At 49.1% G+C, this 60,948-nt stretch overlaps 1 protein-coding gene across 1 annotated transcript; it reads right to left on the bottom strand.

Moving 5' to 3' along the window:
• Nucleotides 1-793: 793 nt before the first annotated feature.
• On the bottom strand, nucleotides 794-34,887 carry LOC120762473 (multiple epidermal growth factor-like domains protein 6). The gene is made up of 30 exons (XM_040084914.1): nucleotides 34,830-34,887; nucleotides 33,477-33,594; nucleotides 33,044-33,131; nucleotides 31,873-32,043; nucleotides 30,439-30,547; nucleotides 27,956-28,060; nucleotides 23,386-23,464; nucleotides 22,436-22,572; nucleotides 21,834-21,900; nucleotides 20,157-20,280; nucleotides 18,840-19,031; nucleotides 18,386-18,514; nucleotides 17,574-17,756; nucleotides 17,284-17,478; nucleotides 16,557-16,705; nucleotides 16,214-16,382; nucleotides 15,520-15,654; nucleotides 15,001-15,202; nucleotides 14,778-14,918; nucleotides 13,358-13,540; nucleotides 12,923-12,994; nucleotides 8,401-8,550; nucleotides 5,432-5,531; nucleotides 4,643-4,809; nucleotides 3,157-3,254; nucleotides 2,470-2,647; nucleotides 1,576-1,803; nucleotides 1,257-1,349; nucleotides 970-1,143; nucleotides 794-924 (listed from the first exon to the last, which is right to left on the bottom strand). Exons 1-30 carry the CDS (start codon nucleotides 34,885-34,887, stop codon nucleotides 794-796), a joined length of 4,125 nt encoding a protein of 1,374 aa, XP_039940848.1.
• Nucleotides 34,888-60,948: the final 26,061 nt, after the last annotated feature.

Genomic DNA, 60,948 nt, shown 5'->3' with positions numbered 1-60,948 from the left:
GCAGGAGGGCTCAGCAGGACCTTCCCTCCTGTCTTGGGTTGCAAGGGAACCTGTAACCAGCAGTTTGGATTCTGTTACCATCTGTGGAAACTGCTTGAGGAAGCGCTTGGATTTTTTTTTTTTTTTTTTTTTCCCTCTTCTCTGACCCATTCCTCATAACTCAGGGGTTTATCGTCTGTTAATGGAACAGCTCTTAAAACCATGCGGGACAGTGTTCTTCATCCCTTCCAGCACCCATCCTCCCTGCAGGGATCTCTGCTGTTCCTGGCCCATCCAGGCTCACTGCAGGGCCGAGACAATTCCATCCTCCCTCGGGAGATGCTGCAGCCAGGGGAGGAGCCCGGCATTCCCGGCTGGATCACACCTGGCCCTGGGAACAGCAGCACAGCCCGTGTGCACGGGATTGCCAGAGGAACCCCGGAGCCATCCCAGCACCACGGGAGCTGCAGAGGGAAACTGCACCCTGCTGCAGGATCCTGGATCACAGAACCACATCTGTCACTGCAGGAGGCTGGGCTGGGCTGGGACCAGCACCCTGAGCAGCAGGGGGTCAGGCTGTGTCAGGATTTTGGGGGTTTTTTGTACTAATACATTTTTATTTTTAATATCCCTCGTAAAGAGCTGTCATTCCTATCACTATACCTTTGCCTGAGAGCTCCTTAATTTCAAAATTACAATAACTTGGAGGGAGAGGATGTTACATATTCCATTCCAAGGGAGGCTCTGGCTTTCCTGGGCAGACACCTGTCTTCCTAAATCGAGACACCTCCCCACCAGCAGCTCCAGGGGCAGTTCAGCCGTTCCTGTCTGATTCAGGGTGACGTTCCCATGCAGCAGCACCGGATGAATGCCCGAATTTCCATGCTGAGAGCAGCTTTTCCTTGAGGAAAGCCTGGGAAGGGGCTGCAGAGCCTGAGCGGGGCTCTGGGAAGGGAAATGCCGGCAGGGACCAGCTGCCACCACACCTACCTGGGGGACACGGGGATGGGGAGTAACTCCCTGCAGGACAGAAGTGGCCTTGAGGACAGGTGTCTCCCGCTGCTCCATCCCTGGGGTTTGGGATTGTGGAGCCTCCCGTGCAGTAGAACCCGGCCTGGCAGGGCCCAGACGGAGCTGCCAGCTCTGGGCTGGCACAGAACCAACCTGGAGCAGAATGAGGAGCAGCTTTTGGAGACAGCAGGAGCAGCCCCAGCATGAGAAGGGGAAAAGGGACCAAAAATCTGACCCAAAAAATATGTGCTGGAATCAGCCCCTACCTGGAGGGCAGGGAAGAGGAAGGGATGACCCAGCAGGACAAAAGGTTCCTGCTTGGCACAACCCCACAGATCCTGGAGCTGGAGCTGCCTTTCCTGTGAATGGGAAAGACAGAGAGCAAGTTGAAACAATGAGAATTGCAAATAAACACTCCATTTTGTTGGAATAGCTCAGGAAAAGGAGAGGTAGAGCACTGAATTAAGGAAAGAAGAGGGAAAGCAAGCCATCCTGAACCTGGCTGGTGACCCTAATACCCTTTGGGTGACCCCAATATCCCCCTCAAGAGCCATCACCACCACCCTTTGCTGTTCCCTTCCCTACCAGAGAAATTTCCAGGAAACATTGGTTTGCTTGATGTGGATCCAGGTGGACAAAACCACCCAGGCGTGCAGAGTCCATCTGGCCTGGCCAGGCCTGGCCTGGAACAGACCCTTCCAGGAGGACACAGCTGACACCTGGAAGCATCCCAGAGATTCAGGGCTTCGCTGTAGGTTCCAGGGGGACAAGGATGCTGCGTGGCAAATTCTGTGCTCCTGGGGCAGTAGTGACCTGGAGAGAGAAGGTGTTTTCATAATGATAGGACAGGTGGGGAAAATCCTAGGAAGGATTCCCAGCCTGCACACGAGGTATTGCCTTCATCTCTTTGTGGGAAGTGATGCCTTTTTTGGGCTGCCTAAAAACAGAGGCCAGATAGAATTAAGAGATTAAAAAGCAGTTCTGTTTATTGAAGGACCTTCAGGGACATTTAGGGCAGACAAAGCCCCCCAGGGGCTGCACCCAAAATGGACAATGGTCACGGGTTTGCACACTTTGATCACTTTGGGCCATTTGCACTTTGGGGTTCATCTCCCAATTACAGCTGCAGCTAATGAAGTCATTGACCCCAAGTTTGCTGCCCCCAGCTCACTTTTGTTTCCATCTCTCAGGCCTGAGGCAGTGAGGTGTCCTTGATGGCCAGGCCTGGAGAGGAATTGCTGTGTGTGAGCAAAATGGGGGAGCAGCAGCTCCCACTGTGTGTGGAGTTTGGAGTGCTGCACTAAAGAACTGCAGGGTTACAAACAGATGGAAAACAGAAAAGCTGAAATCCTAAGGGATCAGGAGGACTGATCCCAAGCCAGGAGCGTGAGCCCATCCTGCAGCGTGCCCCTGCTCTGCCAGGTCCATCCCATCGGGTGTGCACAGGAGGTGTCCCTGGGTGGGCACAGCCAGACCCACCTTGAGGACAATCTGTGTAGTTGGTGGAGGCAGAGGTGCAGTAAAAGCCCTCTGGGCACTCCAGGCACTGTGTCCCGCTCCAGGACGGGCTGTAGGTCCCTGCAGGGCACGGCTGGGCTCTGCTGCTCCCCTCCTCACAGAAATGCCCAGGGGGGCAGGGACCTCCACTGGCGCTGGCCTTGGAAAAGGAAAACACCGCAGTTACAGCTTAAAAGCTCCTCGTGTGCAAAAAGATCTGAGTCAGATTCTAAAGGTGACATTCACCGTGAAATCCTGCTCTCACCCCTCGCTCCTGCGGGCTGCACAAAGCCAGGGCTGAGTCTTGTCATCATCTTTAAAAATTCCTGCTGAATTTTGCCTCAGAGGAGGGCTGGCAGATGCAGCGTTCTAATCAAACTCATGAACTATTAACCTCTGGAATTTTAATGTGATGTGGCATTCCACGCTGCTTTGCAGCATCGACGTGCAAAGACAGAGCTACTTTTGCTTAGATTTTAAATGCAAAGCTCAAGGAAAGCCAGATGTATTTTGTTATCTCTGGTCCCCTTTCGCTATCAATCAACCAGAAGGAGGCAACGTGGAAAGGGAGAGTTCAATCCAGGGCAGGAGAACTCAGGTGACCTCGTGGCCCTCAGTTCCAAGATATTTTGTGTATTTTTACACTATTTCCACCACACCTCAGCTTACCCTGGGAGGTCTGGGGGAAAGGCTTCCTCCGCTGCAGTAGAACCCAGCCTCACACAACCCAGTGGGAGACACAAGCCCAGTCCCGTTGCAGAAATAACCTGAAATAAAATTAAAGGAAAGGGAGAATCACGGTGAATGATGTTGGCAGCTCCAGGCAGACAACAGCGGATTTGGGATGGGGGAAATATTCCTCCTGTTTGATTCAGCTGCAGCTGCTCTCCTGGGAAGAGCTGCAGGGAGCAAACAGCACTTGTGTCACCTCTGGATGCGAGAACATCCAGAGAAAGGGTGGAAAATGAACCTCCCCATCCACTCCTCGTTGTGAGCATCCTCTGAAGTGGAAAAGGGCAGATTTAGCCTCCACCCTCTGCCCAACACCTCTGTTCAGGAAAGCTCTCCCTCACACCTCTCTCCAGCAAAGCAAGCTGCTGGGGATTCCCTGCTCCAGAACCACAGGAACCCTGGGAATGGTTTAAATCTCCTCCATCAGGACTTTGCAGCGCTTTACCTGCATCGCACAGGAGGCAGTCCTGGATGCCGGTGCTGCCAGCTGAGCTGCTGTAGTGGCCAGGAGGGCAGGGCAGCGGGGAGGCAGAGCCCAGAGGGCAGTAGGATCCCTGGGGACATGTGTTCCCCTCCAGAGCATCCCTGGGGTTAGGGCTGGCAGCTCCTCCAGTGCAGTAAAACCCGGCCAGGCAGGGTCCTGTCACCTGGGACTGCCCAGGGAGTGCACAGAAGTGCCCTGAGAGAGCAAATGCCATCAGCACAGGCAGAAAAAACGGGGCTGGGATGGGAAAAATGGAGTCGGAGTGGGGGGAAAATGGGGCTGGGATGGGGAAAAATGGGAGAGAAAGGGGATGGGAGGGGTGAAAACACCGGGGAAAGGGGGGAAACCAGGGCTGGAATGGAGGAAGTGGGATGAGATTGGAAAAATGGGAGAAAAAAGGGCTGGGATGAGGGAAAAAAAATGGGTCAGATTGGAGAAAATTTGAGAAAGTGGGGCTGGAATGGGGGAAAATGGGATGGGATTGGAAAAGATGGTCTACAAAGGGTCTAGGAGGGGTGAAAAACTGGGGAAAGGGGGGAAAACAGGGCTGGAATGGGGGAATATGGCACGGGATTTGGGAAAAGGGGAGCAAAAGTGGCTGGGAGGGAAAAAATGTGGGAAAAATGGTTCAGAATGGGGAAAAATTGGCAAAGTGGAGCTGGAATGGGGGGAGAAATGACATGGGATTGGGAGAAATGGGATAAAAACATTCTGGAAGGGGTGAAAAACTGGGAAAATTGAGCCTGGAACGGGGGGAAAAGGGGGCTGGGAAATCAGGGATACACAAACCTCTCCCTAAAAGCAGCTCCCCTCCCCTCAGCGTTTCCCCCCAACCTGCTTTGCACCAGAGGAGCCATTTCAGGGAGCAGAGCAGCCTCTGAAGGTGAAGGGCACTCAGCAGGGGCTGTCACCACGCCGGGAGCGGCTCCTGTGCCTCACCTGGCTCGCAGGGGCTGCAGTGGGAGCGCAGGCTGCTGCCGGGCTGGGGGTTGAAGGTCCCTTTAGGACACGGGAACTGAGCTGCAGAGGCAGTGCCTGCGGGGCAGAAGTGGCCGGGGGGACATTCCTGCTCCAAAATGGAAGAGGAATTCTTGGGGCAGAAGAACCTGGGCCAAAGAGAGGATAAAAACAAGACGAAGGGGTTTGGCTCCTGTGCTGGGTTGACCAGAAAAGGGACCTAATTGTGGATATCGCTGCAGTCTGAGTTGGTTCCTCAAACGCCAAATTGACGGCGTAATTGCAAAAGCCGCAGAGACGTAATTTTCTTAACCTGAATCACAACACATCCAAGCTGTGATTCATCAGCTCGTAAAAGTTAATCAAGTTCAAATCCAGGCAGTAATTGGAGACAAACCCCCCAAGGAAAAGCCAGGCTCAGCATCAGGTGATTTTCAAGATCCTCTTCCCCTTCAGCAGGCCGGTGGCAGCCCGTTGCCAAGGGAACCAGCTTTTACTCCAGACGTGGAATAAGTTGATGGTGGAAATGGTTTCTGTGCTCTGAACAGCCTAAATTCCCTTCCAGTGGGGCTGTGTGTGGGGTTGGGGCTTTTCCTGGTCCCATCAGCACCGTGTGGTGATGTGGAACAACTCATCAGCAGCACTGCTGCCTCACAGCCCTTCCCCAAGGGCTTTGCAGTCGTAAAATAACTCAATTTCCCCACACACACTGCTCCAGGATGCCTGGATAAACAATTACTTCCAGCAGACCCTAAGCTCCCCGTGTCTCACCCTTCAGGACAGGGCAGGCAGCTGGTTTGGCTCAGCGCAGGGTTGTAGGATCCTGCTGGACAAGCAATGGGAAGAGCTGTGCCCTGGGGACAGAAATACCCTGCAAAAGACAGAGCAGATCCCAATCAGCAGAGTTCGGAGGGTCTGAGGCAAGGCAGGAATTTCTGTGTGAGCTCAACTCACCCTGGGGACAGGGCTGTGGCTCCTCACCAGACACACAGTAGTGACCTTCTGGGCAAGGCTGGCACTGCTCTCCGTGGGAATGGGGCACGTGGGAGCCAGGGGGACACGGGACTGGGCTCCTGGAGCCCCGGGGACAGAAGTGACCCACTGGACACGGAGCTCCTGAGAGGCCATCGCCGGGTGTCGGGCTCTGGGCACCGCTGGCGCAGTAGAACCTGCAGCCGGGACACACCTCTGGATCTCAGACAGCTAAAAACCCCCCTGGAGAGCATCCCTGCCCACAGCAGGGTATAGGAACGGGGTCGTTGTGCTGCTCACCCAGGGCTGCACTGCCCCGAGGGTGCCCTCAGCCCGGAGCCGTTGCAGAAATGTCCCCCAGGACAGGGCTGGCATTCCTGCACCCTCCTCCCGCCCTCCCGGCCGGACCAGGTGCCAGGAGGGCACTGCAGGGGCACTGGGGCACCTGGTGGGATCACAGCAGGGTGAGGAAACTCCCAGGAATTCTAGGGATGAAGGGAAATTCTGCCCCAAAGCTGCCCTCACCTTCAGGACAGTAGTGCCCAGCAGGACAGGGCAGCCCTGACTCTCCATCCTGGGGGTCCCTCACTCGAGCGCCGCTTTTACACCAAAACCCCTCAGCACAGTCTCCTGGAAAAACAGAACAATGGGAAAATAAAAACCACATAAATACAGGCTTCAGATAAAGCCATTTGCCATCTAGGAACCCCCGAGAGGGGATTCCTGACAGGAGGGCAGGACTGGTGGCAGATGCCACGGTGACAGAGAAACTCTTCAATGCCTGGGCACTGCCACCACATTCCAATAAATATCCCACGTTCCAATAAATATCCCACATTCCCACAAATATTCCAGCACACATTTCCTTTCAGAATCACATTCAACACATCCTTAAGCGGAGAGTGAAATGTTAAGAATTTTATCAAAGCGCTTGGCTGAAACAGGGCGTTTCTGGATAAGGAACAATGAAAAATCATCAGATATTAAAATAAAATAACGAATATTAAAATAAAATTGAGAGATGCCATTGCTGGGTATTTTGTGCCCTGTTTCTCTGCTGAATCTAATCATGTGCACATCAATTACATGGAAGGATCAGTTCTTTGGGAAACAGGCTAAAAACCCAAAGTAATTCTAAATAAAATGCCAGACACTGAAGAACTTGACACTGGTTTTTTGTTTTTGTGCTTTTTTTGTTTTTTTTTTTAAAGAAGTATCACACACAGAATTCTGGTTTCTGTCTGCAGTCCTTCTCTCACTCCTTGCTTAGAAGAAAATGCGTGGTTTACTTGTTTAGAACTTCCTGAAGGAGTTCTAGACAAGTAAAATGGGACATTTTACCTCAGCTGAGGTGGGAAGCCAGGAGCCCATCTCCAAGCCCTGCACTAATTACCAGGCACTGATGATCTCAGCAGGGAGGAGGACGCTCAGAAGAGCAGCAGTGTACCTGTTGGGGCAGCCAGGCCAGGGAATTCGCAGTATTTTCCTGCTGGGCATCTCTGACATTCCTGCAGAGATTTCAGTTTCTGCCTGGCTCCAAAGGTCCCTGCAGGGCAGCTGTGCTGAGAGCTCCTGCTGGTCCCTGCTGGGCAGTAAAAGCCTCGTGGGCAGGGGTAGAGGGTGACATCGATGAGTGGCCCTTGCTGGCTGTCACAGTAAAACCCTGCAGGGACAGAGGGGAGAGCTGAACTCACAGAGTCACCAGGCTGGAAGAGACCTCCGAGATCATCGAGTCCAACCCAACCCTAACACCTCAACTAAACCCTGGCACCGAGTGCCACATCCAGCCTGTCCTTAAACACATCCAGGGATGGTGACTCCACCACCTCCAGTACTTTATCACCCTTTCTGTAAAAAAACTTTTTCCTAATATCCAACCTGTATTTGCCCTGGTGCAGTTCAAGGCTGTGTCCTCTCCTTCTGTCAGTGCTGCCTGGAGAGAGACCAACCCCAGCTGAGCACAACTTTACAAACACCTTTCAGGGGGTTGTAGAGGGTGATAATGTCACCCCTGAGTCTCCTTTTCTCCAGGCTGAACAATTAAACCCGGAGAAGCTGCTCATCAGGGAAGAAGAGCTTGTCCAGGCACACAAATATCTCACTGGCCACTCACAGAATGAAGCTGCTGCTGGCCTTAAATAACTCTTGATGTGACCCTCTGCTGCTGCACAAACACCCTGCACTTTCTCTTAACAGGAAATTTAGCACCCAGTGGTCCTCGAAAAACAGGACAAGATTTACACCTGACACTGTAAGGAAAGCACTTAATGACCCAACAGTGATCTCTCTGTTTCCCTTCAGTCTCTGAAACACTTCAAGTCAAGTTTTCCCTCGGAATATCAGAGATTTTCCCTGACAGTGTTCAAGTTGCTCAGAATACACAGATGTTGCTGCTTCTGCTGTCATATCTGAGCTGCTTTCACCTCTAATGGGTTTACAGGGAGAGACAGAAATCTCCTCCTCCAGTACAGAGAAGAAACCAGGTGGGCAGCAGATCTCTGACCATGGGAAAGCCCAAAAGACAGCAAGAAGGTGCCATCTCTTGTCTGAGGGAAGCACAGAACAACATTTGGGTCCTGTGAAACACATCCTGTTTTCTGGGTGTGCAGCACCTCCAGCTCCTGTCAGATCTCCCAGCAGGGAAATGGCTTTTCCACTCCAGACAGTGACTCACAGAAAGGCATTTATTTTGAATTTGTCACCCACAGTCCTTTGAGCACATCCCCAGGGACTGTGGCAGCCTGCAGGACATTTTATTTCCCACTCACCTTCCCAGCACTCGCCAGTGGGGGCACTGAGGCCAGGTTCCTCACAGTAGAAGCCAGAGGGGCAGGGCTGGCACTCAGAAAGTGCTCTCCTCCCTGGCAGGCTGGAGAAGGTGCCCGCTGGGCAGAGCTGGGGCGCTGCTGATGCTGCAGCTGCAAGAGGAGAAGCAAGAGAGAAATGAGAACGGAAAGAATGAGAGAGATGGCTCATGAAATGTTCATTTGGATGAACACAAAACAGCAGCAGGGAAGTCTTCTCCACTCATGGATCCAACAGTGCTGAGTGGGAGTGTGTCCTGGGTGGCAGTGCAAGATGTCACCAGCAGTTTGTGTTCTGTCACCAGCTGTTCATCCAGCTGTGTCACTGCTCTTTATCCCTTCCAGGACCCATCCTCCCTGCAGGGATCTCTGCTGTTCCTGGCCCATCCAGGCTCACTGCAGGGCTGAGACAATTCCATCCTCCATCGGGAGATGCTGCAGCCAGGGGAGGAGCCCGGCATTCCCGGCTGGATCACACCTGGCCCTGGGAACAGCAGCACAGCCCGTGTGCACGGGATTGCCAGAGGAACCCCGGAGCCATCCCAGCACCACGGGAGCTGCAGAGGGAAACTGCACCCTGCTGCAGGATCCTGGATCACAGAACCACATCTGTCACTGCAGGAGGCTGGGCTGGGCTGGGACCAGCACCCTGAGCAGCACCAACAGGGGGTCAGGCTGTGTTCTGACTGACACTATTTTCTTTTTGTTTGTTTGTTTGCTTTTTTGGTACTACTGTATTTTTATTTTTAACATTCCTAGTAAAGAGTTGCTATTGCTATTCCCATATCTTTGCCTGAGAGCCCCTTAATTTCAGAATTATAATAATTTGGAGGGAGGGGATCTATGTTCCCAGTTCCAAGGGAGGCTCTGGCTTCCCCTGGCAGACACCTGTCTTCCTAAACCAAGCCAGAACGGGACAGAAATTATTGAGTTCATTTCACCCACAGGTGAAGCCAAATAAAGTTCAGCTATTGGGACAAAAGGGTCACCTCCCAGTTTGAAAGGAAGGGGAAGAATTAGGAGAAGGATTTGGGGCTTTGGCACCATGGTCAGACCCCAGGCAGTTGGCTGCCACACCCTGTGGGGGTTTCAGGCGTTCTGTGCCATGAACTCTTCAGTGCTGGATACCCACTGCAGTAAGAGCCCACGGGGCAGATGTTCCCAGTGACACCATCCGTGGGCTTGGGGCCAGCAGCTCCCTCTGCACAGTAAAAGCCAGCAGCACATTCCCCACTGGGGACAGACAGCCCTGCAAGACAGAGGGGATGGGGGCACTCAGAGCACCGAGACAAAGGGGGAAAAGCAGGGAAAACAACTGCTCACAGCCTCCCCGTGGGAGACCCCGCGGGCATCCGGCAAGCACTGCTACATCCCCGTGGGAATAGCAGGAATATCCTCTCCAAACTGCCCTCTCCCCACAGACACCGACCTGAGGCATTGCAGAAGAGCCCTGGGGGACAAGGAAGTGGCTCTGGGCTTCCCTGGGGACAGTAAAAGCCAGCTGTGCACTTGCCCCCGGTGGCAGTGGCTGGGCACAGGCAGTTGGCACTGGTGTAGTTGTCCAGGTCAAACGGCTGCGAGGTCCAGGCTGCTGAGACGCAAAACCAGCCTGGGAACAGCAAACGGCACTGAGGAGCTCTGGCAGTGACAGAGCCCCAAAAAACACCACAAATAAACCAGCTGGGATGGCTTTGGGCATGTTGCAGATATTATAAAAGAAAGGCCTTATTTTATAAGGCTTAGGTCCTGCTACTCTAGCTGAGCTAGGCGTGGCTTGTAAGTTCCCATAAAGAAAAATTATAAGAATGAACACAACAATCTGTTATTAGAGAGAAAAATAAGTTTGCACCTGCATAAACAATGAATCTGTCCCATGAGTGAAAAAAAAAAAAAAAGACAACATATCTAGACAGAGAAAATTTGATAGACATATACAATAGACCTTACCAACCAATGAACTGAGTTTCACTGTATTGCTGCCCAATTAGGTTTAATGCAGTGCCTTCTGATATTCCCTGTAACTGTGAGCTTTGGGAATAAAGAATTGGCTTTTCTGTGTGAGAAAACTGAGTCTTGTCTGTATTTATTACAACATGGGCCCAGCACAGGGTGAGGGATGGGTTCATCCCACCAAAGTTTAACGCTGCCAGGCTGTAATTTCCCATGCAACAGTATATTCAATTTAATAACATCCCATCCAATTTAATACTCTAAATGCCATGTTAACAAAGAGATCTTGCAGTATTTAACTTCAGCACTTCTGCTCTACGGTCACAGGGCTCGGCTCAGCTGCCTGAGCAGGCTCAGAGGGCAGAGCCTGCCCCACAGCCTGGGGCCCCCCTGACCAGCAGAGGTGTGTTCAATCCTGCTGGGTGCCTAGAGAGAGCCCAGCAAGCTGACTGCAAGGGCTGTGGTGAAGGCCCCAGGGTGAAGGCACCACCCTGTCCCCGATGCCACCCCCAGCAGCCCCACACTCACCTGGGTCACACCTGCCTGAGGCAGCTGTCAGCCCCTCCTGCCCGCAGTAGTGCCCAGGTGGGCAGGGCAGGCAGCTGTCCAAGCTCTGGCTCAGAGGGTCAGGGTTGTAGTAGCCCCTGGGACAGGGAAACTCGGTGGCAAACTTGGTGCCTGTGGGATAAGGAGAACAAGAATCTTCTGTGAAATGGAAGCACGATCCTGGCTCTGAATCCTGCTGCATCACTTCATGTCCTCTTTGCCAGTTCATCCCACAGCCCTTCATGGCAAAAATTGTGTTTGGGTGCTGTTTAATTTGTGAAGCTGTTAAACAACAGCCACAGCTACAGCTTAAAATATTGTTTTGTTTGTTTTTTTTTTTTTTTCTGTGAAGAACCAGGCTGGCACTTTTGCTCACAAAGATAATTTCTTGTCCTTAAGGAGGATGTTTCAGCCTGGCCAGAGGATTGCTGTGCTCCCTGGGCCCATCTCACCTTTGGGGCAGTAAAACCCAGCTGGGCAGGGGTTTGTGCTGTAGCTGGTGGTGTTTTCTGGGCAGAAGTAGCCTGCAGCACAGGGGAAGCAGGCAGCTTGTCTGGAGAGGTTGTTGTAAGTCCCTGCACGGCAGGGCCAGGGAGAGCTGGTCCCTTCCGGGCAGAAGTGGCTCACAGGACAAGGGCCTCCATTCTCCCACACACCTGGGACAGACAGGAGAAGCAGGGGGTTGGGAATTTCCCCTGGAAATGATTATTTCTGAGACAATCAAATGACAGTGGCTGTGCCCATTGCAGGCAGACATCCGTGACTGCCCCAGTGCTCAGTGCAGGCATTTCCTTTGGTGGTGCTGGACGGACACAAAAAGAACGACACTCACGCAGTCAAGGTGTCAGAGAAGAAAAGCAAAAAGAAGGAAGAAGTTTATTTCTCAACCTCGATTTATATAGATTCTGGACAATGACCAGGGATTGGAGAATGAGGTTGCCACCTCTCTAACCCCACTGGTCAAATTAAAGTCCATCAATTTTCCCTCCTCCAAGGAAGAATGTGAAAAAAATCACTTTGTTTATGTTACAACCCGTGAGAAAACTCCACTACAGAAATGCAAAACATCAGAAGACTGAAAGAATAGGACAAAACTTCGGTAACACTGATTTTGTATGGCACAAACCCCTCGAAGAAAACCCACACAGGGATCTGCATGACTGAAAGGAGGCAGGACAAGGAATACTGGGAGAAAAGGTGGCATTTTTAAAGCTGCCTGTTGCCAAACCCCCGGATCACCCAGTGCCGCTCACCGGGCGGTGTCGGCGAGGAGGCGCCAGGCTGGCAGAAGTACCCAGGTGAGCAGGGTCCTGAGGGGGCTGTGAGGCCAGGGGAGCCACAGAAGTGGCCAGGTGGGCACTCTGTGCAGCTGGACTCCTGCCCGTTGTGCAGCCTGAGAGGGACAGAAGCAAGGTTTCAGCCTGGCGAGTGCGAAAACTCAGCACGGGGGTCACTGAGGCTTCAGCCCCGGCGAAGTGGAAGCAACCACAAAACTTTTCTGATCGAGGCAAGGATGTGTCCAATCAGCCTCACTGAGCTGTGCTTCACTGCTCAGAGGACTGAGGGATAAACAAAAATGGAAGGAAAATAAAAATTAGCGTCAGCAGATCCACAGAGCTTCACCTGTCCGAGTAAGTGCCCACAGGGCATCGCTGTGGGATGCTGGTGCCAGCTGGGCAGAAGTGTCCAGGCGGGCAGGGGCCACCACTGCTGGTGTTTGTGGCTCCAGTGGGGTTTGGGACACTTGCTCCTGCACGAGGAAGATAAAGCAAAAGTATCCTGAATTACTTGGGTGGTTTCTCACAGGCAATTTTGCTCCCTGTGGCTAAAGAACCATTTCCATCAGTGAAAGAAGAGAGGAGCTGATTGTAGCTCGTGACAATAAAGCCAGAAATCCATGGTGGAACGGAATAAATAACAGCAAGAACCGTAAGGGCCACATCTCCCCACCTTCTCACTCTTTCTGCCCGCTGAATCCTAAATTCTGTACCTGCTGTGCAGAAGAATCCTGGCCAGCAGGGACCACTGGGAGAGGATAATCCCCATTCTCCACAGAACATTCCTGGAAGAGCACAGAGGGAAAAGAGCATCGGCACACTGGGAGGAAAAACCAGGAGAGCTGCTGTGCTGCACGCACGGGAAGGCAAAGGGGAGACTTGGAGAAATCAAACCCCTCAGCTTCAACACAACTGGGACAGATCCCCATCCTAATTCAGCTCATGCTCCGCTGGAAAACCCTGAGTGTGAACCAAACCCTCCTGCAGAGCCTCCAAAAACCTGTGGGGACACCCCTAGGATCCTCTTTTGACTGTGGACTTTTATGTTTGCATTACCTGGAGTCCAAAATGCATCAGAGGATCGGGAAGAGAGAGCTGCAGAGAGACCAGCACCCTCTTAGACAGGTCCCAGGAGAGCATTCCCTCACCTGCAGGGCACTGCTGGCACCCCTCAGCGTGGCTCAGGCCGTAGGAGGGGTTGTAAGTCCCAGGAGGACAAGGATAAAAACTGATCCCGGTTTTCTGAGGGCAGTAGAAGCCAGGAGGGCAGCGGCGCCGGAGCCCCTTTGAACAGTGAAACCCAGCAGGACAAGGGAGGCATTTGTCTTGACCTGAGAGGGAAAAATAGGGAGTAAAAGGAAACATGGAATGAAATGGTAAGAAAATACTTTGTGCACAACTTCCCTCTGCCTGGCTGTGCACTTCAAGAAGCAGAAATCGAAATAAAGCTATTTTTTTTAAGCTCTCCTGTAGTAACTGACCCCAAATACGGATTTCTCCTAGGAGCATTTGGTTCAGCAAGCTCCCCTCTACCAGCCCGAGTCACCTCCATCTGTCCCCATTAGGTGGCAGGCAGAACAGAGGCAAAGCTGGAAGCTGCTGCCAGCCCTCCCTGCGCCGAGTGTCACTGCCACAAACCTGAAAACACATGAGCTGGTGCAGGGGGAAATGCATTCCTCACGCGACACCACGGGGAAAAATAACAAAACATCCCTGCTCGACCCCTTTCTCTAACCCCACTCCACAAAATATTGAATATTCCCTGCGGCCAGCAGCTTTCAGGACCTTCTTGGATACAGACAAAAGCTACCGGCAGTGTTTCCATCCCCCCTGAGCCACACCAGAGCTGCAAAGCTGCAGCTCCTGACCTGTGGCATTGCTGCAGCTCCTGACCTGAGGCATTGCTGCAGCTCCTGACCTGTGGCATTGCTGCAGCTCCTGACCTCTCACATTGCTGCAGCTCCTGACCTGTGGCATTGCTGCAGCTCCTGACCTGTTGAATTGCTGCAGCTCCTGACCTCTCACATTTCTGCATCTCCTGACCTCTCACATTGCTGCAGCTCCTGACCTGTCACCTTTCTGCAGCTCCTGACCTGTGGCATTGTTGCATCTCCTGACCTCTCATATTTCTGCAGCTCCTGACCTGTCCCATTCCTGCAGCTCCTGACCTCTCACATTGCTGCAGCGCCTGACCTCTCACATTGTTGCATCTCCTGACCTCTCACATTGCTGCATCTCCTGACCTCTCACATTGCTGCATCTCCTGACCTCTCACATTGCTGCATCTCCTGACCTCTCACATTGCTGCAGCTCCTGACCTGTCCCATTCCTGCAGCTCCTGACCTCTCACATTGCTGCATCTCCTGACCTCTCACATTGCTGCAGCTCCTGACCTCTCACATTGCTGCAGCTCCTGACCTCTCACATTGCTGCAGCTCCTGACCTCTCACATTGCTGCAGCTCCTGACCTCTCACATTGCTGCAGCTCCTGACCTCTCACATTGCTGCAGCTCCTGACCTCTCACATTGCTGCAGCTCCTGACCTGTCCCATTCCTGCAGCTCCTGACCTGTGGCATTGCTGTATTCCCCACTGGGGCACGGGGAAGGTGCTGCTGAGCCTTCAGGGCAGAAATGTCCTCGAGGACAGAGATCTCCAGTGACTCCATCCTCTGGCTTCGCAGTCTTTGTCCTCCCCGTGCAGTAATAACCTTAAAACAGAAAATATCGGAATTCTTCCCCCGGGTCAAAGCCGATTTCGAAGAAGCCGCACAAGTTCTGCCTTTGTCTCACCTCGTGCACAAAGTCCCCCGGGAGCATCTTGGCCAGACACGTTGCAGAAAAAGCCAGGGGCACAGGGCAGGCACCAGGTGACATCCTGGGCTCCTCTCTGGCCATTCCAGGTGCCAGCAGGACACGGCATCTCCCTGGGGTGCCCGGTGCCAGCTGGGCAATAATGTCCTCGTGGGCAAAGATCTCCAAATGGAAGCCCCACCTGGAGGGCGTCGAAATTAAATTTATTACGGTTCATGAAAGCTCTGGAAGGCCCTGAGCGATGTAAAACGTTGGCCACTCACGGGTGAGGAGGTGCTGGAGCCTTGACGGCAGTAATACCCAGGCTGGCAGTGCCCCTCTGGCTCGGGCAGCCCAGCCCTGCTGCAGAACATCCCTGCAGGGCAGGGCTGGCAGGAACCTGCCCTCTCCACATCCGAGTAACTTCCCTGCACAGAGACACCCACTGCACGTCCCCGCCGAGGGACGGGAGACCTGAAAAATCGCTGCTTGGAAAACAAATCTGGATTCGACTCTTACCGCCGGACACGGGAGAGGCACGGAGCTGCCAGCCAGGCAGAAATGGCCTTTGGGACAATCCTGGGGGACAGGCAGGCCTGGCTCACTGCAGAAAGTCCCCTCAGGGCAGTCCCTGCAAACAGACTGAGCACGGCCCTGAAAGAGAACACACAGCCTGGCAGGGCTGGGGTATTGCTGCTTACCAGGAGAATAAATAAACTTTGTGCCTTCTACCAGCCCCCAGGGAGTCCCTGCTGCCAAATAAACACTGAAGGGAATGACCTTCAGGGTTTATTTGGCAGAATGCAGCCCGAAAGCGACAAATTTGGGGTACCTGCACCCCTAAAGCAGGGGCAGGCACAGCCCTGAACAAAGACAGGAGTTAGGAAAAACAGGAGTTAATTCACCCCTGCCAGGCCAAAGACTCAGCAGCCTTTCCAAATTGGTTCTGTGCAAGAAAACGTAACAAAAGCTGCCAAACGAGCTGTAGGCGATAGCCCTGCCCTCATGGGTCTGATGTCTTCACCCAAAGGGTTTTGGCTCCTCTTCTGTTGCAGGGTAAAAGCAAAGCAGGTGGTGATTACCCAAACTAGCAGAAATCCCCCTATTTTTTTCAAGCTGACCACTTCCAAACACCTCAGGAATTTCTACTCATGCCTTTTTACAGTTTCCAAGGGCTCTGCAGTGCCCCTAGGTTGGGACCTGAGGTACTCACAGGCTGGAAGGTGCCGAGGGGACACGGCTCTGGTTTGAAGGCTCCTGCTAAGGAATAATGTCCCTCCATCACCTCGTGCTGGAGAGCACTCTTAGCTCCTCCTGTGCAGAAGTAACCGGGTGCACAAGGTCCTGAGGGGGCTTGGTTGTTTGTCCCATCACAATACAAGCTAAGTTGGCAAATAAAGCCAAAAAACAACAACAAACACACAAAAAAAAACTTGGGTAGCAATAATGACTTTTTTTTTTTTTTTTTTTTTTTTTTTCCTATACCAAAAAAAACACAACTTCTGGACTTTTAGAGACCTGGCTCCTATTTGCTTCCAGACCTGGAGGACACTCACCCAGGTGGGCAATCCAAGCACTCCTGCAGGTTCCTCAGCCCACTGGTGTTGCTGAAAGTCCCTGGAGGGCAGGGCGTGGGGAAGGCAGAGCCTGGTGGGCAGTAGGACCCAGCAGGACACACAGCTCCTGTCACACCGTCCGTGGGCCACTGAAAATGGGGAAAGCATCATTAAAGAAAGGGAGAAAACGAGGTTAAAATATCGAAGGCATTAAACTGATGTAGACAATAAAGGAGAAAAAAAAAAAAAAAAAAAAATGGAGACATGCTCCTGTGCAGAGAACAGAAAACACTGACTTAAGGAAATTCAAAGAGAATAAAATAGGGGTGAAATATTGCACTGATTAACACCCACTGGACTTTTTACCTGGCAACATTTTAGTTAAGAGGGTGTCAGCGTTGAGAGGGGAAAGATATGACATGGCCACGCTCCCTTTGAGGGTCCTCATGCCATAAACTTGAGCGTGAGCGGCACAAAATTGCGACTGTCCAAATCACTGGGTTAAAAAAAGGCACCAGAGAGGGGAAAACAAAACAACACAGCAGAAAAGGAGGAATAAAACACAACACACCAGAAAAGGAGGAGTGAAACACAGCACAGATAGAAAAGGAGGAGCAAAACCACAACACAGCTAGAAAAAGAAGAGCAAAACACAGCACAGTTAGAAAAGGAGGAGCAAAACCACAACAGCAGAAAAGGAGGAGTAAAACTCATCAGTGGCACTTACTGGAGTCAGAGCCCTGCCCTGGCAGTAAAATCCAGCCTCACAGGGCCCACTTGGGCCAGTCTGTCCTGGGGCAGCGCAGAAGGAACCCCGAGCACAGGGGCTGCACCCCGAGGGTCCAGACAGCCCCTGCCTGTCACCAAATGTCCCCTCCGGGCAGGGCTCAGGCTTGGAGCTGCCTTCAGGACAGTAAAAACCCTACAAAAACAAGCCAGATGTGTGCATTTAAGGATTTTCTATTAAGTCAATCCCACGGAACAGCTTCTTCCATGAAAGCAAGGAAAAGCACTCACTGCTGGGCAGGGCTTGGGCTCTGTCAGGGCAGGGGAGTCACAGAAGTGCCCGGCTGGGCTTGGCTTGCAAATCCCTTCTCCCTCCGTGCTGGAGTTGTCCCAGAAGCTGCCTGGCATGCAGGGGAAGGAGAAGGGGAATCCAGTGCCTGGAGGGCAGAGGTAGCCAGCTGGGCAATCCCCTGTCTGGGAACAAAACACAGCTCAGGCTTGGCTGGTGGCTGTCCGGAGGAGAGGGATCTGTTCGGCTCCCCCTGCAATTTCAATGACCTGGTGTTTCTTCACTGCAAGTAAATGGGGTAGGAGAGAAGGGAAGAAAGGGAATTTACACCCTCATCATAAAATTCTGACCATGTGGGATAATTATGGTAGGCAAGATGGCCTTAGGGTAAAATCTTGGCACTGAGACAAACCCTGCGAGTTTTGCCTGTAGATTTTTGGGGAAGATTCTCTTCCATTCATGGAGAAAAGCTGTAGTTGGGATAGAGTTATCACCTCACTCTTCAATAAAAGCATGGATTCATCCATGTGGAAGAGAATCCATCATCCATCTGCATTTTTTTTTTTTTTAACAGCTATTAATATTTGACAAGTTCATTCTTCCCTGAGACAAAACAGCTGCAATGAAAAATCCCCAAACTCATTAGATGAGGAGCAGCAGCAATTCCTCACCTTTGAACTCTCTCAGTCTGCACTGACAGGCAGAAGGCAAAATAAAGACAGAAAAAGAGGCACAGAGCTGGCTCCATTAACAGATGCAGCCTGGGGTAAAGGATTTTGGGGTGAAAATCTGGGAGGAGCTGGGCTGTACTCACAGGGTGAGGGATTCCTGGAGGCTCTGTCCCATCGGTGTAGCAGAACTTCCCTGCAGGGCAGGGTGAGCATCCAGCAGCACTGCTCAGCCCCCTCTGCTCACCGTAGGTGCCATTGGGGCAAGGCTGAGCCTGGAAGTGAAATGGAAAAAGGGCTCTCTGACACCCTAAAGTGAATCCTGCAGCCCACAAGGCCAAGGCACAGCAGTTAAAGCTGTGAAAACGACTCAGAGTGATGGTGTACAGCTTCTCAGGAGGTGTTACCCTGATGTTATTATCATATTATTATATATTATTATATTATTAAGAGTTTTATATGGGAAAAATAGCGCTAAGGTCTGTGAACACACAAAAAGTGTGGAAATCAGTGACAAAATATTATTAGGAATGGGTTTTTTCTCCATAGCAATGACCCCAGACAGAGGGAATGGTGAGACCCCAGGGCAAAGTCACTCACGGCATCGCCCTGGGGACAGAAGTGTCCCTGTGGGCAGGCGTTGGCAGCGGCATCTGGGACACCCGCCTGTCCCGCCGGGCACAGCAGCCCTGCCGGGCACACCATGGCACGCAGCATCACCTCCAGGCTGGTGTTCTCACTGGCACAGAAGTGCCCGACTCTGCAGGGCCAGCAGGAGGCTGAGCCCGGCTCCTGGAACGGGAAAGGATCCTGTGTCACTGCTGGGCAATCCCCTGCAGCCGTGGGGAGCCCCAGACCAAGGCTGTGGGTGCAGCCACTCGTGCAAAACATTCCCTGCTGGGCTCAGCAATGCCACGGGCAACAAAACCCCTCCCACTTCCAACCTGCCCCCAAACTCTGACAGCAGCCCAGAGCCTCCAAAAAGGAAACCTGTGCTCCACAGATCAGCCCTGTCACACCTGTGGATTATCCACACAAGCTCACGACAGGGAATCCAACAACCTCTGCCAGCAGCAGCAGGGGAAATGCAGAAATAAGAAAAATTCCCTCATCTTTCCTTGTTACACCCAACCCCAAGTGCAAATGAGGAATAATCTGGGTCTATTTGCCATGTTTAAAGCTCCACTTGTGATTTATCTCCTCTCCAGTCTCGGTGGAGAGTTCCAGTGGTAGCTCCCAAATTTCTGCAGGGATGAAAACTGGTCAGGACAGAGGTGCCATGGTCCTTCAACAGGAGTTTGTCACCAAGAGTGGCAATTATCAGTCCAACAACTAATTAGGGGTTTGGGGCAGATAAATACAAATCAAACCTCAGCGCCTGTTTGGAATAGTTGTGCCATCCCGTCCCCTTTTGTGACTCCACCCTTCTGCTTTCCCTCCCCGAGGGAATTTAACTCCATCTGAGAGTTTAATCCCAGTGCCACCCAACACCTCCTTGTGAGCAGGGAGCAAACAGAGCTCTCTGCTCCCTGCCGGGGCCAAATGTGCCACGAAACCCTGAGCTTTCCACGCAGCAGGCACGGGAGGGTGAGCTGGGCTGGCCTCTGGGGTGGGAACAGCAGCAGGAGCAGGATTGCACCCCTGGGAGATGCCTTTTGTGTCTGGAGCAGCCCCAGTCCTGCTGTAGGAACGTTCCCCATCTCTGGAACAGCAGTTTAACCCTTGTACAGCCAGCACGGGTGGCCGGTGGTGTTTAAAGCCCTGCACAAGCCACCCCAAATTCCCATGGGAGGTGCTGGGCTCATCCCCGTGCCCCCCTCGGGGCACTCACAGCCTCAGCCTCCCCTGGGAGCTCCCCTTGTGCCAAAATCCAGGCTTGTGCTGGAGGGAAGACGGGATGGAAGGATTGCTACGTACCGAGAATTTGCCAGCCCCACAGGCTCGAGGGGTGACCGTGCCCAGCTCGGGGCAGTGATGTCCCCCAGGACAGGGGGTGCAGTCTGCAGCCACCTCCGCTCCAGGGGCCGAGCGGAAGGATCCTCTGAGGAGAAAACACAGCACAGAGAGACTCCCAGGCAGCAGCCAGGAAAAAAAGGGAAATACAGTGATGCCTTTTTGGGCTGCCTAAAAAGCAGAGGCCAGACAAAATCAAGAGAATAAAAAATCAGTTCTGTTTATGGAAGTGCCCTCAGGTACATTTAGGGCAGACAAAGCTCCCCAGGGGCTGCACCCAAAATGGACAATGGTCACGGGTTTGCACACTTTGATCCCTTTGGGCCATTTGCACATTGGGGTTCATCTCCCAATTACAGCTGCAGCTAATGAAGTCATTGACCCCAAGTTTGCTGCCCCCAGCTCACTTTTGTTTCCATCTCTCAGGCCTGAGGCAGTGAGGTGTCCTTGATGGCCAGGCCTGGAGAGAAATTGTTGTGTGTGAGCAAAATGGGGGAGCAGCAGCTCCCACTGTGTGGGGGGTTTGGAGTTCTGCACTAAAGAACTGCAGGGTTACAAACAGATGGAAAATAGAAAAGCTAAAATCCAAAGGCATCAACAGTGCACCTCTCTCCTGAATTCCTGGTGTTTTGATTAGAGGAAATGTGCTCTTTCTACAGCCAAACCCACAGCAATCTGACAAAACTTGCCTGGACCCAGTAACACGCGAGGTGAAAGGCACCTCCGACACTCCAAGAGCAGCAAAACAATAATTCAAACCCAGAAGAGCCACGAAATGCCCCGAACAGACGCTTCCCCTTGTACCTGCGCGTCCCCACAGCGAGGTGCTGCACTTACAGCGGGCACAGCTCTGGTTTGGAGGTGCCAGGGGGGCAGAAGGCTCCGGCAGGGCAGGCAGAGCAATCCTCCACCCCGGCCCTGCCCAGCCTGGTGCTGTAGGTTCCTGCCGGGCAGGGGAACTGCGTGCTCCTCCAGCTGCCTTCCCAAGAGAAACAGAGCAGAGAGCCACCCCAAATCTTAGTGCAGCTTCAAACACAAAAAGCAGGGATGTTCTTTTGTTGTTGTTGTTGGTTGTTAATTGTTTACAAGGTTTACTCTTAAATTCATGTTAAAAAAAATATAAATAAATCACTGCTCAGAGCTCTGCTAACAGTCAAAAATCAGCCTTTAGCAACAACAGCAGAATCTTTGCAGGAAGATTCAAATTTAGAACGGCCGCTTGCACCAGGTGCTCGATTGGGCGTTTTAATTCTTTGCAGATTAGCTGGGGGGCGGGGGGAGGAAAAAAAATAACGGGACAAACATGCTCTGCTCAAAGAATATAAAATAGTGACTACACAGAAGGGGCAGCCTGCTCTCCATGGTGCAAAAAATACACCGATAAATCCAGAATATGGCTTTATCAGAGTTCACAGAACCAAAAACTAATTAAAACTCCCGAAAAATAGTTAAATCTCCTCGATTCCCTTGGGGAGCTGCCTACCTTGAGGGCAGTAGTGCCCTGAGCTGCATCTCCCGGTGGGGCCACGGGCTCCTGCCACGCAGAACCAGCCCGCAGGGCACGGAGCACACTCCTGTGCCGAGGCCAGGCTGCTCCTGTTGCTCCAGGTGCCCGGGGCACACCTGAGCTGGGCCGGGTACCTGGTGCCAGGCGGGCAGTAGTGACCAACTGGGCATGGGCTGGGAGGCTTCTGCTGCCCACCAGTTCCTGTGGAAACACCGAGGGAAATTTAGGAACGCCCAATTCCCGGAGTTTTCAGCTCCTTGTGAGCAGCCCTGAGTTAAATCCCCCCCACTCCCTCCTTTTGTGCCTTTTCTCTGTTTTGAATGGGATGGCAATAATTAATGCCCCCGCTCTACCCCAGAGCTGGTTACTCATTATTATTAGCAATTATTAGCAATTATATATGTAATTTAACAATATATAACAATTATTCACCAACTCCAGTGTTCTACATGTCCCAAAGCTGGCGTGGAGATGAAGGTGAGGAGGCCACAAATAAGCTAAAAAGCTTGGAAAGCTGTAAAGACTGCCCGCCTCGAGGTCAGGAAGTTAAAACAGCAGCCAGGGCTGGCACAAAGAGAGAATTCAGAGCAAAAATTACCTCTCCCAGCAGGCACAGAGGGTACTAAAGGGAACCTCTTTTCCCATTTCCCATCGCCGTGATGCCTCAGTGATCCGGAGCGCTCTCTGACAGCGGTGACCAAAGAACCCCGCTCATTTCTGCGCTAAAGCCACCTACCTGTGGCACAGGCGAATCCTGCAGGGCAGGGCTCGCACTGGGACTTGTCAAAGAGGTCCAAGCGGTTGCCGGCGGTTCCTGGAGGACAGGCGTTGCCGGGGGCACGGGGGCTGGCCGAGCCCGCGGGGCACACGTACCTGAGGAGACAGCACAGCGCCTGGGACACGGCCGTGGGGGCCAGGGGGAGGAAAACTCCGTGCCCCACAGAAATATCGGGGTGAGGCAGTGTCCTAGGGTAACTTTATGGTGCTTGTATCCCTAATTATCTGTTCTGTTTGTGCTGTATATTGAGTCCTGTGCCTTTAAGACTGGTTCTAAGAGCAAGGAGAAGCGCGGAGTTTGTTTTGAGAAAACTGCCTGACTCCTCCACATTCTTCTGCTCTGGACAGTGTGTTCAGCAGAAGCTTAGAGAGACTGCAGGACAGAGATCTTCTTTTGCTTTTAGTTAGTTTCAGCTACCTAGGGCAGAGAAATTCCCTGGACTGTTTTTTTTTCCTTTTTCTTGGAACTGTTTAAACCTGCTCTGGACTGAAAACCCAGGGGATCACCGGGGGCTGCACCTGCGGCCCACCAGGGCCTGGACCTCGGCATTTTCCAGCAGCGCCGGAGGGACTGGGACTGAGGAGAGACTGAGAGAGAGCCGAGCTCCACCCACGGCAAGAACTTTCTCAATTTGCCATCTCACTTCAGAAAGAGAAGTTTTATTGTTTCATATTATTCATTCTTTATACTTGTACGCACTTCATTTGTTTAGTAAAATAGTTTTTTCCACTTTTCTCTGAAGAGGTTTTTTTACCAGACCGGTTAAAGAGAAGGGCCACTTGAGTTTGCTTCATTAGAGGGATCCTATACAGAAGTTTTCCCCCAAATTTGTCCCAGACCAGGACATACTTCTAACTGGTGCCCAACGTGGGGCTCGAACTTACAACCATCAAAAAAATGTGGCTGACGTGGCTCCCACCAGGGAGAAGCTGGCGCGGCTGACAGCAATGCGGCTGGGCGCCAGCAACGCGCAATTAAAGCGCAGCTCTGCGGGTGGAGAGCTTGTGCGAGGCGTTGCGGAGCAAAAGCGGGTTGTGCAGCCGGGTCTCGCTGTTCACAGCCGTGGGATGTGTGGCCCAGCTTCGTCCTTGGCTGGGTTTTTTACCTGCCTTGTGGAACCTTCCACCGGGACACTCTGTGCCGCGCCGGTTTACCAGAAACTGCAATGAAACCTTGGCACAGGGCATGAGGCCACCACCTGCACCTCAGGGGTGATTTCGTGGGGCTCTTCTGAAATCTGTGCCAGCTATTCCACTCTCAGGGGCTCCCTCGGCTGTCCTTGCAGGTGGCTCTGACTCCCTTCACTCCATCCCATCAGCTGGGAACGGGCAGGAATCTTCCCCAGATCTCTGAGGGCTGAGGCTGCTGTGGGTTCCTGGGGGCTGGGGTGGCCTGGGGGGGTTGAGAACTCCTCTGCTGGCAGCCAAGAACAACCCTTGGAGGCAGCAGCAGCACAAAACTGCCCACCAGGAGGAAATCAGGAGGAGAAAGTGATTCCCTTTGGGAGCAGACCCACCAGGAGGAGCTCAGGAGGAAATCAGGAGGAGAAAGTGATTCTCTTTGGGAGCAGACCTGCCAGGAGGAGCTCAGGATGAAAACAGGAGGACAGAACGATTCTCTTTGGGAGCAGACCCATCAGGGAGACCTGAAGGAGGTTTTGGAGGCCACCACCCAAGGGAAAACAGTTCTGAAGGTTCCAAAAATGTTCCTGGTGCAAGGAGAGAGCAACACCTCCGTGCTGTGTGAGCTGAGGGAAAGGCGAGCAGGAAAAAGCAGGAAAAAACCTGCTCAAAGCAAAAGCTGCGGAGGTGAAATGGCTGCACAGCCATGAAGTGGGCAGAAAATAATCCAGGCTTACCCTGGTGAGCAGTCAGTGTCGGGCTGGGCCAGGCCAGCCTGGGTGCAAGCTCTCCCTGCTGGGCAGGCTCTGCAGTCCGCAGCCTCATCCTGTCCTGGCAGAGGGTTGTGCGTCCCTGGCTGGCAGGGCACGGGGAAAGTGGCTCCAGCAGGGCAGAAATACCCAGCGGGGCACTTCAAACACAAGCCAGCTCCTAAAGAGAGAGCGATTCAAGGTCAGAAAGGGTTTGTGACCTGCTGGGGTCAGAGCATCCTGTGGAATGTTTCACCTCTGCTTCCACGCGCAGCAAGGAAATGTGGTGGAGGCTCATCCACAGCAGGAACGGTGTTCCTGCAAAGCCAGGAGGTGGTGGTGTTGGATTAGCTGAATTTAGTCCTGGAAGCACTTAAAGCCCTCCGCTCTGTGCTCTGAGCCGCTCGGATGAGAACGGAGGTGTTAAAACAAACAAACCCAGCCTCTGATGCAGGTACAGATAATAATCACCGCGCCTGGGGCTCAGCTGGGAGAGAGCCTGGGGTTTCCAGCAAAACCGGGCTCGCTCCGTGTTTGCATTCAGGGAGATGGAGGGGTTTTGCAGGCTGGAGACAAACTCAGTGTAAATCTGCTCCGATGACAACCAGCCTGAGCTGTGATCATCCCTAAAATCCCGCCTGTTAAACAAAAGATGCTCGTGTTGCAACCTACAGCAAGATCAATACGTGATAAAACAACGATCCCTGGCTGCTGTTAGCGTGTTTAGAAAGTGCATTTCATTACAGAACCTGCCCAAATAAATGAAACACAAATTCAGCCCAGGAGTGGCTGCTCTCCTCCTCAGCCAGGCATTTCTAAAGCAAACAGAGCAAGTCCAGGGGAAGGGAAAATGCTGCCTGAGCACGGAGAATTGTCAGGTTGGACAGTGGAGCCTTACAGCCCCCCCAAAATAGCAGCATTCATTAAAATCCAGGCTTCCCCCTCCACAGATCGAAGGCACAGGGCCAGGCTGGGATTCCTCAGGGTGCAAAGTGAGTTTTGGGGTTGTCTGCCCCTCTGCCTTGCTCACTCTTGTCATAGGGATACGCAAAGCAGTCACATGGAGGTAAGAGATTTTTGCAGGGCAGAGGGTTCCTCTGAGCGAGCCCAAGGCTGAGCTAAACCCAGAGCCCCTCTGCCTGTTTATTTCTTACTTTTTATACATTTGTGGGTCTGGCTGTGGATTGGCTTCTGGAGTTTTCACCTCCCAGCCCAATGGCCAAACCAGCTGTCAGTTACAATTGTTTTCAGGTTAGAAATATGCAAACAAAGGACAGGGAATGAAAACCAAAGGATTTGTTTATGTTACATATGTGGGGAAAAGATAGAAACTGCTCCTAATATTGTGCAGTAGCTAAAAGGTCTGACTCCATTTTATAAACAATCAAAAGGCTTTAAAAAACTCAGAAAAACCAGGGTGACACACTGTCACCCCTCAGGGAAATCCCATCCTTTCCTCCTTTACACTTACACCTCACAGCCCAGAGGAGCGCCAGGTGGGGAAACCTCAGCAGGATGAAATCTGAATTTCTCCCGAGTATAAAATCCCCCAGCTCCAAGCACAGCTGAACCAACACACCTGGGGGGGCTGCAAACTCCTGGAGCTGTGGGACCCACTCAAAACTCAGCCTTAAGGTGACAAAAGCTTCCTGACGTGGATCTGCACCCCCAGGAAATGCTGCAGGATGGTTTTACAGAATGAATCCAGGCACGTGGGTACAGGGGCAGAAAATTCCCAATTGTTGCCCGACTTTGTGGAGATGATGGAGCTGAGAACAAATCGAACAGCGTGGCTGCCTGGACACTTCACCTGAGATCAGTGAGGGAGCAGATTTACAGCAGGGAGTCCCAGCATGGCTTGGGCTGGAAAGGACCCTGAAGCTCATCTCATCCCACCCCTGCCATGTGCAGGGCCATTCCCACCATCCCAGGCTGCTCCAGCCTGACCTTGGACACTCCCAGGGCAGCCTCAGCTCCTCTGGCCAATCTGAGCCTGTTATCTCTGATCTGAGCTCCCATCTGCTCTGCAGGACCAGGCTGGACCTGTTGCTGTGCAATAAATGTGACAGGAAACCTTCAGCTTCCCTGGAAAACAAGTTTGTCACGCTTGGCGCACAGCAGCACAGGGGTGAGCACAGCAAGACCATCAGGGCAGTGAATTTGGGACATCCTGTGGCTTCTCAGAGCTTATCCCAGTATCCTGTGGCATCAGGAGTTGTCCTGCCTTTGCCAAGAGTTCCTTAGGAGAGATGACAACGTCGTTATGTGAAGCAGCACGGGCACAGCACAACAGCTTACATTATTAAACCCAAAATGTTTTTCAGCTCTAATTCACTGAGCAGCTCCTGCACTGATTTTGTTTTCAGACTCCACCGGCCCTGTCTGTTGAATTTGGCTGTCTTGATGAGATGTGAGGTTTGCTCCTCGCTGCACTCCTGGTTTTAATTCCAGGAAGGCAGCAATTCCATGGACTTGTCTTTTGAGCAAAGAAAAAACCAAACCATTCAACAGTCAAGACACTTTAGCAGCTGAGTCATTTGCTGGAAAAAGAAATGCTCAGATACACAAAGATATGGATTGATTGGAGGGAGATAATTATTTTCTCAACACACGAGGGGAGGAACCCAAGAGATGCAAAGGGAGACCGAGCACCTGAACTCCAGGTTTGTGCTCCTGGCTGGGATTTGTGACCTTGGGTAAAACATTCTGGGCTTGGGCCAAGTTTTCCTTTGGTGGATTGAGCTCATTTCCTGAACCTCCCTGTATTTTCCTATTTGTACAGTGTTGTTAGGCACAGAGAGGGTTTTTTATACCTCTGTGAGAGACACTGAGATGCTCTGAAGTGCCCAAACCCAGGCAGAGAGAGCCTCAGGCACGTGTGATTACAAAGCCAGAGCTATCTTTCCATGCCTAAGCAGAGATTTGATACCAGAAAAGACTAAAAACCTCTATTAGTCTGCCTTTTAAACCATAACTAAACTAAAATCTCATCACTTTCCCCACGTTTCCCAGTCATTAGGGTGACTCAGTGCTGTGTGTACAAAACAAAGTTTTCTACTGGCTTAGAAAACCAAAGCAAAACAAAAATATTTAGAAGGAAGCATCACAGCTGGAAATCTGGGGAAGCCTTGTGGTGCTGCCTTGCAGCACTTAGAACATTGCAAACATCACAAACTCCTTCATCTGCTTGGCATTTTTAAATTTAAGGGCAGGGCCTCAGCAGCTTCTGAAGGCAGAAGTTTCAGTGGTTTTTTTGGCTGTCGCAATATAAAGTTTTCCCTGCTATGTAGCCTCAATTCCCCTGGATGCAAGAATGGGATGAGGACTCTTGTGAGTGATTCAAATAGAGAACAAAGAACTCCAGAGGAAAGGGGGATGCTCAGCCCTCATCGTGTTCCTCCTCTGCTCCCACTCAGGAGAGAGCTGGGGAAGGAGTCACAGCGAGGAGGCTGTGCTGGAAAAGTTTACTAAGAGTGTGAACAAAGTGCCTCCCGTGCAAAGCTGCTGTTGAATACGTTTTAAACCAGAAACTTTCTGAGTTTTTTTGTCACAAATTGACCTGCTGGGTGACCTCAGCAGGCCCCAAATTAAAATTTTAGCACACAGACCTGGCAAGCTCAAGGAGCTGCTGTTGGCTCTGGGAACTCCCTCCTTGGGCCTGAAGCTCCCAGCTGGGCATGGAGGGACCTCGAGGCCATCAGGACAGAAGTGACCTGGAGAGAATTAAAAACAAATCCCAACATTCTGGGCAGCTCAGGCTCCACGTGCCTAAAAGTTTCTCCCTTTTGTGAAGCTGAGCTGGCAGAGGAAATTCAAACATTTAACACAAAATTGTCTTTTTAAATTCAAAACATACAGTGAAAATTCTGGCGAAATTAGTTTTATTAGCATGGTTAGAGTTAATTGTTCTCTCTTCCTACTCTAATTCCTCTGCTGTCTCTGACACCATGGAGATGAAATTCAGCTGAGGTGTTCCTAATATTTTCCCAAGCACCACATCCCTCTCCCCAGTTCAATAATGACCTTTCACTTAGAATCCTGCTGCCAGTTGCACACTGAGACAAAAAGCTGACATCCACCTAGAATTAACTGCTCTTCCCAATTAAGGTTTTGCAGAACCTGATCAGCAAATGGTTTCCTAAACTCCAGCTGGATGTTTAAAGAGCAGAAAGAAAAAGAAAGCAGGATTAACTGAACCACTGCAATGCTGAAATCCATCACTGTGCACTTCCCTCACACAGGCAACACTAAATACACAGATTACGTGTCATTAAAATCAGTCAAAGCATGGAAAGGACATGGGAATCTCGGGCTGGTGATGGAATCCTAACACCTCAGGGCTTTGGGATTGGTCTGGGGAGCTTGGATTTAAGAACACTGAATTCCAGCATGGCATAGTATGTGATTGTACTGAACCCCGGGCACTGGAAATAACAGAAATCCTGTTTATTCCCTCCCTGAACTGCTGAGATCCTGATCTCTTCAGCTTTTGCATTCACCCTTCTTCTGGACAGCAGGTGAGGTCCCCAGAGCACAGGAATGAATTATTTAATAGGAGGGGCTCTAATTACAGACGTCAGAATCGAGTTACTGAGCCTGGTTACTCTGCAGGAGGCACCTGGAGCTGCTGATGGAATCATCTCCTGTGGCAACCCGGGGCTTGGAGGAGAGGGAAAAGCATGGAAGGGGCTTGGATTGCCAACTGATGATCAGCCGCACCCCAACTGCTGATCCTTGTACAGTCTGACAGCTACACCCCAACTGCTGATCCTTGTACACCCCAACTGCTGATCCCTGTACAAACTGACAGCTACACCCCAAATGCTGATCCTTGTACAAACAGACAGCTACACCCCAACTGCTGATCCCTGTACAAACTGACATTTACACCCCAACTGCTGATCCTTGTACGAACTGACAGCTACATCCCAAGTGCTGATCCTCGTACACCCCAACTGCTGATCCCTGTACAGTCTGACAGCTACACCCCAACTGCTGATCCCTGCACAAACTGACAGCTACACCCCAACTGCTGATCCTTGCACACCCCAACTGCTGATCCCTGTACATGCTGACAGCCACACCCCACTCTCCATCAGACCTTTTCCCCTGGGTTCAGGTGGGCTGGGGAACGGGGATTGAAGCTGAGGGTGTGTGCAGGGGATGGTTGGTGATGTTGCTGCTCCCTTTAGCCCCAAACTTCCCTTGCCAGGAGCTGTAGGGAAGGGTAGGATGGGATTTATGTGGAGGGGTAACTCACAGGAAACAAGCACGAAGAATAAATTAACTCATCCTGGACTACCTAATCCTCACTGGGCTTATGCTCATTGTCTGGGTCATGCCAGGGTTTTAATTCTGCAGAAAATTCTCTTTTTACAGGGAAACTATGGCCCACGGCCATTCAGTACTGGAAGGGCTCTCCCGCCCTTTCGCTGAAGAGTCAGAATTTCACCAGGCAATGGCTTGGCAACAAAACCTGCTCAGTCTATTCCCCTGCTGCCTCATTGTGCATCTCAGTGACACCCTCAACAACGCACAGCAATCTCCTAAACACGGGCTTGCCTGGGTTTCTTTGAGAGTGTCGAGCAGAGAGGGAAATTGGGTAAGAAAATCAGTGTTCCCCTCTTTGGCTCCTAATGCCTACAGCTCTCACAACAAACGGTGCTGGTGGTAGCCAGTGAATCAAGGCCTGGAGTGGGGGCAGCTCTGTCTGTACGTAAATCAATTTTACAGATGATCAGTTGAGAATCAGGGAGTGAGGGCTCTGCTTTCTGTGTGAGCAGAGAACCCAAGGGCTTCCCTCGTTGCTCAGCAACGTTCTCACACTCTGCTTTCCATCCCGGGGCTGCATCAGCTGCACCTCTCCCAGAAACCTCAAAAACCAGCTGTGATCCTCGGTGTTCTCTCACTTTCATTTCTGCCCTTCACAGGCTCTGCAGAGCAGCAGCTCAGGTCTGTCTCAGGAATTAATTTTAACCTCCTGTTAATTTTCCAGCAAGTCAGAGCAGTGTTACCAGAGCAAAATGCCACTCCCGTCCCCTCAAATTCTGTGTTTTACTGAGCACAGAAGAACCCTGTGAGATGTCTTTACCTGCTGGGCAGGGCTGGCAGGGCCTGGTGTCCTCAGCTGGGAGGGAAGCAGGAGCGCAGCTGACACACAGCGTGCGAGTGGGGTCGGGCTGCTGACCTGCCAAACAGGGCTGAGGGGAAAAACACAAATTCACAGCACAAAAAGGTCTAGTTTGAGCCCAAAAGCAGCATCCCTGGGAGGCCTGAGTGAGGAAAAACTCCATTACAGTATTCTTTCTTCTCTGCCCTGCACTGCTTCAACTCTGTTCTCTGATGACAATTTCCAGATACAAAAATGGTACCAAAAATGGTACCAAAAATGGTCCCACAACCTCCAAGCCTGGGTGCTCATCCGAGGGTTTTCGTCATGGCAAGGTGGCAGAAAAGCTGAGCTCTAACACTGCCAGAATTCAGATGAAAAGTATTTCTTCCTTTTCACAGAGGGATATTTGTGTCAGAAGTTCTTCCCCCAGAGTGTGCTGGGCACTGCCCAGGCTCCCCAGGGAATGGGCACAGCCCTGAGGCTGCCACAGCTCCAGGAGGGGTGGGGCATGGCTCCAGGGATGCTCAGGGTGGGATTTGGGGCTGTCTGGGGTGGCCAGGAGTCAAATTGATGATCCCTGTGTGTTCCAGAGCTCCAGGAGGGGTTGGACAGCACTCCAGGAATGCTCAGGGTGGGATTTGGGGCTGTCTGTGCAGGGCCAATGTTGAATTGATGATCCCTGTGTGTCCCAGAGCTCCAGGAGCACTTGGACACTGCTCCCAGGGATGCTCAGGGTGAGATTTTGGGGTGTCTGTGTGGCCCAGGAGATGGATCTGATGATCCATGGATCTACTCCAGCTCAGGATATTCTGCAGCTCTCTGAGTCTTAAATCTACATCATGAAGTGCTCTGGATGCTTTTCTTTGATGAATCCAGATCCACATCCTGCTATTAAACCAGGGAACTCTTTCCTGCATCCAGAGGAGGCAGCGAGGCTGGTGAGGGGCTGGGAGCACAAACCCTGTGAGGAACGGCTGAGGGAGCTGGGGTTGTTCAGCCTGGAGAAGAGGAGACTCAGGGTGACCTCATCACTCTGCACAACCCCCTGAAAGGTGTTTGTAAAGCTGTGCTCAGCTGGGGTTGGGCTCTTTTCTCCAGGCAGCACTGACAGAAGGAGAGGAGACAGCCTCAAGCTGTGCCAAGAGAAATATAAGTTGGATATTAGGAAAAAGTTTTTCATGGGAAGAATAACAAAGCACTGGAATGCTGTGCCCGGGGAGGTGGTGGAGTCACCACCCCTGGGTGTGTTTAAGGACAGGCTGGATGTGGCACTCGGTGCCAGGGCTGAGCTGAGCTGTTGGAGCTGGGTTGGGCTGGATGATCTCGGAGGTCTCTTCCAGCCTGGTGACTCTGTGACTCCGATATGTGTGAGCAATGCCCCATGCCCTCGGGGGAGAGGTTCCCACTCTGTACCTGTGTGCCGTGTCCCTCGGGGCACTCCCTGCAGCCCAGCTCTCCCTCTGGCGAGTGCTGGCCGGGCTCACAGCGCCTCTGGGTGCCCGTGCCGGGGTCACACGAGTATCCCTGGGGACACGGCCGGCAGCCAGCCCTGCTCTCCAGGCTGAGGGAGCCGTGGGGACAAACCTGCAGGCACAGCAGCACAGAAACACGGGGGTTTAGACACAAATAACGCGAAGCAGCGGCTCTGGAAATGCCCGGCTCCGGTGCCAGGAATGATCCTGGATCATTTTGTGCACTCCTGAGTTCCCCACAGGTGTTTTTTTTTTTTTTCTGTCTGCAGGGAGGCAGAGCTCCTTGCTGGATACTTGGAGGTTGTTGGAGTCCAGGGCATTCCTTTGGTTGCCCTGGAGGGTCAGGGACCTGGGCAGGGGGGTCTGGGACCCCAGCCCAGAGCCCAGAGCTCAGAGAGACACTGGCTCTGATTTCAGTCCATGGGAAAAACTTCCTACACTGAGAGAAGGTTTACAGGTCACAAGAATGTGAGGAATAGTAGTTTTGCTTATCACAGAATGAGAAAATAATAGTTTTAGGTTCCTAGCATTGAAGTGAATGGGGACAAGATGGAGAATCTGGGGCGTTGTCTCCTTCTTCTTCTCCTTCTCCTTCCCTCACTCCATTGCTGCATTGACGTGGCACAAAGTAGTTAGTGAGGATTTGGTCAGAGTAAAGATGACCTTTTTAGTAATAGTGATAGACATTGGTAAGAAATAGTAAATAAGAAATACGTAGTAATTAGTATAAAAGATAAGGACAGCCCAGCTCGGGGGGAGACGTGAGGAATCCATGCAGCTGCGAACATCTTGTCGGACTCCGAGAAAATTGTAAGATAAGAAACAATAAACGAAGTATGTAACCTTGAAAAATCTAAACCTGAGAACTCCGTCTCTTCCTTCAGCTCAGCTCGGAGCTGTGCAGGGGAGCAAAGACCCTGAAACCACCTCAATGTTGGGGTAAGTCCCCGACAGGAGGTATCCTGCTTTCTCTGAGCCCAGAAGTGCAGGGATTCCCTGAAAAACTTCAAAGCAGGCTGCAAAACTCTGAGGAGAAGCCTGAGATCAGGTGGTTCGAAACACGTGGGAGCAGAGGCAAAAAGAACCTCCCTCGCTCGCTGTCTTCAGCTCACCTGGCAGGCTGAGAGGTTTCCCTGAGCAGTCAGCTCATTGGCAGTTCCCAGTGGGCATTTCCTTGGAGCCGCTTGGCCTCCGGGGCAGCTGGATCAAAAATAATCAAGCTGTAAAATTAAATTCTTTGATTCCTTCTGAATTCCATCCCCTATCAGCCAGCATGAGGGTTGTGAAAGCACAGGAACATCTCCCTTCACCCGCTGCTCAAAAAAAAAAAAAAAAAAAATCTGGTTTTGGCCACAGAACCATGAATTTTAACCCAAATATAGTGATTTTCCTGCTCAGCTGGTTATTCACATAGAAAAAAAAAAAAAAAAGACATTATGTGTGGGGTTTTTTTGTGCCTCACCTCCAGCCCTGCATTCTAACCCTCAGAATATTCAGAATGTTAGATGCCCAGAGCGTTTAACTCTCTTTTTCCAGGGGACTTACTAGAACCCTGCTGGGCACTCCAGGCAGTTGCCAGCTGTGTAGTAATGCCCCTGCTTGCAGTCTATGAGGCAGTGGCTCTGGCAGTCCAGGCTGCAGTCAGCTGAGAGCGAAGAGACCCCTGAAAGAAAATAAAAGGGGGAAAAAAAAAAATCAAATAAATTTAAGGTGCAATTAACAAATATTCAAGACTCCAAACCAAACAGCCGCCTGTTATTACACCACTGCCTGTTATCACACCCAGCCTGAAGTGTTGACAGCGAAAATGAAGAAAAAATTCAAATCTGCTCCCTTAAGATTTCTAAGTAAATTTTCTAAGCACTAAATCCTGGGGGAAACCCCAGTTTCAGATGTTTTACCGAACTAAACCGTTCACCTGTGGAAAAGGCAGCAGGGAGCCTTTTCCATGCCTTCCTCAGCTTTAGGAAAGGTCTTGTTTTGTTTGCCAGGAAGTTGAAAAACTCAATTTTCACGAGAGTGCAAACAGCACAGGTGGAAAGAGCCAAGGGATAAAGGAGGTGCTGTGTGTTTTGTGACTTCAGAATTTCATAATTCCAACCAAATACTGCTTCGTCTTCTCTATTTCAGTGCACACAGTGAAGGCAAATTTACCCAGCTCTCTTCGAGAAATCTCCTGACATCACATTCTCTGAGAGGAAAGTGACAAATTCTCCACGAAGAGGAAGACACCTGAAAGCTGAACTTAAAAATTTGAACAACCACTTCATTGTCTCCCTTTTTGCATTTCTTACTGTCAGATTTAGATCCTGCCATGACTGTGTCCCAGTGAATTACTCTGGTGTTTAAAAGTGAGGATTTCAGAGGAAGTTCCTCACAAGGAGCCAAACCCGAGTGTGCAGGGTGGGAGGAAAGTTCCAGGAATTTTCCCCCTTTGTTTCATACTCAAATAAGCACCTTGGGATTGTTGTTAGCACAGTGACTTTTTTGTGTGTTTTTTCTCTATTTAGAAAATTAAAGTTTCTTGGTGAATCCATCCCCCAACTGCTCTGTCCTCTCTCCTGGATGGATTCCTGAAAAGGTTGTGCAGCCACACTTTATGAGCAAAATGAGCTAAAAACTGCCCTCTGTAATGCTGTCTAGCTTTGAGAAGGAAACATCAGCAACAATGAAAAACAAAGACAAAATAAAACAAACCCAAACAAAAACCAAAAGGAAAACAACAACAAAACAAAACCAACCAACAACAAAAAAAAAAATCCCCAAACAAAGAAAGAAAACCACACACACACAAACTTTAAATAACCCAAAAAAATGAAATAAACCAAAAACGCGAGGAAGAAAAATAACAAAACAAACCAAAAATGAAGTTTGGTTGTACAAAAGTCACCCACTCACCTCTGAGAAAGCTCCTCAGGCTCCACAACAAAACCAGCCAACTCAGAGCCTGAGCCATGGGAGCCTGTGAGCAGCTCCTTGGAGAAAAGCTCTGAGTTTCTGATTAAAATGTCTCTTGAGCACCTGGTGCTGCCTCTGTTGAGGCTCTGGGTAACCCAACCCCTTCCAGGTAATCGCTCTCCAACCCAGCCCAAATGAAATGGAAACCGAGCTGCAGAAAGAGGAGATGGGCAAAGGGCTCATCCCAGGGGAAATCCCTGCAGCCCTGCAGAGGCTAAAATGGGAGAAAACTCCTTTAAACACGGGATAATGAACACCCCTGGAGCATCCACGAGGAAAGTTGGAAGTACAGTTCTCACAATTTAACAAATCTGTCTGGCTGCCCTCGATCACCCCGAGGAAAGGGTCACAAATGTCTTCTTTTCCTTCAACCCCCCGGGGAAACATTGCAGGTGGAGCATTCCCTGTCTGCCAGCAGTTTGTTCTGCAGTTTGAGCTTTTTGCTGGAAGCTGAAGGCCCAGATAAACTCTTTATCAAAGCAGGATTCCCCCTTGGAATGTTCACTGTGCGCTCATTTTTGCCTTTCCCAGGTAACTCCTCAGTGATGCTGGGCACTGGGCAGGAAGGAGCTCTTCCAAGTTTCCCAGAATCCCAGGATGGTTTGGGTTGGAAGGGAAATTAAAGATCATTCCCACCCCTTCCATGGGCAGGGACACCTCCCACTACCCCAGGTTGCTCCAAACCTTGTCCACCCTGGCCTTGGACACTTCCAGGGATTCAGGAGCAGCCACGGCTTCTCTGGGAATTCCATCCCAGCCCCTCCCCACACTCACAGGGAGGAATTTCTTCCCAATATCCCATCTAAACCTTCTCCCTTCCAGTCTGAATCCATTCCCCCTTGTCTGGTGACTCCTGGAAGGGAGCTGAGGACAATCTCAGTGACAGCAAAAAGCTGGGAACAGCAGCCCTGCCACACACACAGAAGGGATTTCACTCCAGGGCTGCCTGACTTCACTTCCTGAACAAAAACCTTTAGAATTTGGACCAAAATGTGAATTGTGCATTATCCTTGAGTTGTCCAAGTCCCCTCATGCAGGTGAGGGAGAACATTTCCAGGCAGGAGGGAGGAGAAGCTCTGACCATCACATCGTGTCCACAGAGAGCCCTCACACCTCTCTTCCCACCCAGCAAAGCACCATCTGTCCCACTTTAAAACTCTTCAATTAAACTCCTCCAGCAGAACTCAGACGACTCTTTTCTTTCTATTGTACAACTATTCCTGAAAATCTCTGCAATTATCCGATATTACAGGCAGGAATTGCCAATTAAAACCCAATCAACGCAGTGTAAAGGCAGGCACCAGGCCAAGTGCTTCTCATTTGCTTCTCATTTTCGACCCGCTTGTCCCTTGTACTTCAGAAAGTTCAGAAAAGGTGGAAGATGCAATTGGAGGCAGAAGAGAGAGGAGGAAGGGTTTAATTCACTTTGTTTGGTTTCCAGCTCCCCAGTTAACTACGGAATACTCAGATTTATGCAGAGGTAGCTCAGGGGTCAAATTCCCTCCTGTTGCACTGCAGAATTCTCAGATTTATGCAGAGATAATTCACAGGTCAAATTCCCTCCTGCGGCACGTACTGGAGGGTGGGGAAGGGTCAGCTGTTTAATTGTGGTCTCATTTGAGGGATGAAAGGCTGACTTGTCCTTCCTCTGATCAGCCACTGGAGCTGTGGGGGCCCCGACTTGCTGGATGTCACACCCTCCTCTGGGATAGCGGCCCTGAGAATTCCCAATTCCCAGCACAAAACCTCTCAAAGCAGGTCCTGATCCACTTCATCCACACCCATTTTGAACCTTCCCACCTCCACTGCAGTCAGCAGCAAGGAAAATGTGCCCTGATTGCTTCTCCTCAAGCCCAGGATCCAAACCCTGTGAGGCAGCAGCGATCTGGGACTCACTCGAGGATTTTGGGATTTGCTTCCACACCGCAGCGTCACTCATCCCAAACATCCCCAAACACACTTCACTCTCTCTTCCTGGCTCTAAAGAAAACCTGCTCCGATTTCATCCTCCTCTGTCAGCAAACGAATGAATTATAAAACAATCCACAATGGGAATGTGGCTCCAGCAAGGAAGATAAATAGGAATGTCTTCTTCTCCATGCAGGTGTTGGAGGATGACCAAGAAACTCAGCCCCCAGGTTCCTGATGGCAATTTCTAGGAGGTGTTTGGCACTCCAAGGCAGCCAGGGTTCCAGCTTGTGGCAGCTTGGATCTGGGAGGAATCCTGATCCCTTCGGAATTTTACCTGGTGCCAGGACAGTCCAGACTGCAATGAGATCAGCAGCAGTGCCAACATTTTGGAGATTCAGCCCAGGAATTTCTGCAGCCACATGATAAAACCTCTCAATCTCTGCTCAGACCTTGTGGCCCCGTGGAGTTGTTTCTCTTATCCCTGAGTTTGGCCTCTCCCTCTCTCCAGAGGCTGTGAATCCTGGGCACAAGGATCAATCCCATCCCAGCTCCTGTCAGGCTGGGATAATAAACCACCTCGTGTCACTGCAGGGTTTCCTGTTTATTTACTCCAGCTGACCTCCCCCATCCCTTATTTACATCCCAGAATATTCCCTTGTTGATGTTAGCAGTAAACCAAATGGGAACCCCCATCTCCAGCTTCAAACAAAGGAACATTCCCCAACCCTCTGAAAACAAACAAACAAACAAACAAACAAACAAACAAACCCTTAAAATTTCTTGCAGAGCTGTAGCATGGAATGGGGGAATTATTTTGGCTTGGCTTTTATTTTCAAACAATGAAAAATCCTTCATATGGAATTCTGGAGCAGGAGAATAAGAAATAAGAAATAAACACCCCCAAAACTGACCCTTGAGAAGTTCTTCAGCCTGAGTTACAGAAAAAATGAAAGGAATTAGACCTACTCAGATATTCTGCTTCCACCACTGGAGATATTTGTACACTCCAGTACCCAGATGGATTCAAACAATGGGGAGGGGAAAAATGGGTAAAAGAAACAGCAGGGGTGTAAAAAAGCATGGATGCATTTTATCCAAGTCCCTCTGGCATCTGTAAATACAGAGGTTTCGTGCTCTGGTGAAGGAATATTTCAGTTGTAGGGGAGGAATTTTACCTGGTTGTGGATTCTCATCCCCTGGCTCCGGTGGGCTGCATTTTTAAACAGAAATAATGGAAATAAATGGAAATAAATCTGGAAACACCACCCTGGAAAATAGGTCTGGATTATGTCTGTAAATTCTTCTCTTCTGTACAGGACTAGGAACAGGTACAGGAGAAGATAATCCAGGAAAATGTGGCCAATTCATAGGAATATCCAAGAATGGAGCAGGGATGGAGCAGGAACACCAAGGCAAAAATAAGAACACCCTGACAGCCAGGGAGTTGTTTCTCCTCCCAGCTGAGGGTTGGCCACAAGCCTTTAGACTTCAGGGTCTGAAATCTGTAAATATCAATAGGAACACGCAGCTTTGATGCTGTACCTTGGATTTAATCTCAAAACGCTCCATGTTAGAAAAGATCTCACAGCTCAAGCCCAACCTTAAAACACAAAACCCCCCCTCACAACACCCAGGAACTGGAGTCCAGATACCCCAGCCCTTTCCACTCACTGATAAATCAGCGCACAGTGCAGAAATATCACAAGTTTAAGGGCTCCAACCAGCACCAGAGCTGCTTTTGAGAGACCCTGCTCTGCATTTTATTGGCAAAGCAAAACTGCTGCCGCAGCAGAAAAGCAGAGGTAGCTGCTGACTCCAGCAAAATTGCACTTTAATTTCAAAGTGCCCCCCTGCCACTGACATTATTTATTTGCCTCATCCCTTAATTAATAAAATCGCAGGAGTAGGTAACAAAACAAAGGCATCAGCATAACCAGCACGGGTTTAAACGTTGCTTTGAGCGTGGCAAAAGCCTCTTCTTGCAGGGGACAGAAAAGTTTAAAGCCTCGTGCATCCTCTGAAAAGCAGGATCAATTCTGTCAGCCAGCAGCAGCAGATGTAGCTCTTTTTAAGCCGTGCCAAGACCTTGCAGAAGATTTTAGCAGGGAAATTGGTCTGTGGCAGAAGTCTCCAAGGCCAAGCTGGCAGCTTTAGAGCCGGAGTCTAGAAAGAGGAAAAGCCTCAAGTGAGTGCCAGCAGTAGAAGATGAAATGATTGAAAGGAGTTCTGGACAAGAGGATTAAAAAAAAAAAATACAAGGTTTTCAAAACATCAGGCTGGTAATTTATCAAAAGCTGCGAGTGTTACATTGAGGGAGCTCACAGAACCCATCGGAGGCACTTAACGATCGCTCCCTCTCTGCATCCCAGACAAAAGAGGTGTTTCCAGTGGAATGCTCAGATCCAGATGAAAGCAGGGAGTGGCTCCGACAGGACAGCAGAGATGAAACCAAGGTGTCCATCCAGGAGGAAAAACTTCAGGCTAGCTGGATCCCACCAGGAATTCATCTGAGAGCTGAAATTATTAATTATTCTCACAATGTCTAACTGCAACTAAAGGGTATTTATTAAAACTGAATTCCTCTCAGGAAACGCTGTCTTTATAAGCCAATATGATCCTGATTTCAGGGTTTTGCTGTTTGGACTCATTTTGCAGCCCTGAACAAAGCTCCTTGGATGTTTATTTATCCCTGGAAGTTTTGTAGAGCCACCATCAAAGAAGTGCACTTTGAATTAGGTGCTTTGCATCCACTAGAATTGATAAGAGCAGGGGAAAAAAAGGAAAAAAAAAAAAAAAAAAAAAGTGTTAAATCCACATTCCTGATTCATTCTCCACAGCGTGCCCAAAAATCATTATTTCTCATTTCCAAGCTTAAACACTTGAACAGCCTCTTTATCTCACTTTTACCTGCTCCAGGATTGTCAGGAAGCTTTAGCAATTATGAAAAAAGCACTTGGAAACTTAAAGACTGGCGTGGCGATGCTGACTCCATTCTTCCAAGGATCTTTCAGATCCCTTTTTCCACTGCAATATCTTCTGTCAGATGAGTTTCTGGAGCTCACCCCTATTTCCAGGGGGAATTTTAGCACAGGCACCAGAGCTGCAACCAGGGAACTGAAGAGATGAAACTTCTCCCCTCGCTGTAGAGAAATCTCTAAAGCTATTGTTAAAATCCCCTATTCCTTGGAACAAAGGCCATGCTCCATATAATGGGTTTTTCTCTGTGCTGCTGAGTCACTGCCACTCAGCAAGGAGCACTAAAAAGTTCATTTAAGCTTCGCCTAGAAGTTCATTTTAGTTTTTTTTGTTTTTTTTTTTTTTTTTTCCCCTGAAAGATCAGGGTTGAAAAAAAAGGAAGAAATTTAAACAGGGGACACATCTTTGAGTGGCAGTACTTCTAAAGGAGAAAATGGCTCTGGAAAATTCTGCCAAGTGAGACATGACCAAAAAAAAAAAAAATCTCAGCTTCTAAACTCTGGTGCTTCTCACTGGACATTTCTTAATTTTTATTTTATTTTATTTTATTTTATTTTTAACAGAAGGAAAAATCAAGATCAAAGAGCAGGGCTCAGCATTTCAGCAGCTTCTCAGAGCTGTTATATTTATTTACAAGCTCTCTGCTGTCACCCAGTGTCTTCCCCACAGGAAAATCCTCATGAGTCAGGGCACCAAATGTGTTTTACACCTGGGACACTGAGGTATGGTCCATGTAAATAAATGAAGGAAAAGGGTTTTGGGGAAGTTTTGCTCTGTGCTAACCACGGTACACACCCAACCCTTCAGGCACCTGCAATATCCTCTGTAATTAGACAAGTTTCCTACTGGTTTGACTGGATTTGGCTTAAACAGAGAAAAGCAACCTGGAATTGAGTGGTTTCTGCTCCGCTGGATGCCCAGTCACCTCCCAGAAGTGGCAGCGCCTTAGGATACAGCGTTAAAAACTTTTCCAGACCCTCCTTTTAGTGCCTTGCCTAAGGCCAAAAAGAAATTAAAGCACAGCAGGGACTGGATCCCAGAATCCCCAAATTTAAAAGCCACCTGCTCCACCTGAGCAGAACATTTTCTGCAAGCACCCAGTTCAAGCCGCTGTTTCACCACAGCACCTGAGATTCAAGCAGACATTTCCCCATTAACTCCTTCAGGAAAAGCCATTTCCACCCCATCCAGTAGGTTTGGATGGATTATTGGTTATTCTCATCCAGTAAATCTGGATGGATTGTTGGTTATTCCCATCCAGCAAACCTGGGAATATCCCCCAGGTGGCCACTCCCAGTGAACATTTAATCCACACAAATGCTGCATTTCAGGTCCTCCTTCAGGTCCTTCAGGTCAGTGCAAATTACAAAGAAAACCGCCCAGCCCCGGGTTCAAACACCCTGAACTTGGTTTTAAACACCCTGGAATTGGTTTTAAACCCCCTGAACTTGGTTTTAAACATCTGGATTCCGGATCACAGCCTGACCAGCAAGGGACTGATAAATCCTCCCATTCACCCCCTCTGGATGCTCTCCCATTACCCCTCCTTCCCCACACACTCAAGTTGCAGATGTCCCCCCCGCAAAAAATACTTAATAAATTCATAACCAGCAGCCAAGTGTCCTGTGACTCTTCACCTGAGCGAGGCCACCCCGACCCAGGTCCTGTTTACAGGCCAGATTTGCAGTCACACCTGGAGATAACTCTTTTATTCCGTTCCAAACCCAAGGCTTGGCTTGCGAAGCAGCCCAGGGAGGGTTTTTTTGGTTTTTTTTGGTGTAGTTTGTTTTTTTTTAATCCTTGTTTAGCCTAGCATGAAATTGTTTTCCAGGTAGAGATTAATTCTGCAGCAGCTTCTCCCCGTGTTGGGTAATTCTCTGAGCTGGAGAAGCCCGTGCTGAACCAGGGTGTCCCTTGTCAGCAGTGTCACAGCAGCTGTGGCACACCAGCCCTTTGGCATCCGCCGCCACCACACATCCCCTGCTCCGAGGGTTTCAGGCAGTGCCTTTTCTTCTCCTGAACAAAACACACAGCTCCTCACACCGAGGGACGGATGGCAGCTTCCCGACTGCTCGAGACAAAAGGTTTTGCTGCAAAAAGGCTTTTTGATTTCATTGTTCATCATTTCAGGTTTGCTGCACAGTGCGAACGAAGGAGCTGCTTCTCACTAATCTGCTTTCTTTCCATTTAAAACGGTGTTTTTTTTCCTTAGAAAAACAGGACCAGGCACCTTTTAGGGCAATTCATCTCTTTTACCAGGCAAACTACATGTGGGGATTTTTATAAAGTGAAGGATCCGTGTTTAATTTTGTACAATTCATTTCTTTTACCAGGCGAACTAAATGTGGGGATTTTTATAAAGTGAAGGATCCGTGTTTAATTTTGTACCTCTCAGTGCTGGGGCAGTGTTTAACCCCCAGCTAAGATTAGTTCCCTTGTTCTCCTGCAATTCCAATTTATAAGTTTCCCCCACACTTCTTGTTTTCTCTTTGTCTCCACTCCTCATTTATCTTCATTCAGCTCCTTCTTTTTTACAGCACTGCCATCCCTCTCTTTCCCCTTTCCCCCCGATCCTTGCTCTTTCCAGCCACCATCACTTTACTCTCATTTTCCTACCGAGCTGCCACATCTGGACAAATTTAAGGAGGTTTTTTTCCTGACTGGAGAAGGACTTTACAGGAATTCCATCTCCCTCCTCGGAGATCACACAGCAGACTTTTTATTTTTTGATCATAATTTCTGCTGGACAAAGGCAGCAATGAATTTACTTCCTACACTTCAGGGCCACTTGGAGCTGCTCTTACCCAGAAGAGAAAATGGAAATTTTCTTTAACACTTGGCAACCCTAGTCTGGGCCAGGAATCCAATTTTACTTATTCTTCATCATGACCAAGAGTGGCAGGATTGAGCACTTAAAGTCCTCTACATAAAGATATTTTTTCATCAAAATAATCCCAAAGTTACAGATGTGACTTCTCCCTCACCACTTCTCCCCTGACCTTAACTTCTTTGGAAATCTGAGCCCTGGAAGACTCACAAGGGTTACAATCCTGCACGGAGCTCTTAGAGAGAGAAATGTCAGTCTCTAATAGCTGAGCTCAATTCAAATCATCCAACTTGCCTGGAAAGACTGTTTGACCAATTTCCAAGAATACCAATCACACGTTAGATTCTCTTACTGGAAATTCAAGGGAGGAAAAAAAAAAAAAAAAAGAAAAAAAAAAAATTGCTTGGTGAAATGTCATCAAGTGAAAAGCTTTCGGTAGGGAGAAAAAGGACTGAAACTCGTTTTCTCTTGATATTTACCCTTTTTGTCTACATCTGAAAAAAAATGAATGTCAATTCCACTTCAAAATCAAAGCATTTTGTATTTATGTTTTTGTACTCTGTTTTCCTTTAAAGCCACAAAGATATTCACAAAGAATTTTCAGTGAAAATTATGGTTTTCGCTTCCATTGTTCTCCTGGCCCCGTTGCAGCAGAAAAGAGGCATAATTTCAAAGCCAGCTCTAAATAGAATTTGCATTCAGAGCATTTATTGCTTTAATTATTGTTTGCACATGGAATTTGGGACAGCAGCCCTCTTAGGGGACAGCTGCACTCACCAGCTGAGCAGCTGCCTTGGGGAGAAGGCTCAGGGGTTCTCTCCTCAGCTCGCTCCACAGAAATTCCCACCCAACACCCCTGAGATCAGGTCTGGGAATGTTCCTGCTGCTCCTGGGGTGCAGTGGATGTGTCCATCCTCCACCATGGGGGATCCAAACTCAAATTTAACAGGGAAGGACAGGACTGTGCAGATAAACCCCAAGCCTCAGCTGGGCTGGATGACACACAGGGGCTTCTTTAGCAGCAGCTGGAGATTTTTGCAATGTATTTTTTGTCATTCTGTGGGGGCAGCGAAGATTTGCCTCCTCACCCCTTGGCTTCAGATTCCATCCTCATTCAGGAGAGCAAAACTTGCCTGCATTTCATGAAACAGATCAGGCAGCATCCCTGTCTGAGAGGCTTCCCAATGCTCAAACCCTCTGTCCTGGTTTGGAAAGACAGGTGTCTGCTAAGGAAGGCAGGAGCCTCCCTCGGAATGGAGAATGTAACCCACCTCCCTCTGAATTATTATTATTTGGAAATTAAGGGGCTCTCAGGCAAAAATATGGGAATAACAATAACAGCTCTTTACTAGGAAAATTAAAAATAAAAATGTAGTAGTACAAACAAAATAACACAAACAAACAAAAACCCACACTGTCAGAGTCAGAGCCCAGCCTGACCCCCTGCTGGTGCTGCTCAGGGTGCTGGTCCCAGCCCAGCCCAGCCTCCTGCAGTGACAGATGTGGTTCTGTGATCCAGGATCCTGCAGCAGGGTGCAGTTTCCCTCTGCAGCTCCCGTGGTGCTGGGATGGCTCCGGGGTTCCTCTGGCAATCCCGTGCACACGGGCTGTGCTGCTGTTCCCAGGGCCAGGTGTGATCCAGCCGGGAATGCCGGGCTCCTCCCCTGGCTGCAGCATCTCCCGATGGAGGATGGAATTGTCTCAGCCCTGCGGTGAGCCTGGATGGGCCAGGAACAGCAGAGATCCCTGCAGGGAGGAGGGGTCCTGGAAGGGATAAAGAACAGTGACACAGCTGGATGAACAGCTGGTGACAGAACACAAACTGCTGGTGACATCTTGCATTGCCACCCAAGACACCTTCTCAAATAATTCAGCAGAGATTTCATATCCTGAGACCAGGACCAAAATGCCTTGCACCACCAGCAGCTGCTGTGGCTTTTGTTGTGGAAACCAGTTTGACTTGGACCCCAGGGTTCCCCTGTGTGATCCTTGGATTACAGCTGGCACTTGACGGCCCCAGGGGCGCTTGTTCCCCGAGGAACAAGAAAAACACACCCAGGAGCCACAGGTCTGCCACCAGCACCATCAGGGCACTGCATCAGCAGTTGAGACTTGCAGGAAAAGCTGTCAAAAATGTCAAAGTGGGTTAAAAATAAACAGCAAATCAGGTGATTTTTGCAGTAATTCACAGACACGGGTTATTTTCTCAAAAGCTGCATTAACCCTGCCATTAGCAATGACACAGACACCTGTAAAATCTGAAGTGGATGAAATGTTAGATGCTTGAACGAGTGGGAAGTGTTTTCCCAGCGCCAGTTTGCAGAGCTGTCCTGGTCCTCGGCTGAGCTGCCACAGCAATCCCAGCGCTCGTTTTCATATTCTGCCTCTCTTTTGATGCTGCAATCATGGCAAGGTCAGGGCTGGAGACCCTTGAGGAAATTGAACTGCAGCTTAATTGTCATCTCAGAGAGACAAAGGCAGAAAAACACCGGTTTGAGAGCTGGGGCTGGGAAATCTTGGCAGGGAGAGAACCTGGAGAGAACGAGTCGTATTCACGAGGAGTACAAGAGAATCATTTTCCAGGCAGGGGGTTTCATTTTCTTCTCCATTCCGGGCTTTCATTTCCTTCTTCAATCTCTGCTTTTGAGTACCAAGACGTGTGCCACCAGCTCCAAAGCCATTTCAGCACCAAGTAACCACGGAAAAGGGAAATTACAGCTGCAGCTCCCACCAAACTGGGAGCAATGCTAGTTCAGGGGAAAAGTGCTTTATTTTCGGGATGGCACAGCAGGTGTGCAAACCCATCTGGTTTTAAGACAATGAGAGCCAATATTAATCATCAAAAGAACACAGTGGTTGGGGAAAGAACAGCAGCAAGGGAATTTCAAATTCTGCTTTTGGGGAGTGCTCTGCGTTTTAGCTGATACAGAAAAAAACACACGAGGTTGTTGTATAGCAGTGAAACTGTGGGATGTTTAACCTTGCAGTCCTTTAAGAGGAGAATGAAAGGTATTGATGAATTCTTGCCCTCCCTGGGCGTGAAGGCACAGGAAAAATCCCAGAACAATTCCAAATGCCAACACTTCAACACCTGCAAAGTTGCACTTCATTGCTCAGTTCCCTCCAAGGAAAATCCTGGCTGCTGAGAGAGAAAGAATGAGAATATCCCTAAAATTATATTCCCTCATGCAGATCCAGAGCAGAGGAACTTGTCCATGGGCTCAACAATCTGATTTACAGGACAGGAGGAGGGGACAATGTCAGGCCAACCTGGCTGGGGAGGAGGAAACATTCTTCAGAATTATTCAATCAGGATTTCCCTCCCAGTCCCTTAAACTTGTGGCAGCCTGGAGTCCAAACTCTCCCGCTGGGCTTTCAGCTGTGTTATTTCAAAATAACTCCTTGCTCTGGATGGCTCTAGATCAGGCTCCAGACAGGAATTTCCAGACCCCTCAGAAGCCAAGGGAAACAGTAAATAAATATCTGCTGGGAAGAAGGCTCTTCTCGCCACCGCTGGAAAAACCTCAGCAAAATCATTTTCTGATGAATGAATGAATGGTTTTGTACAGCAACACAGAAACATAAGTGAGAAGAATACAAGCACCTAGGGCAAAGTTGAAATTTAAACAGCTTCCAAAACCAGCTAGAAACAAACCAGTAACCAGCCAAGAGAGACTAAAGGAGGTAGAACACTACAATCCCCAAAACAAACCATTGCAATCATCAATTCCTTCAGCCTGGGCTGAGCACTCTGCTTTGATGGCATTTATTCAGGCCATTATTTCTGAGATATTGTGTCAGCAGAGGAAAAGCAAGCTGGGCTCTGTTATTTATCCACAAATCCTTGCTCTGTGCAAATGCATATTTGTAAGTTGTTTGGTTGGGTTCTTTTCCAAATAAACACCGTGGTAAAGGCAGGTGCGGGACCAACAAAAACAGTAAAAAAAAAAATCAGTCTCACACAAGAAATGGATGGAAATTAAATAAAACCTGGGTTAAAACTATTCCTGCCCCTGCCAAGCTTTTCCAAGCATTCAAAAAGGAAGGTTTTTTTTGGAATTGGGAGTTCCTGCCCAATTGCCAGGGGTTAGAACAACTTCTCACTCTCACTACTGGCCTTCTGACCCCAAGCACATTTTCCCAATATTTCCTGCCGGCAACCTGTATTGCTTCAGCTGAGTTTGAAATACACCTGAAAATTCCACATTTTCGGAAGTGAACACAGGAGCATGGCGATATTTAGGGCATCCATGGATTTATTTACACCCACACAGAGATGCAGGGAGAAACCACACACACTCACACCACGCGCCAGGATTTAGGCAGTGCCTGGAAAACCCGCGTGTTTTTCACTCTGCTTTACACAGCGAGGAATTCTGATTGCAACCAACCTTCAAGGACATCGAGCAGCTTCCCTTTCCTTCCTCACTATCCAGCGTTCCCTCTGAGAATTAATCCAACTGAAAGCACCAAAAAATCGGATTAAACCGCCGCCTGAACCAGGCGGCACCAGACGAGCACCGGTGGGGTTTTGGCACAGGTTTCTGAGCTTGTCACGGGTTTGCTGCAAGGGCAGCAGGGACGGAGCCTTGCCAGGGAAATGGCTCATCCAGAGATGTCACCTCAGCTGGGGAGCAAGGACAAACAGCCCTCCATCCCTCCCCGCTGCAGGTGAAGGCTGCAGGGTCAATAAAGCAGCAGAAAGGCTCCTCAGGGGAGCTTCCATCACTGGCAGCCGCTTGGTTGTTCTGTGCCCGCTGCGTTGGTCCCCACTGGGTTTTTGACGGCTCTTTTCTGGTGGGGTTCAGCAATTCGGAGTTCCCGAGGCATTCAAACGCTGTCACATTTTTATTTCTGAGTGTGTTTTCCACTCCCCACTCAAAAATCAAGCAAATGCTACCTGTGACTGAGCTTTTTGTTGTTGTTTTTAAAGGATGATGAAGCAATTCCAGCTAACACCGAGCATTCCAATGAAGTGTGAAATCCTGACACCTCTCCCTGCTCTTCCAACCCCGTCCTTCCCCCTCATCATTTTCGGGAGCGATGCCAAAGCCCTGCTAATGGCTCTGCTTTTGTGGCAACCTTCAATTTAACAACCACCACCACCGAAAAAAAAACCTTCGGGGAGGAAGAGCTTAATGCTTTAATTGGAGCTCATTTGAAAGAGTTCATCAGGCAGGCAGCACTTTGATTTTCCAGCCCACCCGACCTGCCACGGGCTGGGATCAAGCAGGGACATTAATAACAGCCCCCGGGTCGCCTCTGTCTTTGCGGACACACGAAGGCGCTGCTGCTGGGTCACAGGGGAACAGGGGATGAGTGTGGAGCACTTAAAAACTTTTATTCCCTTATTTCACCTCTGGCAAGGCAGTTCAGGGATGGATTACACGGGCCATCACCTCCAGCGAAGGGATTGGGAGGAGATTGGGGAGAAGGGTCTGAAAATGGAAGGATTTTTTGGTTTCTGTTCCATAGGGGCATTCCAGTGCAGCAGGAAGGGAGCACTCGAGAGTAATCTGCTTTAGGCTGCATTTCTCCTCTGCAGAGCTCGAGTCTTGAGCAGTTTGTGATGGATTGATGCCTTAAATTTTATATTTCCTGTATTTCAGGTTCTGCGCTGCCCAGGGTACAGCTCTGGGCTCACACTCAGGGTCACTCAGCTCTCTGCACACAGCAGGGACACAAAACAAATCCTGTTCCTGCTGCACACCAAGGACAACTTTCAGATCCAAAAGCACAAACAATGGCTGGAGGGAGGAACAAGAGGGATGGGAGCTCATAGCCTGGAGCTGGAATTGGACAATGAAACCCCAATGTGCAAATGGACCAAGACTTATAAAAGTGTGAGACCTTGTGACCATTTGTCCATTTTGTGTCCATTTTGTGTCCATTTTGGGTCCATTTTGGGTCCATTTTGGGTCCATTTTTGTTCCACCCTGGGTGCAGCCCTGGCCAGGCTCTTGTCCTCCCCAAGCTGTACTCTAAAGCCCTTTCAGTAAATCTCTGCTTTATTCTCCAGCTCTGTCCAGTCTCTGTTCCAGCTCAGCCTTCCCAAGGCATCAGGTTGATGCTGGCCAAATGCCAGTGCACCCATGAAAATCATTTATTCACTTTCCTCTGCTTAGAGTTCAGCAGAGGAGAGGGAAAGAAAACTCATGGGGTGAGATAAGGAATAGGAGAAAAGCACTTTGAGGGCAAAACAGGCTCAAAACTTTAAAAGGTATGAAGAAAAAAATGCACTAGGAAAATTAAAAGAGGATAATGAGAACTAAAATAAGCATTTAGAACAGCTTTCCCCCCCAGCCCAGCCCTTCCTTCCTTCCCACTGATACCACAGGGAGACAAAATATGGGATTTGTAGCCAGTTTGTCACTTCTTCAGATCTTTCTTTGATTTGCTTAGAAAGAGGAGTCTCTTTTGCTATGCCATGGGGTTTCTTTCATGGGACACAGTTTTACACAAATCTGTGAGTTTTTCTAGGGGAAAAAACAGGATGGAGCAGAGTCTGGAGTCGAGCACACGATCACTCTCAGAGGGAGTGAATGAGCGCTCAGGGTTTTGGAGATCTGAGCCTCACCCCCAGGTCCAACATCCACTCATGGCAAGAATTCGGGATGAAGTCAGGCTGACATCCCTGCCTCAGCCTCTCCCCAGGGGATTTGGGCCCCTTCTGGAGGCGTGCCACGGTGTGAAGCTGCAGTCACCGAACAGAAATGATGCCACTTTTCAGTGTAATGTGAGTCCCCAGTGGAAACAAAACACCGGGCTACAAATCCTGCAAAAAATTAAAGGAAATTCAACTATTTCAAAGCCCCAAGTCTCCCATCCCTCAGTCTTCTGGATGCTTCTTTGGATGGTGTTTCAATTTTTAGTAAGGAAAAAAACAAAAAACAAAAAACATTCAACTTTACATTAAAAACTTCCTTCAGACCCAGCATAAACCAGAGGCCAGCTCTCAAACGGGCTGGATTCTGAAGGGATCAGCTGACATTCAACATCTCTGCTAAATCCAAGAGTAAAAATGGATATTAGGCAAATAAACCATGCAGGAAACAGCACTTTCGGAGCTGAGACAGAAAGGTTCAGCCTTGCCATAACCACTCAGCGTCAAAGGAGTCACAGGAGAAGCCAATTATCCCAAAAATGATAGCAGGGAATCTCATCCCTTAGAAAAACAAGTAAGGAAATAATTTCCCACGATGGAAACAGATTTTCTTGGGGGGAACCAAAGGAACTGTTAAGAACTGCAGCTGTACAGTTCTGGCTGTGCAGCAGAGAAGTATCAGGTGCTCAGACACAATCCTGAAACTGTTAATTACCCAGTTCCCTGAGCTGTAGAAAATGATCACAGTTGAAAAAAGATAAACCAAAAACCCACTCAACTGCTTTTCCTGCCACTGGGCAAAAAACTGGCGCACGTGAAGAGAGAGCACCTGAGCTTCCAGTGTTCAGCTCATAAATCCATAGTAAAATTAACATTTTACCTCTTACATTTCAACTCCAAAAGGAGTTCTGCAGGAATATCTACTCCTTCATCCCCCCAGGAAGGCTCCAGGTCCGTGGACATAAAGGAAAATGAAGAGGCGTCTCCTCCAAGGTGTTGCCAGCACCATCAGAGCTCAGCTCCTGCTGCATCATTTCTAGTGCCTGGAATTGGGAGAAAAATGAAGATTCCACTGAGTCTACATTTTATAGATCATCCTGAAGCCATGGGGGGAAGTTTTGGGGATATTTTTAAGGCTATTCCAACTTCTTTCCACTGGCAGTGCCTGGTTTTTCCCTTCAAGAGGACTCATTGTCTAGCAAGGAGCCCAGTTAGAAACCTGACCCTTTTTTACCCAAAGCTGTTTGGCCTCCCTGAGCAGATGAAGAAATAATCAGAATATTCATTCTGAATTATTCACATTGAAGCAGAAACAAATCAATATTGGGACACAATTTTATGTGCAAAAGGACTGGCAAGGTTCAGCCAAGAGCCTGCTGAGTTATTTCCCTTTTCCCTCATCGCAGTGGGGAAAAGGAGGGGCTGTGTCCAAGGGAAGTTTGAAATCACTGAAAAAGGATGGGAACAGGTTCAGATCTGAGTGGTGCTGAGCACAGGGTCCCTCCTGGACTCACTCCCATCTCCATCCCCACCCTCTCTGCCGTCACTTCCCTCAAGATCTCAACGCCCTCATTGCTCAAGCTCATAATGAAAAGTGAGGCAGCAGAAATTTAATCTCTTCACACTTACAATGGCATATCCCCACATTAATTTCCTGTTTAATCAATTAGAATACTCCTCATAAAAGAATTTTTTTTTTTTTCTTTTTCTCCCCAGGGAAGTGCATAAAGCCAGAAAGATGTCCCCAAACAGTGTGAGCCATACATTTGGCAAATTCAGTTCTTCAGTAACTGCTGGGGAAGGATGGAAGTGACGCCTCAGTCTTAATTGGAAAAGAGAAACAAAATGCGTGTTGTGTGGAGATTTGATAGCTGTTGTGGGGCACCACACACATCAGGCATTTGCAGGGTGATATCCAAGCCGAAAACAACTTATTTCAAGGCAAACACAAGTTCAGGGTGGTCCGGCAAACCTCCACTCACCTCCTCAACTCCGATTTATGAGCACAGATCCCTCCTGTTGAATTTACGGAGCTAAGACTAAAGCCTCACCTAACGACAGCACTCGTGAGTTAAGGCAGGACCGATTTCAGACTTTCACCCGCTGGAAATAATTCTGAGCGCGGGAGGGGACCGGTGTCACCGGACACCTCCCGACGAGCATCTGCGGAGCGTTGTTCGGAGGTGATGGATTGAGCTCTGCTGCCTCATGAATAATACAGCTTCAGCACGAAATGAAATCAATGGGCTTTCCAGCAAACGTTTTTGTGCCTCAAAGAGGGAGAAAGGGAAGAGAGATATGAAGAGGTGTTACCCTGGTTTTTCTGAGTTTCTTTATTAGCCTTTTGAATTTCATAAATGGAGTCAGATCTTTTAGTTACTGTAGAATATTAGAGCAGTTTTTTCTACCTTTCCCACAGAAGTAATATAAACAAATCCTTTGTTTTTCATTCTCTGTCCTTTGTTTGCGTATTTCTAACCTGAAAACAATTGTAACTGACAATTGGTCTGGCCACTGAGGCTGAGGGGTGGAAACCCCAAAAAGCCAATCTTCTGCTAGACCCACAAATGTATAAAAGTAAAAGAATAAACAAAGGGGCTCTCTTCTCTCCGCCCTTTCAGCTGGAAGCTGGATCAGAAGAACCTCTGCAGAAATCTCTTGTCTGCGTGTGATTTCTTTGTGTTTCACAGTGACAAAGAGGAGATGCAGAAACAGCTCCTGAGCTGCCACTGGTGGCTTTTTGGCCAACTCCTCAGCTGCGCTGATGAAGATCCCCAAAAACTTCGCTGCAGTAACAACTGACAGCGATTTTACGACTCATTTTGGAGCCATTCAGCGAAACTCTCGGTCTCTGGAGTTTTGCCAGCCTCCAAACTGTGTTCTCACGTATTCCCAGGGTACCCGATGGCATCAGGGAAGATAACAGTCGCACATATGAAGGTTATAGAGCATAGCTGGTGTTTAAAGCATCTGAATTCTTGCAGAGGAGATGAAGCTGCGGATATTATAAATAACAGCTCTAAACTGCTTTCCCAGGACCAGTCAAAGCACTCTCCAAGCCCTTTATCTAGTGTGATTTCTAAGTGGAAGTCCTCTGTAAAATGTGCACTTCACACCAGCTCTAGTAGGGCGGTGGCTGAATAAATGTTTTCTTATTCAGAGAATTCTGTCAAAATGCTTTAGGTACCTGAAACACTTCCGAAATTTCAGCATGAGGGGCATTTAGAGCACGTCCCGAAAGCCATTTTCAGAAGGCAGCCAGAATGTGAATTACCTGCTTTCTTCTGAGCTAAAATTCCTCAAGAAAAGCCCGGGGCTGTAGGAGGTAAAACACAATGGCTGTGCAATTAGAGAGATTTCTAATGAAAAGTTCCTCTCCGTGGTTATTCCAGGCTTTGATCATTCCCTTTTTTGCATACACAGGAAGCAGGATCCATTGAAAGCGTCCCAGCCGTCGTGTTCATTTTCCACCACCAGGAAAAGCTGCAATCCTTTGAGGGATGCCTGCAACGCTTCCTCCCATTTCCCCCCACGGAGCACCTCTGCATCTCATTTTTATTTATGACACTTAATATTCAGCCCAGATGATAATTTCAGGAACTCTCCCCCAATTAATAACATGGAGATTTATGCACTTCTCTCGTTTGCATGCTTAATTCCCCCCACAGTTTGCCTGCTTTACTATAATTCCTCTGATGTTTACTTTGTCTTGATAATGTTGCAAGGTTAAAAAGGAGCGATCACTTGAACATTCATTATTAATTTCTCCTAAGTATCTCCAATTAATTTCCTGAATAGACTGGTGCTTTATGACATTTGTTATTGATTGTTTGGAAGCAAACTTCCAATTACCAACGGAATTTTCCTCGGTCAAAACTCGGAATATTCTTCTGCTAAGCACAGCAGGCTTAAAGAGGCAGAAGCTCTTTCAGAGTCACAGCTGTTGCACAAGTGATGAAACAGCCCCCAAAATCCTCGGTTTTTTCAGCTGTATTTCGACTGACAGGCACAAATACAAATAAAGACAGATTCCTTTTGGCAAAGGCAAAGAAATTCTACAGGTGTAGATTCATCAACACAGTGGGATCTGAATGACAGCAGTTCTGTGGCAGAAACACAAAATTCATCAGGGAAACAAGAGACAGACACGAAACCTAAAGAACCAAAGTGATTTCTTGTCCAACAGCCAAAGCCAAGGGAGAAAGAGACCAAAAATACTGCCCAAGAATTGAAGATTCTTAATTTCAGCACCAGTATCTTCCTTCTCTTCCTCACAAGAGCAACACCTGAGTGCTGCCAGGCAAAAGGAAGGCCACTGTGGATTATCTGTGTTGTTTTAATCTCCCTCCTCTTTGAATACTTGGTAAAGAATTGAGCTCTGAGCTCCAAAAGCAGCAAAAATCTAAATCAAGGATATAAACACACCCAGCTCCCTCTGCTCAGTTCACATCTTGGGCAGAGCAAGCTCAAATCAGGTGTTTTTTAAAGTCTCAGAGGAGAACCATTCTGAAATATCTTCCCTCTCTCCTTGGCCATTAAATACTGCCCCTCAGATGAAGTCTGAGCATCTCTGCCCACTCCATTTTTCTCAGGGAAAATGGGAGATGGGAAATAAGGATCCCAAAGCCCTTCAGACCTCTTAATCCAGGCAACGCAAAACCTCTTTGTAGAAAAAACATTATTTGTGTTTGTGTCTCTCTGCTCTGCTCCATCAATACATTCTTAGAAAACAAGGATTAAAATGAAATAAAGTTGTTGTTCTCATCCAGCTGCCTGTGTCAAGAGCTAAAAGCTTCCAGGTTCTCCTCAGCCCCCTTTGCTTTCCTGCCCCTGCTGCTGCACAAACCACGTCAGGCAACATTTGGCTCCTGAAATCATCATTTACCCAGGGAGCTCCGTGATTGGCACCGCCAGGAAAGAAAGGAAATGCAAATGGGAAAGGAGATGCAAGTGTGGGGACCTGCTCAATCCAACTGAAAAATAACTCATTTAGCAGAAATCGTTGGGAGAAATAAATGCTGTCAGAGGCAGGAGTCAAACAGTAAATAAGCTTCACCCAATTTCCATGTGGAGCTGCTTAAAAACATTCCTCACTGTAATGTGCAGTTTAAGCACTTAGGAAAACTGCCAGGAGGTGTCAAAAACAGCCAAAAGGAGCCTGAAAATAAAATTGCACTTAAATAAATTCCCCCTCAGCCCTGCCAAACATCTCAGGTTCACTAACTGCCACAGAGCTGTGCTGTGTTGAGGGGAAAGATGTTTTCCAGGCATCTGAGGTCAGAGGATGATGATTTTTCCTCCATGCATAAACTGCCTTCTTCTGTAGCCTTTAACCCAAAATTCCAGACTCAATTTTTTTGATATTTGGCATCCAGGTATTTTTGCACTTAATTTTTTTTTTAATTTAATATAAATTGTTAATATAAACACACACACACAGCCCCTCAAATATTCTTATTTCTCATCACTTCATTGGAAAAGCCAGGGCTGAACACTGCAGAGAACATCAAAATTTCACTGGGAAAGTCTCAGCCGGAGAGCTGAACTTCAGAGTTACTAAATCAGAACAAATCTGTTGGTTTCCCACTCCTCCTCCCCAATGAGTCCCTTCTTCCCCTTTCCTTACTCCCCGGAGCAGGTGCACACACCCACCCTGGTAATTACCCTTCAACATCCAGCACTAATTAATATTTCACAGCCAACCTTCTCTCCGAAGCGCTGTTTCCATTGCAGGAGGGGTTTAAAAAGCGGCACGATCAACGCTGCACATCAGAGGTGCCAAATTTCCCTTTTCATGCCCCAGCACTGCCCGAGATCTGAGCTCAGCTTTACCCTGGATCACTGCCTTGAGGGGGGGCTTGAGAAGCTCTTGTTCCTCCAGAAAGTTCTGCTGGCCACAGAGGACAATAATTTGCATTTCTGCAGAGTTTCCTCTGCTTCCTGCTCTGGAGGCTGCAACTCTTGCACTCAGCAGAAACTTTTTATTTCTTTTTTTTTTGTCCTGGTTATAACCCAACACTGACACAATAAAACCACTTTCACCACAGTCTCTGCACCAGATATGGCCACAAATATACACCAGACATAGCTAAAAACTTGTGTTCCCTACACGTCTGAGCACCCCTGCTGCGGAGGGGAGCACAGGAGGCACATCGGGTCCCCAGCCACAGCATCATCCTCCAGCACAACGCAGCAAGAGCCACCTGAGCTGCCAAAGAGCAGGGAAACCCCTGCCCCAGCCCAGCCACCACCTTCTCACCAGCCACTTCATGTCTGTGATGTCATTTTTACTTCCCCAGCCCAGCCACCACCCTCTCAAATGCCATTTTTACTTCTCCAGCCAAGCCACCACCTTCTCACCAGCCACTTCATGTCTGTGATGTCATTTTTACTTCTCCAGCCCAGCCACCACCTTCTCACCAGCCACTTCATGTCTGTGATGTCATTTTTACTTCCCCAGCCCAGCCACCACCCTCTCAAATGCCATTTTTACTTCTCCAGCCACTTCTCCAGCCAAGCCACCACCTTCTCACCAGCCAGTTCACGCCTATAATGCCATTTTTACCTCTGGACTGGGAAATCCTACTCTGGAACCCTGCTTCACAAGTGAAGCTGGGTGATGCTTTCAAATCCTTTTTTAGAATTCCACATGAAAGGAGTTCTTAGCATTACCACTGAACAGTGAACACAGGCTACAAGAGAACAGGTGCAAAGCAGCTGTCAGAAAACTTCTGGGGGCTCAACAGCTGTGGTTGGAAAAGCCCCCCAAGGGCATGAGAAGAGCTGCTTTCATCTATTCCTCCTGTGCCAGCGCTCTCTCCTTATCCCATGTTGTGCTAATGGCATCCAAAGCCGGAGTGGGATTGAATGTTAAATATTAAATCACCTCTGTGGGTCAGTTTGGTTCAGATGAAGCTGGTGAACGTGGCCAGTGAAGATCAAAACCAGTCTAAGGAGCCCAGAGGAACGAGCTCCTGGCAGCCTCCTCTCCCCGTCACTGCAGGACGCAGCTTTGCAAACTGTGAAAAACGCCAATCACTTGTTTTAAAATTTTAAAAGTTTAATAGTAAATAAGATGGTTATAAAAATAGAATTAGAGTAAAAATTGAACAATTTTAGAGTTAGGACAAAGTTACAGACGTCTGGGTGCCTCTCCCGAGCCACAAGCTCTGGAGAAGGACCCCTGCTAACAAAGGACTATCTCTTAAAAACAATCGCCTGTTGAATATTCATGTATTTCATACGTGATGCATAAACTTTATTTAAACAAAGAACCGTCTCTGGTTAGTGTCACTTTTTCCCTTTAATCTCTGTGGCATTCTCAAGGCTGAGCGAGGCAGGAGCAGTTGGTTTCTTCTGATAAGGAAGTAGGAAATTCTTTTTTTCTCTGAAAGATTTACGTTTTCCTGTGGCTGGCATACAAAAACTACACTTTAACTACAAAACTTCATTTACTATACTATCAAAATATTAATACAACACCAACAATAAACACAACACAACACATATAGTAAATATCTTGTGTAGAGCCATATAATATGCACTTTTCACACAAACCCATGGAACATTCTCCAGTTCTTCAGAGACTGAATTTTCAGCAGCTCGAGTTAGAAATGCTAATGGGACTTTCTCCAGGAGGTCAGGGGTCCCCCCAAGGTCTGAGCACTGCCATGCAGAGCAGAACAATCCCCTTTTTATCCCCCCTACACCCTTGGAAAACGCTCCTCCTTGTCCCCGTCCCTGCCCGGCTCTGTTAATAAATCACGGAGCGAGGAGAGTTTTGTATTCCTCCGCAGTGAGGATGGCACCGCTCAGCACAGCTCTCCTGAACAGATGGAGCCCGCTCCTCCTCAGGAAACGCTCCCCATCCCTCAGCCCAGGGCAGAGCTGCCCACACACCTGTCACACCTGCCAGGGGAATTTCCATAAACGGCGCAAAACAGGAGCAGAGACAGCGACTCTGCTCCCGGGGAAGCAGCCCAGCAGCGACGGAGGAGCCTTGGGTTTAGAATTCCCCCTTCCCTCCTGCCAAGAAACTTCCAGCCCACAAGAAATGAGCGAAATTCTCCTAAAAAAAACCCTCACCAGCAGAACTTTGTCCTGCCTGTTGCTGCCACGTCTGCCAGCATTTCTGCTTTGTAGGTTTTGCGAATCCATCGCCCTTCGCGTGGATCTCCAATCTCATGTGCACCTCTGTTCCCAGAAATCCCATTTAATTTAACAGCTGCCAGGTATTTAAGCCCAGTGGAAGTTCTGGTTTGCCAGGGGGTTCATTTTTATTCTGCCCAGCTGCACTGAGAGGGTCTCTGCCCCAAATTCTGGGCATTTTAGGCTGGCAGAAAATAGAACCCTCTGCACAAAAAATTGTCCCTCTCCAAAAAAATTTCACAATGTTTTTACTCCACTCCCTAGAATTTGAAGCGATTTCTCTATTAATATTCAGCCCCAAACCCCGTAAAACTAAACTGCATATAAACGTCACACATTGTAAACAAGTTTTACACCCCCAAAATACCGAGCACAAGCTACTCTGCATTTTATTTCACAAGGAAATCAACCAAAATACGACCTCTCCGCACTGCTGAGAGCCGTCCCCATAAAAGTCTTGGAACATATTCCAAGCCCTTCTTCTTAATGAGCCTCGCAGCACCAGCACAGGAATTTAACTTGGGAGAGAGCAGGGAGGCAGCTTTCACGCACACAGGAGCTGGAGCAGACGGATAAATGGGATTTATCAGCTCCAAGGCAGGTCCCAGCAGACCTGCAGGACGGCAGGCAGGCTTCAGGGTGGAATTTTCAGGATGGAATTCTCGGGATGAAATTTTCGGGATGAAATTTTCAGCATGGCAGGCAGGTTCAGGGTGGAATTTTTGGGATGATATTTTCAGGATGAAATTTTCGGCATGGCAGGCAGGGTCAGGATGGAATTTTCAGGGTGGGAGGTAGGTTTCAGGATGGATTTTTCAGGATGGCATTTTCAGGATGGCATTTTCAGGATGGCAGGCAGATCTCAGGATGGAATTTTCAGGATAACAGACAGGTTTCAGGATGGAATTTTCAGGATGGCAGACAAGACTCAGGATGGAATTTTCAGGATGGCATTTTCAGGATGGCAGGCAGATCTCAGGATGGAATTTTCAGGATAACAGACAGGTTTCAGGACAGAATTTTCAGGATGGCAGACAAGACTCAGGATGGCATTTTCAGGATGGCATTTTCAGGATGGCAGGCAGATCTCAGGATGGAATTTTCAGGATAACAGACAGGTTTCAGGACGGAATTTTCAGGATGGCAGACAAGTCTCAGGATGGAATTTTCATGATAGAATTTTCAGGATGGCAGGCAGATCTCAGGATGGAATTTTCAGGATGGCATTTTCAGGATGGCATTTTCAGGATGGCAGGCAGATCTCAGGATGGAATTTTCAGGATAACAGGCAGGTTTCAGGATGGGATCTGAGCTCCTGGGAGCTCCACTCAGACCAGGAAGGGCTTTCACCACGTCCTACATGGAGCTGTGTGCACGTGTAACAGGTGAAAATTAACAATCTGACCCCAATCCAATTAAATTCCTAAAACCTGGAGGATCAACAAGGCTGGACAGGGACTAGGAGAACACATTAAAAAGGCAAATAAACTGCAGAGAAGTCAAATGGCCTCTGCTGTAACACCACGGACACTCCCCAGCTGAACAACTCACTGGAGGCATTGAATTTCCTGTTACCACCCCAGAGCCATTCCAGGACTGCTGGACAGACTGACAAACACATTCCACTGGGAATTCCAGGTGGTTTAGTGGCTCTTTCAGCCAGGTTTGGTCTGCTTTGATCACAGATTATAAGAACTGCGCCTCTCCTCCAGCCTCAGCCCTAAACACCCATGTAAGCACAGAGCAAGAAGTGAAATTAGAGCAAACACCCCCTCAAATAAATATTTCATCTCTGCCCGTGACTAATTAACAGCAATGACTCTGGTTAACAGGGAAGCAGAAGTTACTTAAACCTGGAATTATTCTCAAATCAAAAATACATATTTGCTTTGAGATAGAGAGCAAACAACACCCCAGAAAGCTGTTTGGCATGTAGAAATGTGATTAACAGGTCAGAACATTGCATCAGGCCGGGTTTGTCAGTGATTGCAAGATTTAATGTGTAACAAACTGTTCCACTTGCCTCCCTTATCCAGGAGCACTCGCTGTACACATTCCACAAGTACCTCTCCCTCCAGTCGTGATAATTGGAATTTCCATGGGGCATAGATGTGTAAAAAGGTAAAAAACAAACCAGCACAAATAGTAGCTGTCATTGAAAAGTCAAAGAGGAGAGGCTACAAGAGTGTCAGAGGCACTTCTTTCACTCCTCACGGCTGCACGCAGCGTTATTTGCTGACAGGGAACGGACACGATTTAAATCGCTCTCCCCCTCACCTCTTCAGATACAATCAGTTATCATTTCTGGAAGTAATGAATCTGCCAGGATGGAAAATCCCAGATGATCTCGATAGAATCAACTCCTTGACATTCATTTAACCTGCTCTCATCCTTCAGGAGGCAGAACTTTTGCAAACTTCCATCAGAACGAACCCGTGGCGGTACAGAGGCAGCGAGCCTCCTCACACAAGAGCGGTGACAAGAGCGGGTACAAGCATGGGGACAGCGAGGAGAGTGTCCTTCCACATCCCCCAGGGAGGCACTTCAATGCAAACAGCAGCAAATTGAGGGGAGCAAACTGAGAGGATGGGACTGCATCACCTGAGGTGTAATTGGACAATGAACCCCAACATGGAAATGGACCAAAATTATAAAAGTGGGAAAACTCAGAGTCCATCTCGGGTGTAGCCTCGGCCAGGGTCTTGTACTGCCCGAGGTGTGTCCTATAAAATTCTTTTAATAAATCCCTGCTTTATTCCTTTAACTCTGCCCAGCCTCTGCTCCAGGGAGCCTTTGCAGGCATTGCCCTCACCGCTTCAGCACAGCTCCAAACAGAATGCATCATTTCCCAACCGGCAGACACAGATTTGCTGTAACAACTCCCGGACCCTCATCCCGCAGAGCTTTTCTGGGACAAAAGCCATCCACATCCTCCAAAGGCTTGTGGGACACAAAGCAGCCAAGAACCCCTTGCTCACTGTCACCCACCCCAAGCCTGAAGCCCAGCAGGGGCAGAAAATAGAACCCTCTGTCCTAAACGCCCTGAGCAGGAAGAGCAGCCCAGGAAAGCTCACAGGAGCCAGGACACAAAGCCCGTGGCATCTCCCCCCAGCTCTGCTCCTGGCAGCTTGTCAGACACCGAGATCATTATCTCCAAAGATTCCCAGCGACCCCAATGAATCAATAGCCGTCGTTGACAGAGCCCTGCATGCTGAATTAAGCAGAGCTGACAAGTGGGTTGTAAGCGCACCGTGTTTAACCATCAGATGAGATTTGGCTCCTAACAAGATTACTCCCTCTTTAGCAGGTGCCCGTGTGCTGCGAGAAGGTAATCCTGCGTAATCAACCATCACACACACATGTAAAGTCAAGAGGCAAGGGTTTGTTCGTGAAAATTTTATAGAAACAGCCAAGCAGCTGCAGCAAATGTGTTTGACCTCCCAAATTTAATCTGAACCTTCGGCAGTGCCGGGCCTCCAGCACCTCTTGGCTCCTCTGCATCGTGGGACCCCTCTGGCAGCGTGATCCAGAGCCTGGAGGCAAAAAGCAGATCATAAAGGATCATCCAGAAATCCAAATGTGTGGTTTTTTCC

This window comes from Hirundo rustica, chromosome 23 (assembly GCF_015227805.2).
Source record: "Hirundo rustica isolate bHirRus1 chromosome 23, bHirRus1.pri.v3, whole genome shotgun sequence".
Lineage (NCBI taxonomy): Eukaryota > Metazoa > Chordata > Aves > Passeriformes > Hirundinidae > Hirundo > Hirundo rustica.
Note: the sequence above shows the minus strand (reverse complement) of the source record. Positions and strands in the feature narration are given on the sequence as shown.

Bases quoted from the DNA above. Each gene is read 5' to 3' on its own strand.
- LOC120762473 (XM_040084914.1), bottom strand. From the start codon at position 34,887: ATGGCTCAGGCTCTGAGTTGGCTGGTTTTGTTGTGGAGCCTGAGGAGC. The intron at 22,573-23,385 runs GTCAGCCACATT...CTGTCTCCTCAG, and splicing joins TTCTCCCTGGTGGGAGCCAC to GTACGTGTGCCCCGCGGGCT. The intron at 925-969 runs GTAGGTGTGGTG...TTCCCTTCCCAG, and splicing joins CCCATCCCCGTGTCCCCCAG to AGCCCCGCTCAGGCTCTGCA.